Source organism: Cydia fagiglandana, chromosome 8 (genome assembly GCF_963556715.1).
Source record: "Cydia fagiglandana chromosome 8, ilCydFagi1.1, whole genome shotgun sequence".
Lineage (NCBI taxonomy): Eukaryota > Metazoa > Arthropoda > Insecta > Lepidoptera > Tortricidae > Cydia > Cydia fagiglandana.
The window spans coordinates 9,399,413-9,471,501 of NC_085939.1; the positions used below are offsets into that span (position 1 = coordinate 9,399,413).

The 72,089-nt window shown below is 35.8% G+C and overlaps 1 protein-coding gene across 1 annotated transcript; it reads left to right on the plus strand.

Moving 5' to 3' along the window:
- The first annotated feature begins 24,329 nt into the window (after window positions 1-24,329).
- On the plus strand, window positions 24,330-37,337 carry LOC134666647 (uncharacterized). The gene is made up of 4 exons (XM_063523870.1): window positions 24,330-24,505; window positions 34,777-34,983; window positions 36,497-36,639; window positions 37,149-37,337. Exons 1-4 carry the CDS (start codon window positions 24,419-24,421, stop codon window positions 37,255-37,257), a joined length of 546 nt encoding a protein of 181 aa, XP_063379940.1. The 5' UTR covers window positions 24,330-24,418; the 3' UTR covers window positions 37,258-37,337.
- Window positions 37,338-72,089: the final 34,752 nt, after the last annotated feature.

Here is a 72,089-nt window from a genome sequence, read left to right on the forward strand (position 1 = left end):
AAATTAGCAAAAGAAGACAACTTTTCCTTTAATTTTCCTTAGGAGTTCAGTGAAGGCCAAAAATTGCAATTCATAAAATAATTAGTTATTAATTAGAACAACCATAAATACAGCACATTTTTATTCGCACGAACCACGCTTATGGCAATAACTTGATCAAGTACAACGTTTACATTCAAGCGTTGACGCGTCTTTTCAAGACATATTGGTTTTATCTTTTTTGGCCGGCATTTTTTTTACGTACTTATACTCGTAACCATTAGATAAGAAAAAGGAACTCTCCAAAATAGAATTATTAAGCCCTAATTTATTTTCATACATTTTTGTACCGCAGAATCGTTTTATTTATAGTGACTAGCGACCTCTAAATGTTGTTTAATTGCTCTACATTTTGGTATGGATAATTTCTATGTAACTTGGATAAAAAAGAACCTCGTGGAAAAGGAATATTCATATTTTTTTAAATCTCCTTCACCTATACTTAAATATAACTTAAATCAACGACAATGGTTGCTATGAAAAATGAGTAAATATGATGGATAGAAATTATAGAGAAATATGTTTTAAGTAGAAAAATATGTTTTAAGGAACCTTACATCAATAAACCATGAATGCTTGAATAATTTTTCTCTATTATTTATAGGTAGAATAATTCTATATCGTTACAGCGGATTGGGACTTTTAAGACTTAGGTTTTTGTATTCTTCGAGGCATATTCTATAACAATATACTTAACCAAACAAAACGGTTCGAAAAACAGCGATTAAATCTAACCGTGACTCCAATGCAGAGGGGCTCCCGCGAAAACCGATATTCGCAAATTGCGAAGATCTTTCTCTTTTACTCCAATGAAGGCGTAATAAGAGTGACAGAGCAAAATGCCCGCAATTTACGAACTTCGATTTTCGCGGTTATAGCCCTGTACATACCTCGTAACATAACATCGTGAGGAAACCGGACTAATCCCAATAAGGCCTAGTTTCCCCTCTGGGTTGGAAGGTCAGATGGCAGTCGCTTTCGTAAAAACTAGTGCCTACGTCAAATCATGGGATTAGTTGTCAAGCGGACCCCAGGCTCCCATGAGCCGTGGCAAAATGCCGGGATAACGCCAGGAAGAAGAAGTAGCCCTGTACATACCTAAATTACTAACTGCCCGATTCGAACATTAAGATAAGTCAATTAATAGATCTAGAAACTATATGGAGATGTGTTGTGTCGAAAGTCACGTTTTTGTTTGAAGAAACGTCACATTTGACACTGACATATCTAATCCATATCGTTTCTAAATCTATTAACTGATGTATCTTAAAGTTGGAATCGGGCCGTAAGAAGCGAGTGTTCGGTAACCGGGATGAATTATCCCAGGAATAGGTATCAAGAGGCTATACTGAGGCAAGCTAACTAATGCATTTGCATACGATTTCGGTGTTGGGATGCTGCATGCTATCAGATTAGAGGATTTAACTGCACGGATCACACTCGTCCACACTCAAAATAGTTTTTATTTTATTTTATTAATAGTGTTATGTTCCTGGAAACGCGGCGCTATCGGTAGACACGTTGTTTCCGATTGTGTAATTGTTCTAGTCGGGATATGGTGTTTGTGTTTTGTGATTGTCAAGTGTAGCATGTGTGTGTAGTGTATGTATGTATGTAGTGTGAAGTGATTTGAAAAGGAAGAGATTCAGAAATGAAGGAATGAACAGATGAGTGATTTCGTTTTAAGTGCCGTTGAAAGACTCAAAATAAGTAGTTGACCCATCAGTCTCATCACGCATCATGACCGAATGTGACATTGGAATAGAAGGAGTTAAACTTCAGTGAAAAGTCAGTGAGTTTCAGGTCACATACTTTGCACATCTAATCTGGAGAGTAAGTACCGAGCGTTTTAAATTATCGATTTGTTATTTTAGGTAGGTACCTACTTTTCCTCTGAACCACTCGACTCTGTTAAACTATGAAAGTTAAGCTGTGTACCTAATATACAATTTCAGAATCAAGGCACCTCGCCCCTTGGTCCATAATAATGAACTCACAATTAAGCTACTAAAATGAACAGTATGAGTATAAGGATTTAAGATACAATTTAAAACTCTTACCGAAAACCAAATACAACATTTTAAAATCTAATAATTAAAAATTTAAAACTTCGGCGATGGTTTGTATTTAATATTTATTTCATAATTATATTTACTTAATTTCAGTTGTAGTAATATTTGGGAACGCCACGCGAATAATCTAGACATTAATTAGCATCTTAACATTTTAGAATCAGGTTATTTTTAATTCGACCGCGTAAATCCAGCAGTGTAGGCCAGAGGCTGCGTCACAAACAAAATATTTAAGCGAGAACTTTGCTCGTAGGCTCCGAAAGTTGCTTTAATTAAATCTTGAGCGACAATTTCAAAACATCTGGCTCGAAACTTGGGACTGGGACACGGAACTGGGTATGACGGTGATGTCGCATTATAAGACTTATGTACCTACTTACTGTTATAAAAAATATACGCGTTTGTTGAAATGTCAAACGCGAAATGTCTATGAGTAATTATATCTTTTTTCTCTGTTTTTGGCGCTAGAAGAAGACCGTCTGAAGAGGATACTTGGTGGACGAGCACTGAGTAACTGGAGACGCCTTGGCTGTCATTTTCTGTACAAAACAGTCTGCCGATTGTTGCGGGGAAGGGGACGTCAAATGTATTGCTATTTCTAGGTACATGATTTGTACGTAACGTACACATAGCCATGTCAGTCCATACAAAAGTTTACACAATTGTGCAAGGTTTTCGGCAGAGGGGTAAGCTCTTAAATGCGACTCCGGTTATTAAATGCTCTAAGCTCCACGCGATCGTATTTCCTCACTACCTATCCTTCCTGTGTAGGTATTGTGATTATAGAAATTATTTTTACACAATTTAATGTATCTTGACTTTTTTTCGTTTGATTTTCATACGGTTTTTTAAGATTATTATTAGAGTTAGGAGATTTGAAAAATTCCTATGAGAATTCGTTTTTCGCTCGTAACTATCATAGTAACAAAAGAAAACTAAATAGAAAATATTCAAACGAAGGTGCATACAGTTAGACCAAGAAAAGTCTGCACAGATTTTGTTAGCCCACTTAGTGCAAGTGTTATCTTAAACATCAAACTTCTATGGAATTATGACGTAAAAATAACACTTGCACAGCGTGGACTATCAAAACCGCTGCACACTTTTCTTGGTCTAACTCTAGCTATAGTAATCAAGCACTTGATTTCATAAACAAAAACTAGATAGAAAAATGGTGTCTACGTTTGTATCAAAAATTGGTCGTCTCCTTTCCACTTAAGAATTTTAGCCACATCTTCCTTATTGTATAATAGTTACGCTAATAAACGTCGAGTAAACAATGTGCGTGCAAAATTATTCATTTGATGCCTCCGTGCACCGCGGTGTCGCTGCGCACGAAAAAATGGCACGCGATAGTTTATTGGCCTTGCTAGTAGTTTGACAGTCGTATAGGACTTTTATTACCATTCATTTTCACCTAATATAAAGCCTCTGTAAAGAAGGCCTCAGTAAACATTCAAGGATACATTTTGGAGTAAGTAGGGCTAAGAAACATTTTGTGGTCGCAAACGTTCAAGCGTCGCGCCACTCTGCCAAGAAAATAAAAATCTCTAAATATTTTTAAGATTCTGTCAATTAATTCATTTATGGAACCAGTTTTTATTACCGACTGTATTTTTCTTGGAACGACTACTCATTATATGCAATCATATGTAAGTACGTAATCATACATAGGTACGTAAAATCTCGGCTTGATCAAATTGTCGAAAAATAGATTGCAAAATCTTAAGACGTACCCCTACTCTACCGATTTTTATTATTTTATAGTTTACGGACTTTTTAGTGGGTTAAATTTAGATTGTCAGTAAAAAAGTAGAGGGTCCATAGTAAAAAAAACATCCAAGCGGCAGAATGACTTTAAAATTATTTAACTAAATTGAAAATCTCCTGCTTTTAAACTTTGAAGTACTGGTCTATTATATTTGATAAACAATACCTGCAGTGTGGATTAAAACACTTTCAATATTTCTATGACCGCGTTGCGCAAGCTGAAATAATTTTTAAGAAAAAAAAACCGACTTCTATGGGGCCCGGTGAAAGATTATGGTAGATGGTGCACTATGTAGAAAAGGAGGTAAAACCAGTACTTTCTAGTAGCATTTCGTTTCCGTAAGGGTCGTAGCAGTGTTGGCAAAATATCAATTCGAATTGACGATTGACGATTGAGGATTGACCGATCAATTCGAATTGACGATTGACGATTGACGAAACTAATTCTAAATCTACTGATTGAAGATTGACGATTACTAATCGTTAATTCGAATTGACCGGTCAATCCTCAATCCTCAATCGTCAATTCGGATTGACGATTACTTTGTATGTACACCTAATGTCCTTTTTATTTAGGCCATTTTTTGAAACTGACCAAATGCGTTCCGAAGCGGTGTCCGAGTTTACCAAAGGTTCCGAAACATGTTTCTGACGGCATTATGAAGGATGTCCTTTTTGGAACATTTTCGGGATTTTCCTTGAAATTAACCGATAGCGTTCAAAATCGATATCTGAGGTGCCCAAAGGTTTCGAAACTTGTTTCCGAGGGAAATATTGAGAGATGCCCTTTTTTGGGACATTTCTAGAAATTACCCGATTGCGTTTAAAATCGATATCTGAGGTAGCCAGAGGTTTCTAAACAACTTTTCGACTGCAATATTGAAAGGTGTCCTGTTTCGGGACATTTTATTGACATTTTTTGAAAGTGACTGCTTGCATTCAAAATCGATATCTAAGGTGCAAAACATGGTTTCAACGGCAATATTTAGATTCTACCAGGGACAGGAACCGGTTACCTTAACCGGGGTTTTTCATAGGGTTATTTTAGAAGCGGTTGTAAAAACACCTACCATAACGGTAACCGTCTGATAAGGTAACACTTTGATTCGGTAACCGTATCAGATACGGTTAACCTCTGTTACCGGTAACCGAAATAAAAACCCAGTCTATTCAGTTACCTCATTATAAAGTTTTTGACCAGTTCAAACGATTGTAATCTTTATGCACACTTAAATTCAAGTTGTTATTGAATAACCGAGGTTGGCATGAGCGATCTATGAAGCCTCCAGCATAAACAAGTTTTTTTGCCGTTCCTCTGTTTATCTTTATATCTACCTGTGTGGTGTGTTCTTATTATAAATCTTATTATATTATAAATAAAATAAATAAAGTAAAAGAAATAAATAATGTAAATAAAATAAATAAAAGTAATTAAATACAATAAATAAAATAAATAAAATAAATAAAATAAATAAAATAAATAAAATAAATAAAATAAATAAAATAAATAAAATAAATAAAATAAATAAAATAAATAAAATAAATAAAATAAATAAAATAAATAAAATAAATAAAATAAATAAAATAAATAAAATAAATAAAATAAATAAAATAAATAAAATAAATAAAATAAATAAAATAAATAAAATAAATAAAATAAATAAAATAAATAAAATAAATAAAATAAATAAAATAAATAAAATAAATAAAATAAATAAAATAAATAAAATAAATAAAATAAATAAAATAAATAAAATAAATAAAATAAATAAAATAAATAAAATAAATAAAATAAATAAAATAAATAAAATAAATAAAATAAATAAAATAAATAAAATAAATAAAATAAATAAAATAAATAAAATAAATAAAATAAATAAAATAAATAAAATAAATAAAATAAATAAAATAAATAAAATAAATAAAATAAATAAAATAAATAAAATAAATAAAATAAATAAAATAAATAAAATAAATAAAATAAATAAAATAAATAAAATAAATAAAATAAATAAAATAAATAAAATAAATAAAATAAATAAAATAAATAAAATAAATAAAATAAATAAAATAAATAAAATAAATAAAATAAATAAAATAAATAAAATAAATAAAATAAATAAAATAAATAAAATAAATAAAATAAATAAAATAAATAAAATAAATAAAATAAATAAAATAAATAAAATAAATAAAATAAATAAAATAAATAAAATAAATAAAATAAATAAAATAAATAAAATAAATAAAATAAATAAAATAAATAAAATAAATAAAATAAATAAAATAAATAAAATAAATAAAATAAATAAAATAAATAAAATAAATAAAATAAATAAAATAAATAAAATAAATAAAATAAATAAAATAAATAAAATAAATAAAATAAATAAAATAAATAAGATACATTAAATAAATAATATATAAAATAAATAAAATAAGTACTCCCGGTCCTGTAATAATAAAATTATAGGTCGTCTTACAAATAATAATACAATAAATACAATACTTAATCGGCCAATTTCGAAAAATGTCCCAAAAAGGGACATCAGTCAATACTGACATCAGGAACATGTTTTCGAACCTCTGGGAACCTCAGATATCGAATTTAAGTCCAGTAAGTAAGTCCCAAAAACTTACACCTTTGAAAAGTAATCTTAGGGACTATGGTTAATCTAGATTGAGAATTGATTTAATCCGAATTGAGGATTGATGCGTTAATTCAAATTGATTCAATCGGATTGCCGCGTCAATCAGAATTGATTCAATTCGAATTGATCAATCCGGATTGATCAATTCGGATTGACGCGTCAATTCGATTGATCAATCCGGATTGATTTAGTTCAGATTGATGCCAACACTGGGTCGTAGTTCTAGCCTAACCTAACCCACACTTCTCTGATAGCAGTTCGGTTCTGTGAGGATCGCAGTTCGAACCTAATCAAACCCACTTTTCTAGTAGCATTTCGTTTCTGTAAAACTCGCAGTTCTAACCAAACCTAACCCACTTTTGTTCGGTTCTGTGAGGATCGCAGTTCAAACCTAACCTAACCCACTTAACGGCGCATGCGGTGCGGTGTACGGGAGTTTGAGCGGGAGGGGTTTGGCATCATCATACCCACATTTTATGGTAGGTAATCATAGTGGTTTATTTAGTTTAGGTATTATAGTGGTTTTCCGGGTCAAGGTCCGGGTCTCTGAGTGAGAGTCCGGGTCCGAGTCCCGGTCCGAGTCCGGGTCCGGGTCCGGGTCCGAGTCCGGGTCCGAGTCCGGGTCCGAGTCCGGGTCCGAATCCGAGTCCGAGTCCGGGTCCGAGTCCGGGGCCGAATCCGAGTCCGAGTCCGGGTCCGAACCGGATCCGGGTATGAGTCCGGGTCCCAGTCCAAGTCAAAATCGAAATTCGAAATCACCAAACATGTACTATGCATCGTTGAAGAGTTCTGTTCTGATCATCATCAGCAGTTCCACTTCATCAAATGCGACAGTTTTTAATGTAAATACTCGATTTTATGATGAAAATACAAAAAATTCTATACGTATGCCTTTAAGATTTGAGGAGTTCCCTCGATTCCTTATGGATCCCATCATCAGAACTCGAGCTTGACAGAAATGTGGCTTAAAAACTAAACTTGCTTAACAAACATAACGAAGAGGACAAATCGCCAAACGTGAACTATGCGTCGTTGAAGAGTTCCGTTCTGATCATCATCAGCAGTTCCACTTCATCAAATGCGACAGTTTTTAATGAAAATGCTTGATTTTCTGATGAAAATACAAAAATCTCTATACGCATGCCTTTAAAATTTGAGGAGTTCCCTCGATTTCTCATGGATCCCATCATCAGAACTCAAGCCTGACAAAATTGTGGCTTAAAAACTTAACTTGCTTAACAAACATAACGAAGAGGACAAATCGCCAAAGGTGAACTATGCGTCGTTGAAGAGTTCCGTTCTGATCATCATCAGCAGTTCCACTTCATCAAATGTCACGTTTTTGAATGTATATGCTTGATTTGTTGATAAAAACACAAAAATCACCATATGTATGCCTTTAAGATTTGAGGAGTTCCGTCGATTCCTCATAGATCCCATCATCAGAACTGGATTTTGACAAAAACGGGACCAATCTGTATGCATATACATACAATCAAAAAAATAATTTTCAAAATCGGTCCAGTAATGACGGAGATATGGAGTAACAAACATAAAAAATAAAAAAAAAATAAAAAAAATAAAAATAAAAAACATACAACCGAATTGATAACCTCCTCCTTTGGGATTTGGAAGTCGGTTAAAAAAAAGAAAATAAACCGATTATCGTCAAAATATGCATTTAGCTCGAGACTGCAACTGATGCAGATACTCTGCACGCCATCGTTGCCAGAAGGACTGTGCTATCTTATCCTGGAGGGCATGTCGGTCACGTAAACTCTACAATTGATTAAAGGAACCTCGGGTTATGGTAAATGTAATAAATAATGAACCAAAACTATCTCTGTATTTTTAGGTATTTCATAAAAGTAAATAAATCTACAATCAAATGGCTCCTTAAGTCAGTTGAGGGTAGATGAAAATATTACATGATTGGTTAAATCAGGGGTGCGAAACTCCTCACTTCGGCCAAACTCGGCTCCGCTCGGCTCAGCATCGCTCCGAGCAATTATTAGGATTGGCACCACTTGACTTCCTTTTGCGTGCACGACCACATATAAGATAATCACTTGAATTTTGACAAGCCTAAATAGCCGAAAGGGATAGTGCCATATATTAGAAAGGGATAGCATGATTCGACCCTGAACCGCTGTCAAACTTCGGTTTTGTAGGAAGTTTCCTTTCTGTATGGTAGTACTATATTATTATTATTATTTTTTACTATTATTTATTCTGTGGTTAAAGTCAGGTCGTTCAGTGACGGATCAAGGCAGTTTTGTATTCGGCAATAAATCTTATAACTACCCGAAAGTGTAAAAATTGTTTGTTTATTTTTATTTAAATACCTAAAAGGCTAAAGATACAGACTATAAATCCTGTAATACTCTCTCTAAAATGAGTAACATTTACCTAAGTACCTGCCTTTCAATTTTAATAGTGACTGTCATTAGTGCAGTATTTTGTAATAGCATAGCTTTTCATTAAACATTATTTTAAACGTGACAAACTATTTTCAACCCAAACGACGTTGATATATGGTTCAAACTATGATGCGGTAGCATAATTACAAAGACTTACCATTTTCACAATGTAATTGCTATTGCAGTGCCTAAATTAAAGTTTTCAATTGCTATTATTTGCGTTGTGAATAAACATCAACATTATGCTTATTTTGTTCATAATACATGTGTTCGCGCGGAATTTTATATTTCATACCCGAAGCGTAGCTGCTTGTTTATTTTTTGTTATTCGTATACATAATTGTACATTTCTATTTTGATGAGTGTTTCAATGATGTTCGACGCTGTATGTATTGTTTATTTTTAATATAAGGTGTATTCCGTTAATTTCTGGCTATCCCGAAAATCATTTATATTCCGTTGTAATAAGGGTCCAATTTCGGAATTATCCGCTACTTACAGAAACACAATTGGATTACAAAATATTTACAATTAAATACGTCATTAACAACATATTTCCGTAAAGTTAAAATCACAATAGGCATATATAAATAACTATGCATTGTATCTTTAGGTATTTAAAAAAAAGTAAACAAAATCTACATAACATGACCAAATATTGTAGGTCGTTTTGTGACAGATCCAGGCGGTTTTGTATTATTGGTTGGTTAACCAATAAATATTACCCATAATTACCCGAAAATGTATAAATTATTTGTTTACTTTTATTTAAATACCTAAAGATACAGAGTATATATAAGGTTAAGCTTAAGCTTATCGCATAACTTCAAAATACATTGTTTCTGTAAGAATATACAACAAGCAACATGAGATGCCCATAGTGTTTCAGAGAGTAACGCACTTTGTCGCTTCTCACCCACAGCCATACGTATTGAATGAAAACACATGCATTTTAGAGTTAGTTACTTTTGAAACTTATTTTGATAAGTTACGGTATATAATGCCTTGGCTAAATTTGACGTCGAATAGATATACCACATAAGGTTACTCACCTCTCACAGACTTGAACAAAACGAAACATCACCAATTTCATTGGAAATTCCACGTTAGAAACATCGACTACTCTTGGGAGCTCTTGTTATTTTGGAGATAGACAAAGAAAGAGGAATTCGAAAAATTCAATTTCCTAACTGTGAATTTAGTACAGAGTGTTGAAATAACAGGCCTTCCATCGGCGCGGTCTCGAGAGACGGGGTAAGAATGTAAAACATAGAAGATGGGGAGAAATTACACGTACAAGGTTCTCAGATCGCGATAGGGGTGTTTAGTGCTGTGCATAATCAAGGAGGGGTTCGTGAAAAATCGAATTCGATATTTCCCTGTCAGTTCGTGTTTAAGTGTAGGATTTTGGGGGTTAAGTGGAATTTTGGCCGTTTAGGGCGGGGTGAAAGGGAGGGTGAGCGTGATGGTATGCAGTCGAATTTAAACAGGATTGAAATTTGACATTAATGTGTTTGATTAAATACGTACAGATGCATACCTGTTTTCCATCGTATTTTCTCGGAAACGTTTGTACGAGTATTGTCATGCTACTTCAGTCAACCTTAGTAATTTTTGTACAGAATCTGATTGAAATAGCAAAATACGTTCGAACGTCTCCGTGAAAATACGATGGAAAATAATTATGCACTAAATCTGTAATCTAAACGCGCACTAGTCTGACGTTATTGTTATTGCAATAATACCTTAGTGTTCATTCGGTTTTACTATTTTATACTTACCTATGTTGAGAGAGTATTTTTAATTTATTTGATATCTATATACTTTTTTATAATTTGATATTTAATTTTATGTCTATACTGGTAATATCCACTCTTTCTGTCATCGCAGCTAGTCAAAGAATGGGTGATTAAAAACATTGTATTAAATTAACGGCAGCAGAGTTCTCTCCAATGCAATTCAATTAAAGTGAAATGCAATAAAAGCGCAGCTATCGGGAGTAATTAAAACGAGGCTAATCCTTATAAGGATGGGCAAATGAAGATTATGGGACTGAGAATGAATATGAGAATGATAACATAACATTAACATTGCACAATAATGAACATAGTTAAATTGTGACGATATTTTGTTTATGAGGTACTTATATTTTTATGGATATACGACAGTGAAAAGTGTATATAATAAACTTATTTTTATTTATTTAGATAATTAAAAATACATAATATGTATCAGATGCCTAATAATAAAGCAGATCTAAAATATTTTAGAAAGCGACTGACTCTATTAGCAACATAGAGAAGCCAATACCAAACACTGAAATACATATGTAGTCCCAATCGCAACCTGTACCACGTGACCAAAACGTCGTAAGCGTACAAATAAAGAGAGACAGACGAGATGCAGATATTGCAGACCTGTCTATCGCTCTCTTTTTCAACTTTTCAATATTGACTGTTAGTTTTCTGAAAAGTCTTTCCCTGATTGATCGAATAATAAATTCCATCCTGTTTAAATCTAGCCTCGAGTAACCAATAACTTAGTAACCAATTACTTGCGAGCATAAAATTAGATCAAATGCCGGAGATTAGTGATAACGTCGTTACGTCAGTCTCTCGAGAGAACTTGATATTAATAGTTCTAATTCATTTTTACTGCAGGATAACTTAAACGCATCTTCTATACATGCGAGCCATTTCTGGTGCAACTTTTTGCGATTCCGGTGCCGATGGTGATAGTGGTTGTTTTTTGGCATATAAATAAATAAATAAATAGGTAATAAAATAAATTACTTATTAAAATATACTTATTTAAGCATGGTGCTCAAAGCCTTCTAGAGAAAATACTAGATCCGTCTATTGGATCTATGGAGGCCGCACGCTGCTCCGAGGCCAAGAACGTTTGGTCTATAACCTGTCCCAACACAGACCTGCCTGACAATCCCTGCTCGCAGAGGCAATGGGACGAGCCGTTCTGTCAACGGAAAAACCTGTTAGATACGTCAACTACTTAGTTCGACAGACCGAGCTCGTCTCCTTGCGACCCAGAGTCAGGTCTGTGGCTGCAGGCGCTACCCTCTCCAAACATTGGAAGTTTTTTAGTTAACACTACTAGCTAATCCACATAAAAGAGTAACAGTAGAAACAAGGTGATTTAGATTTGAGAGAGAGAGATTTGATTTGAGGTAGCTTAAGCTAGCTTACCTTACACAGGAATAGGGTTGGCTACATTATATACTTTTTATTTATCTCGTTAACATTTGAATACTTCGTTCAATTAATTGATTTAAAATATCTAAAAACTCAGTGGTTTAATATTATTATGTAGACGAAGAAGAAGATGCCTAGGTATTTAAGCACGAGTATCAGGGAGTATGCAGTGTGAACACAACATAAAATATAATAGCCCATTTAGACACACTGCGGCACTATAGAGCCGTAACTGTTATGTTCGCATTAGGTGCCATCTTAATATTGTGCCGAGAGAGCTTGCTGAAAAAAGAACCCTAAACCCTTATGTATATGTAATTACGTATTTATGTACTTACAGGGCATCTAACGTAATAAGTAAGGGGACCGTTTAATGAATATTATAAACACAACATAACTTTAACTCCTTAATTGCCTACTTTTATATTTTTCACCACACCAGCTCGGATAGGCTTACTTTGCACATCAAAAACTGATAGCAAAGTTGCATTTTATTCACATGTGAGGCAAGTTGAGTTGTTTTCTTATGTTTGCAGGTAGAATTATTTTTTCTCCCTTTAGGTAATATTATCTCCACTACTAGCCATTTAAATAGAATTGAAAATGTGTGGTTAATACCACTAGATTCCCAATTTATATCGCTCGTACCTATTTCAAAAATAGCATTTAGCCTTTTCCACAGATTTTCGAGTGTCGGAATCGAGCGCTCGATGTTCAAAAATCAGCCCTCCATTCACTTTTGTTTCGTTTTTACGTACAATTTTTTTAATAGGTATTTAGCTAGCCTATCTGACAATTAATGAAATATTGGTACTACAAACCTTCCACAGTGATGGAAAAAATATAGATGTTTAGTTTATCAGCCAATCTCAGAAGTAAAAAAGGATTAGCCGACCCAAGGGTGGCATAAAGTGTTTTGTTTTGGATGTGATACAGCTAACAGACTGACGGATATAAGGAAACTACTATAAAAGGGTTCCGTTTTTGCCATTTTAGCTACGGAATCCTAAAAACCTGCGGCTGTTTACTCTATGCGTTTAATGATATGGTGCATCTTTTAAAAGTATGCAAATAAATAGTATAATTTGCAGGTAAGATATAAAGTAGGCACTTAATATTATTATGAAGTACGTACCGGCTCCCGTGCTAAATACATCAGTTCTGTTGCGCGCCTAATGTGCCCCATTCTCCAATAATGTCCTGTGTCATAATTCGCACTTTAAGTATTTTGCTAGCTAACATATCGGGAGCCAACTTTAACAAGGTAAAAGTGTGGAGTGTACCACATTCTAAATGAGTGTCGATAGCATAAACACAATTAAATCGAATGCAAGTATTTTACAATGACAACAGATATATTATATGTTTTACATTTACCTACAAGGAAAAAAATGTAAATATGAAGGTTCCGTATTTTCCTAATTTCTGATTGAAAACGGATTTCTGATTTAATAATTTGTTATGGTATTGATCTTGTCTTAAAGCACGCTCACCTTAATTCGTACATTAATGCGAAATGCAATGCAAGATTTATTCTGTGCCTGGACAAGTGTACATGGTGCTCACATACCTGCATTATGTGAGCACCATGTACTTTGTATATATTCACTTACGCACTAACTTTCACTAAACACAGCTGGCTATTGTTATTTTTTAAGATAAATGGTTAATATACATCAAATGAGGTCTGTATCCAGTGAGGAGAATGGAGACTACGTTTGTATGGGAAAGCGGTTGCCCACTATCCTTTGTATAGTTTAGTTTGTGCCGAGGCGATGCGATGTTGTTACGATACGAAGTGTGCGTTACAGTGTGGAGTTTCATACAAGAATAGCAGATGATGAGCGGGTCGGGCTCGGGCGGTGCAGCTTTGTGTTGTTTGACAATGTTTACTATGGTCACCTATGGTGGGTGCTTCTAAGATCCCACACGCCCGCCATATCGGTGGCGTTACAGCGAATGATTGTGTGGGGATAAATGTTATCCCCACGCGGCATCGGTCGGTGGCGGCGGGCCATCGAACCTCCAGTCTTACCGCGGATCATTTCTATTGCATCAAAATACAACACCATGCCGCTTATCGCCAATCGGTGTGTAATAAACTGATAGTCGTGTTAAGAAAGTGTTTCCTTAATTACTGTATACATGAATACCACGGTACCTAATTATAATCGGAGCACTTCATTAAATTACTGATGTCAGTTACGATTACAACAACTAGATTGCGAACTAGCGTTAAGTATCATATGAGTGGATTGCAAAAAAAATTGTACACAGTTAAGCACCTGCGATTAGTCTAAAGTTAATTGATTCCATTGTGTTACCACAGTTAAGCCATTTCTATTTAAGTTAGATGCATGAAAATGTGTCAGTGTATGCTATAGAATTATGTGTAGTAAAAATTAAGTACAATAAATACAAAACAATACAATTTACATGGTTAATTTACGTAACACAAGTGAATAAATTAAGTTAAGACTAATCACAGCTTCTTAACTGCGCTAATAACGTACAAATATTTTGCATTCATGTTATTTTCATGATTTGTTTTAACTTATTTAATTTGTTTATAAATATTATTACATCGAGGGGTTCAAATAACTTTCTTCTTTAATATATGTAGACATTAGGTACCAAATCTTCTTAATGTAATAGTGTTGCGATGTTTTATCTTTACAAGTTGGTACCCAAACATCCGGCTCTATAACGTGAACAACTATTAAACTGCGAGAATTAGCTTCGGAACTAACTCACTCCGGCCGATGTTACGTGTACTGAACATAGACACACACTCTATGGAAGAGCTGAATTAATATTATCTTGGTGATACCTACTGCCTCAACCGCAGCAATTTTTAGGGTTCTGTACCGCAAAAGGAAAAAACAGGACAAGCGCGAGTCGGACTCGCCAACCGAGGGTTCCGTACTTTCTATATAGTACTTGTTGTTATAGCGGCAACAGAAATACATAATCAGTGAAAATTTCAACTGTCTAGCTATCACGGTTCGTGAAATACAGCCTGGTGACAGACATACAGACAGACAGACGGACAGTGGAGTCTTAGTAACAGGGTCCCGTTTTGACCCTTTGGATGCGGAACCCTAAAAACAGAACCCTCATAGGATCACGTTGTTGTCCGTCCGTCCGTCCGTCGACCGTATGTCTGTCAAGACCCTTTACCTCGGGAACGATGGGAGTATCGAGCTGAAATTTAAACCGTATACTCAGGTGTACAGTCACTTTTTGAAGCTGTAAAAATTTATTAATCTTAAAGATATTTTAATTTAACGTAAAAAAATATACGTCCATTTATGGTTCAAAAACGTATATTTCGACATTCTCAAGGCAATCAATTTTTATAGTTATGACTGTATTGTAAACAAGTTGCATTGCCAAACTATAATTAAGGTACCTACCTACATACGTACTATGCCTATATCGGTCTTATTATAATCGGTACCTATAATAGAAAAGAAGTCATTTCCATGGCAATATTACATCCGTGGTAACATGTAACCTATACTCGTTTCGGTCAGTGTTGCTTTAGTTTACTAGTTTGTGGACGCCATTGGGAGACCTGCTCCTCGCACGAGTACTTGCCCTATCGACTAGCAAAGCCAATGGAGTTTGTGTATTCGTAGAGTATCTTATGTATCTATAGGTAACTAAAGTTTGGCAATGTAACAAAAGTTTAACCTATCAGATTTTAAGTAGCCGGGCTACGTTTTACTATTACCATCTTGTGGAAGCTTCTTCTTAGAGCATTTAATAATCGGAGTCACCTTTAATAGCTTACCATTCTGCAGAAAAACTTGCACAATGATGCAAACTGTTGTATGGACTGACTTGGCTATTTGAATACTTAGCAATACTTTTGACGTCCCCTCTTCCGTAAAAATCGGCAGACTGTTTTGTATAAAAAATTACAGCCCAGGCATCTCCAGTTACTAAATGCTCTAAGGGTTCTTTGAGTTCCTGGAAATAGGAACTTGGAGAACTCTCATTGAGTAAAATTTACGTATTTTCGTGGATCATCATCATCAACATCATTCTAGCCTTCAGTCGCCCACTGCTGAGCATAGGCCTATCTTCGTGTATGCCACTTATCCCGGTCCTGGGCTAGTCTCATCCAAAAGTGCCCCGCAATTTTCCGAATGTCATCCACCCAACGAGCTAACGGACGCCAGGCGCTTCTTTCATCCGAAAGTGGCCACCAATCCGTCAACCTTTTGGTCCACCTGCCATCACATCATCATCATCATGTCATTTGTGGATAAAATTAACAAAGTACTTATTATCCTATAAACGCTTAACTTTTAACGAGCGATGTGTTTAGAGATTAGTGTAACGAGCGAGTTTAACAAGCCGTGAAAACTGAAAGCGAGAGTTTAACTAGACTAGACTCCGCCATTTTGCGTAATAGGTGAATTAGAGAGTAGAGTATAATTAGAGGTGACCTAAGAGTTTATTACAAATATATTCTTCATTGCATACCTCGCGTAAAAAGGGCTAATATTTATACCCGAATTAGCGAAAAATTTCAAAATTGGATCAGGAGCATAACAAGTGGGTGGAAGCTTGAGCGTTGCAAGGGTTTCAAGACTTTCATAGCACGGTGGTTAAGAGAAAAAGGGAATGAAATTATACCCACAACAGTCGTAATAAATACCTATAGGATTTTTTTTTAAATTTTATTTTACATGACCTAAACACAGGCAAAAACCAGTAAATGTCCAAAAAGGACTGCTAACCTATTCACTGTTTAATACTCATACTTACTTATTGCGTTCTAGTACTTAATTTATTATCTACGTAAAGGAATTATTCCTTTAAAAAGTTACCTAGCTGTTAGCAACACATGAAAAATATGAACTATTGCTTATTATGATGCAATGATGAAACAGTTTCGCTTGTTTTTCCATATTATAAGTTGGAGGAAATAATTACATGCCGAGTTACGAATTCCGTTTTTTAATCATAACTCGTAATTTCGCATTTAGTGCTTATTCTGTTCGTGCAGTCAGTTAACAATCCGGCGTTTATTTATTGCGTCGTCGACGCGATTTTGTTGGTTATTTATATTTATTACGATTCTTTAATTCTACCTACCAACGTATAATAAACAAACTTTTAACAATCAAAGATATGCAATTAAAAGCATACAGAAACGCAATAAGTACCTAATGTATTACTTCAATGTTTTTCTTTTTGATTCGGTGCGAAATTGCTTTATTAGGACATTATAAAAGGTGGATTGGTGTACTTAGTGACTTAAGTTTCACATTTTAATTGCTCTTGTAAGGATATATCTACATCTCATCTAATATAGTTATACACATAATATACTCATATTTACAAGGTAAAATAAAGGAACTGGAATTCCCATATAACCATATTCTGATTGTAACTCCAGGTTATGAATTAGATCTGGATTTGATACGGATATGAATAACGGCCCGATTCTAACTTTAAGACACGTCAATTAATAGATCTTAAAACGATATGGATTAGATATGTTGTCAAATGTGACGTTTCTTCAAACATATACGTCACTTTTGACTTTGTCACATCTAATCCGGGTCTCTATTGTTTCCCAAATAGTTTTAAGTCATAATATCTATATTGTTTGTCCGAATTTTCGTTAGTCATAATTGGTTTTTCTCAGAAACGCGGAATTTTTCAGTATTGCCATAAAACAAACCTAACCTAACCTAACCTAAGTAACCTATCTACAGAATAACCTTACGAAAAGCCTGAAAAGTCAACGGTTTCAGTTTTATGACTAACGATAATATGACAATCAATATATTATGACTTAAAACTTTATGGGAAACAAAGGGACCCCATCTAATCTATATCGTTTCTAGATCTATTAATTGACGTACCTTAAAGTTCAAATCCGGCAGTGCCTATGACCTACCAGAAATTCCTAACCTGATGTTACATCAGAATAAGCCTCCAGCATGTGAACTAAATTTTAAATTGAAACTAAGTATCCTTCGCTAAGTTCGCGAATCTTCGCCACCGCTCGTCGACCGTCGGGATGTTAGCCAACTCCGCGCCGGTAGCTTGCGCAAGAGTGGATAATGAAGCCTCCGGCCGCCGCCTCATCGACTGACCTCACGAGGTTGATGGCATTACGATGGAATTATAGGGGGATATCGGTTTGGCAATTGACTTAAGGATGACTCACGCTAGACCGGGCCGTGGCCGGGCCGGAGCTTCCGGAGCTTCGTTTTCTATGGAGAGCATCACGTGATCACCGGGGCTCGGGCGTGGCACGGTGCGGGCCCGGCCCTGTCACGGCCCGGAGCCTCCTGACGGCCCGGAGACCCAATTTTTCTCTTCGGGTGGTATTCTACTAGTTTAAGATCTTTGTCCAATATGCATTGCGTCTCACTCTCTCATTAAGCAAAATGTGAGACGCAAATACACATTGGACCAAGATTGGACAGATGGAATACCACCTTTCACAATATACATGCCCGGCTGCGTCGGGACATATTTGCCAAATTAAGAGGATTGCAAAACGTCATAAATTTGTTTGTTAAATATGATGGTATAGCTAATTCGTTACTTGGTCGGTTTATATTAGGTACTTGGCGTCAGCCCATCGACTTCCCATACTATAATAAATTATGAACGTACTTGTTACCAACATTGAGGCATAGAAATAATCTTATCGAATTAAAATGACTGCTGTTGCATTTTGGTAACACATACCATACTTGCTTTCAACTTAGACGTATTATACAGATTATACTTACTTTTTTTAGGTTTGTATTATCGGTAGTAAAACGTCAATAACGTCATTTTAAATTGTTGTGAATGATGTTTATTGAATGAATGAATGTTTATTTTTTATTTTGATTTAGACAAAATACCTTAGTTGTTATTAAATTGGGGCCAAATCTTTATGAAAATGTGAAGTTTGTGGTGGGCGTGTAAGAAGACTAACTACTGACATATTTTTGGCCAGATTTCCACTTGATCCGAACAGGTCGGTAAACTGATGTTTGTATGCGATATTTGCATTTTAGACCGGAAACTGATTAAAAAAGAATGCGCGAGAATTCATAAGTGCATATTGTAATTTGCCTACTTGTATAATAAACTATGTTACTTTTATCATGTAAAATAAAATTATTTATATAATGCTTTCTTTTATTAATCCACGTGATTTGTCGATATCGATAAACAGTAGGTACTGGAAGTGTCGAGCTCTAGCGTTGTTTTTTTGTGTTGGTAGTATTGACATGTATTTGGTGTGTTGGCACAATGTACGTTCATATTTCGGTTCAAGGCTTATTCGAGAGTGCAAACTCTTAAAACATAGTGATAATAATTTTCTTTGCAGGCGTCTTTGATATAATATACGTCAAGATTATATAGGTTGGATAATGTCTTGATTTATTTTGTGAAATATGGAGGTGTTGCTGAAATGTATATTAGTCGGATTATATTCAATGAGACACCTACTGATGTTACTGCACGTAAAAATGATTAAATAATGAGCATGTAGGTTTATAATGAACAGAGTTCGGACTATTTATCGCAAAAATAAATATTGTTTGGAACAACATGATACAATTTTTTTAACAATTTTGGACTGTAGTTTTTTGACTACAATCTGGAAATTTTATAAAGATACATAATATGAGTTTAATAAACCTAGCCCTATTTTGAGATATAAATGATTTTTGATCGTTTTGCGATGGTTTGTCAGATCACTGAGTAATAAATATTAAGATATTACTAGTTTTTCTCACATTCCAACTTATTACTTAGATACCTTTTATTTCGTACGAAGTTAGTCAGTAAATAAGAACAAAAAAATTATACTCATCCTTTTCTTTCGGGTGCTAGTACTAGTGTAAGACAAAGATAGTATGATTCTCTCTATCCAGAGATGTGACTTATTTGAAATACTTGTATTTAAAATGCAAATAGAAAATGCAAAATACCTATTTAGTATTTTGTATTTAAATACCTTTTGAAGAAAACTATTTTGTATTTTATTTGAAATAGTTTTTGGGACCTATTTTCTATTTTCAAAATACAAAATACTTTATAGTAGGTAGGTAATGTAGGTAGGAGTTACAATCTCTTCTGATGTTACAATCCTGGCAACTTTCTCATTCTTTTAACATGGAACTGTTGAATCTGATTAGTAACGTCGCACATGACCACATGCGTAGCGAGTGGTTAAAAAACTGGAATCTTGAGTGTTGGGAGGGTTTCAAGGCACGAGAGGAGAACAAACTTTTCTGCCCTGGTGAAACACAAACGAGACGTTTTTATCACACTAACGAGAGGCATTATACTACTGTGAAACATTACAAATTAATGCTTTAAAAGTTGGCCGATAAAAACCATACCTAAATCCTACCGGTTAATATGAGCAAACATTCAAACAATTAGAAATTTGCACTTTAGATAGAGGATTGATTTCAAAGAATAAAGAGTCTTTTCAACTTGGAAATTCCGAGTAATACTTTTTAATTCAGACTAGGTATTCACTACTCAGAGTACCTTATATCGAAAAGTATTTGTATTTTAAAAAAGTATTTTGAAAATACCTATTTCGTATTTTGTATTTAAATACAAATTCAAAAACTATTTTGTATTTTGCATTTGAAATAGTATTATCAAGGAAGTATTTGTATTTTGTATTTAAATACTTTTTATAAAGTATTTTTCGCATCTCTGTCTCTATCTATGTTTGAAATAAGACAGTCCTTTGACAAGCTATAAAAATACAGAGAGGCAGATATTTAGTGTTAGAGAGGCAAAAATCGAAATCCTGATTTTCGTGATTCGCAGTAGGTCCTGGGGTTAGTGGTAGTTACGCCCCCTACGCAGAATTTTGCGTAATATTCCCTCTTTCCTGCCTAAATTACCCAAAGCTACCCAAAGGCACTAACTACTGAAATAATTCAATAAAACTCTTCGTATATTTATTTTTATTTATATTTTCCTATACATATATTCACGTCATGCATAAAATCTAAGTGGCACAAAGAGCCATGGAGCGCGCGATGGTCGGCATCAAACTACAAGATCGAGTGAGGAATGAAGAGATTCGACGTCGCACCAAGTTGCAAGGAGTCGGATACGTCATTACCAAACTTAAATGGAGCTGGGCGGGACAAGTTGCCAGGCAGAGTGATGGCAGGTGGGCCAAAATGTTAACGGAATGGTGGCCGCATACAGACGAAAGGAGTGCCTGGCGTCCGTTAGCTCGTTGGGTGGAAGACTGCGGGTACTTCTGGGTGAGATTGGCTTGGGACCGGGATAAGTGGCGTATTCAAAGAGAGGCCTATGCTCAGCTCTCTCTTTGGTCGGTCCCTCATGTCTGAGGATCGTGGTCAGTATCAGGGTTGCATCTGGAGCGGATGATCTGTCTCGACTATGCTCAGCAGTGGGTAATAAAAGGCTGATATGATGATTATAGTCACGTCACTCGTAATATGAACTGCCTGAAAAAATATTAAACTTGTATACATTTGAACTTCTAAACTAATTAGTGGCTTACAAAATACACCTACTTTCCAAATTCGTTATCTTATACTTTTTGAGTAAAATAGCTGTGAAAATAGCTGGGACAGATAGACAGACAGACATGACGAAACTGTAAGGGTTCCGTATTTGCTATTTTGGCTTGTTTTTCACCAGAGGAAAGTAAGTGAGTGAGTAAGTAGTTTATTACAATTCTATGTTAGTGTAACGAGCTTAGTAGTTTTTATTTACTTACTTATTTTATTGAGAGCGCACCACCGACATTTTTAGTGCTGTATTGTATTCGCTGTGGCTGAAAACAGCTTGAAGATAATTATCTTATATCGATACTTTAAATTTTTGTTACATTCTCGCAGCCATTGTAAATTTCTTCTGTTTTAAACTCGTTTCTTAGGTATGCGTTCCTGGAACTGGAACAAATCTGAACTGAACACATGAACACTGAAGAACGTCGGATTGACGGGAGAAAATAATGTCAAAACCCGATAAGCTGAAAAATCTACAATTGTGGAATGTAACAAAATGCATTGGGTATCACTACAGTTTGCTGAAGGCTACTTAAATATTCCATAATATCAATATCCAGTCAGGAAAACGGGAACTATGTTTGTATGGAGAATCGGTCATTCCCTTTCCTCTTAATAGCTTAATATCTTAATATGTTTCTTCTCTTAATAGCTTAATATGTTTCGGCACTTGATTATACATATTTATTAGTAGGTACATGCATTGTATTTCCATATCTTGCCTTAAGCAGAGATCCAGAGTTTTTGTTTTTCTTAAACGTTGTTTAATTCTGCAGTGAACGGCTTCGAAAGAGTCTTGGGTCATATCATATGTAAATAAAGCTCTTTACATCATGCTGTGTATTCTCATTTTTCCGAACGTGTCGACCAAAGTGCATGTACGCCCCATTACCTATAGTTCGTTTTTTTTAGCATTAGAAAGAACTCCACAGAAGTAAGCGTACAGTTTTTATCAGGCTCTTTTATTGTTAATAATTATTGAATTATCTAATGTAGCATGGTCAATACATATAATTTACTTCAAATTATTACCGCTAAAAGTGCCGGATTTGGAACCACAAGCTTACTTCTGCGAAGTTCTTTCTAATGCTAAAAAAAACGAACTATAGAATGTGCAGTAGCCTCTTCATCAGTCATTAAGGCAGCCAGGGCCAATAGTTTGATATTATTATTTCCTTCCATATCCGCTTGCTTTCGATCGAACCATTTTTTTCAATCTGATTGACATTTATTATGACATTTGTCACGAACAGTCAGCTCGGACGTCCCGGTCAGCTCGGATAGTGCTGGGCAGTACTCGAGCCCTTACAGTCCTCTGCTTGAAGACTGAGTTGAGTTTTCAGACTCTTATAATTAAGTTTAATTTCGAGTTCTTTTCAATTAGATAGAGACCCAAGTCTCTTGTAGAGACTTGAGTACTTTTCAGAGAACTCTCGTTTTTTTTTACAAAAAAATCGAAATACATTGTCTCTATGTATAATTTGTAGATAAGATGCGTACAGAAATCATACAATTACGATTAATTTACTTACTGTTATATAAGAAATACTTACAAAATTGTTCACGGCGTCTTTATTTGAAGGCTCCAGTCCTTTTGAGTTGCTCTTAAAAAAGACTACAAAGGACTCGACTTGGAAGAAGTTTTAAAAGCGCAGTCTTGTAAAAAGGAGCTGTTCTTCTAGCGTGAGTCAGTGAGTCAATTCAGACTCAAAGGACTCGAGTTTCTACAAATACTAGAGGCTCGCACATTGCTCGGACAGCACTAGTGTTAATGTAATAAACGGGTGGCCCTGACGCCCCGGCCCCGGAACGGTGCGGTCACGGTGGCGCTCCTGACAGCTCCTGTGTCGGCTCGCTCCGGCCCGCCCCGGCCCGGCCACGGCCCGGTCTAGCGTGAGTAATCCTTTACACGCACTTTTGATATAATAAGGTACTTACTTAACTCAGGAAATGCTAAAGAAATGCTTGAATAGAGTTTATTTTAATCAGGAAAATTTGTATTAACGAATAAATATTACAGATTTCCATATTATGATGCTGCTAGGTAAGAATACCTACCGGTCGCCGTTTCTACTATCACCTATCACTGAGTTGTATTTTCATGGTGACATGAACCATAATAATTATGCTTTAACATAGTAAAAGCATAATACCTCACAAATATTGAAATAAATCGTGTTATAAAGACGCATAAAACCCATACAAATCTCTTCTTCTTCTTTCTCGCGTTATCCCGCTATTTTGCCACGGCTCATGGGAGCCTGGGGTACGCTTGACGACTAATCCCATGATTTGACGTGGGCACTAATTTGCCAGTGACTGCCATCTGAAACTAGGCCTTATTGAGAATAGTCCGGTTTCCTCACGATGTTTTCCTTCACTCAAGTTCCAAAAAACTTATTGGTACGAGCTGGGGTTTGAACCCGCGACCTCCGGATTGCAAGACGCACGCTCTTTCCGCTAAGCCACCAGCGCAAAACCCATACAAATAGGACCTTAAAAGTAATAAAAGACCATGGCATGGTCCAATTTGTATAAATCTATAAAAAATCCAATACCGCTCCAGGGCGTGTCTGACGTTTGACATGTTTTATTAAACATTACCCCCCAAACACTCCTACCACAAATTTGCCGGTTGCTACATGCGCGCGCGACAACCAGTCTCTCTGCGACCGTTGTGCAAACAAGTGTTAAGATTTACTCGTAGGCAAAATGTGCGGGGAAATGGGAAAGGCGGTTCTGCGGGCGCTGACCGGCGCGCTGCTCTGTGGGCTCGTGTCGGACGCTGCATATTTGCAGGTACATATATAAGAAACCTGAAATAGTTCATTATTTCTTTCACAAGGGGACAAAGTTGTTGTTTAAATTCTCGTGATAATATTGCTACCCGAGCTAGCGAAAGTTTCCAAAATTGAACCCTCTTGCTTCGAGAAGCATCTCAAAATTTGCATCAAATTACTCTGCCACTCTTGTGGATAAAATGCAGCTTTCGAGTAATATATTATGTATTAGGGAGGGAATTGACATATTTACGGCGAGGGCGTACATTGAATCCTAAACAAAACGAAGGATTCTATAATAGAATCCCGAGAGTAGCGAGGTATTCAAGTGTGTTACGCCCAATCCAAAATGGAAATAATTTTGGCACGTGACTCGTATACAGATAAACTCAAGTAAAGTTGTATTTAAGTTTTACATAATATGCATTTATAATGACATACATACCAATCGCTAAACCTATAGGTAGAATCTCGATAGCAACCCTCAGCCCAACGAGTTCAACAAATATTAGCCAGACCGAACGGTATCGATGACATGTTTGTTAGTGTAACGGCCCGCTCCGTACAATGTCTATAAGAAGTCACAGCGATACGATTATGATCGGTCAGTGTCAAAGGTGTCATTTTTTGACCATAAACGTCATTGGCACTAATAGGTCAGTATCGTATATCTGTGCCATCTCATGAGCTTTGTGCGAATCGGGCCGGAAGACTGTGGCGAGCTGAAAGTCAATCGACTTGTTTTAATAATAGCCTTTGACATGGCGACTATCTTTAAAGATCGCCACCACCACTATCATGAAAAATTATAATTTAATGTGCGAACTGCAAATTTCTTTTTCCTTGCCTATAAATATCTCCCGATGGTAATTACGTGGAGGGTAATGAACTATACGGCAAAGGAGTATTTGAATTACGAGGATGTAACAACTAAATCATATTATGGAACTACTCAAAGTTCAAAAAATGAGTCATTTATATTGTCGTGATCAGCAAAAAAATCCGCACTTATTAGAATCTTTTATTTTCTAGTATTATATTTAAGAATTCGTTTTTTAACTCGTTAAATTGTGTAGAATTATACTATTTCAGTTTAACTCATTTCATACTAGCTTATAAAATAAATACGAAATTCAAGGTAGAATGGCAGACCAGCATTATTATTAACATTTGATTATAGTAATATTTATTTTGGCTTAAAAGCTTATCAATATTATCGCAAATTTGATGAAAATATAAATTCTTGTACCTATATAAATTTCGGGGATGTCGGAAACGGCTTTAACGATTTCGGTGAAATTTGCTATATGGGGGTTTTCGGGAGCGAAAAATCGATCTAGCTAGTTAGGTCTTATCTTTGGGAAAACGCGCATTTTTGAGTTTTTATATGTTTTCTGACCAAAGATTGGTCTCCTAGATATTTAGGTATAACATGAGAAAAAGTCATTAAGATCAGGCTTTCATTTCAATTACTATTTTCATCATATAAGTAAACAGTGAGTAAGTTTCAATACTAAATATGTAGGTAATTTCAATGACATGAGTTTGGAAAAAGCAATGTTACGGTCGTCCACACATGCGTAAGTAACTTGTAAGTGGATTCGGATTGGTAAGGGAATTGGAGCAGGATTGAGTTTGAACTCTGTGTATGTACCTACTTATTAAACAGGAGACATACTCGTAATGTACATATAAACAAGTACTTAATGCATATTTCAGTCAGGGAGCCGATTTTTGAATTACGACCGCTCGATTTCGTCTATTTTGTTCAATAATATCTCCAATACCAGGCATTTAAATTCTACTAAAAGAATCGAAAACGAGTGGTCAATACAGTGATACCCAATTTCTATCGCTTGTATTTCAAAAATTAGTATTTTCGACGTTTTCGACCGATTGTAGAATGAAGAAAGCGAGTGATCGAAATTCAAAAATCGGCCCCCAGATGTTGGTCCATGTATGATTTCTACCAGGGAGGGCTAGGTTAATGGAGAGTGTTCCCATATAAACAAACGCTTGAGTCCTATTTCAATAGGCTTGTTAAACAAAGTCTGTAACAGGCTACACTATTTAATTCATTCTTTTTTCATTTTACGCATTACGATTTTTTTTAATAATATTTTTAGGTATCATTACGCTCCGTGATTGTTCAATAATTACGATATAGAATTTCCAATTTTGCAAGAGCCCTAATTGGCATATCAATCCCGTGAGGTGACTGCACATACGCAAAAACAGTTAACAGCAAACGAGTCACTGAAGGGTCATAGGAATCCTGGCCAAGGTGGGATACTGACAACACCGATTGTGGAATGTATGTTGTAGATATTTTTTCATAGGGGTTTGAGGTCCCGTCATAAAAAAATTGAAAACGCTGAATTAAAATATTATATAATTAGAACCTGATTGTAGGCTGTCGGGCCGCAGATGTTGAAAAAATATGCGAACACTTTGTATGTACAGTTTATTACTACACAATATTTACTCAACACATACAGATACACAGAATATATACAAACTAGAAGTAATTTAGTAACACATAAAAATACAAAAGATGTGCAAAATCAAAAATATTAGTCGCATCTTTCGCAAAGAATACTGAGAAAATATATCCAAAAAAACAAAAGACGCGCGCTGGCCACGGCATCCGTACCGGCCACTGTCAGCACGCGCGCAGCACGGAGGTTAGTAGGTCCATCGCCTACACTGGCGGACGACTATACAAATATTAAATGGTAATTTCAAATTAAAACTCACTATTGTAGAAAGGGACGAGGCCCCTAATATTTTAAAAACTTTCACAAAAGCGATTCATAATTCGCAAACAGTAAACTTTTGGTAATTGCCGTTTAAATCAGAGTTATGGCAATTAAGCTCGGGATACACCGAGTATTTGAAGTCTCAATTGAGATTAATAGGTCCTAACTTTATATAAAATGGCAATTACAATAAGACAACCTATAAAGTACATTAGATTTTCGCTAAAACATAAATTTTAATTCAATCTAGCTATTTTTTATAATACCATGGTTGTCATAGGACATTATTGTCGAGATTCCATGCTTTGAATTCCTGTTGCGCCTTGTTTGATAAGAACAATATTGCTTATTTTATAAATGTCGTCAGTATTGCCAATTGCGATTACGAAAATACTCTTAGTATAATGAATCTCTATCTACCAATAAGACACGTGATTCGCTTTAATAAAGATGCTTTCATAACATACTGGTGATATTGATCACCCATCTTAGACCACAGAACTCTCTACCTATACATAATAAGCATGCAACTATTTGCAACTATTACCTATAAATATAGTCGGTCAAACAACTTTGACAGTAGAAAAAGGCGTAAAATTCCGCGCCTACATTTTTATATTTGCCGCTTTTTTCTACTGACGAAAACGTCTTGACAGACTATAGTTGATAACTAGGTAACAAACATGTTGTTTAGTGACACATCATGAAAATAAATTGTATCTTGTAGGCAAAAAACATCTATTTACGTCAACTTTCGCGGTTTTGAGTGAATACAAAAACATACTGTCGCCCCGAACTTTAAGGTACCTACTAATCTATGGGTACCTACGTCAATTAATAGGTCTAGACTAGAAACGATATGGATTACCTAGATATGTCATTGTCAAATGTGACGTTTCTTCAAACAAACACGTCCCTTTTGACACTGGCACATCTAATGCATATCGTTTCTAGATCTATTAATTGATGTATCTTAAAGTTCGAATGGCTATAGCAAAATCAATGGAGTCAGAGGGGCTGCTGCAAAAACCGGAATTCGCAAATAGCGGGGACCTTTCTCTTTTACTTCAATGAAGGGGTAATTAAAGTGACAGAAAAAATGCCCGCAATTTGCGAACTCCGAATTTCGCGGTTATAGCCCAGGGTAGTCCTTAGGTACCTACATTTTATACGTACGGTGTGCGTGTGCAGTATAACCAGCCAACTAAACCGACATCATTAATATGTCCCCTATGCGCAGGCGACCTTTAAATATCTAGTAGCAATAACTCCCATCTCATAAGGGAGCACTAACTTTCGCAATTTTCTCTCCTCCCAGAGCCCTCAAAGGCAAATTACTGTTGGTTGAATTTACTCTGAATTTCGTACCAGAAGGCCTGTTTTTTAGTTCCATTTCTTTGATCAAGCTGTTCAAAGTGGAAATTGTTTCAAACTTGGAGTCGCTACAGAATTGGTATTCAGGGGTAATTTTACAAATTCTCACCTCGAACGAGGTTTTTTTTCACGCTTTCATTGAATTATGAGCGAGTGTCTGTTTGATCTCGGAAGTCGTTTTCATTAACCGGGAGTGAAGTGTTTTTATAAGTGTATGAATCTTGAGAATAAATTATTGATATTTATGTTGGAAGAGATGATGACAGATGATAGGTTTGGACCTTTTTATAGCCTGTTTTAGTCTTTTTAAACTCTGTCGGGGCATTTCTGTAGAATAAATATTTTGTAGGTTTCTTTTATGCTATACGTTATGCCTAAGTGTAAACAGGCACTAATACTTACGTATACTTTAACAATGTATTTGCCTATGACTATATTTTTTACCACACCACACACAGGCGAAAAATCAATAAAAGTCGGACAAAACCTAAACATTCAGGATTATTATAGAAATCGTATTAATGCAGGTTTGCCAACTAATAAAAACAAAATTACAATTATATTATGACATTTTATTAAATTTTGATCATAATATCTTCTTCTAAAAGCGAAGCTTCTTGGGAAGCGACTTTTTACCACCCAATTTTCTTAGTCCTGTTATATAAGGATCGGAAGACACTAAAAGTCTCTTGAAAGTGTCTTCCATAGCCATTTGCCTAAAAAAAAATGTCGCTTAGTCACATTTTTGATTAAACTAGTCATCGATTAAAATGAAAATTTTGTTAAAATGTCGCGTAAGGTCGCATAAAATAATGGTTGTATGTTAAAACCCAAGTTCTGTAGTTTCTAAAATTGATAATATCAAAACCGGATCTATCAGGAAGTTGTACTTTTCTCCTTGGTGAAGTTGAACAATGTGCAAAAAATACAAGACATTACACTTATTTTTTTTTATAATAAACAAGCAAGCATAGCTATCAAAAGTAACTATTAGTAATTAGGTTATTACCTCCTGGAAGGGTATCCATCATTAAATCACAACTTTCTGGAAGCAAACGATAAATAAGTAAGCACATAAGTAACACTCGCAGAGCACTAAAATATTCGCCTTTGAACAAGTCGAACTTTGGAATGAGAACGTGTCGCGTAGATGACTCTAACATGAAAATGATTATGCGAGTAGCGTGCACTGTTTATTGGACTACCCGCTAAGATTGGTTTTTGCCTGTTGGGGCTACTTAGAAGTTTTTTGGTTTTGTCCGACTTTTATTGATTTTTCGCCTGTGTGCACCAGATAAATGAAATAGTTGCATTTTATTCACAAGACTGTCAAAGTAAGTTAATGCAAAATTTGAGTTGTTTCCTCATGTTTGCTGGTAGGATTAACTTTTAAATGTTGATTTTGAATGATTAGTTGATTACTCTTGTTTACGTACATTTGCATTTTGTTTGGAATATTTATACTTAGGATTTTCCTCGCGTTGGTGTGGGGAATATTCTTGTGTTAAGTAGGTACATTAGGTAGAAAAATTGTTAAACACTCGTACAGTCAGAAGTAGAAGTTGTAAGCGGGCGAGGTGTTCAAAATGATCCTGACGCGACTTAATTGTAAAGTATAAGAGCGTGTCAAAGTAATTTTGAACACCTCGCCCGCTTAGCAACTTCTGCTGCTGTCTGTACCTTGAAACCCTCGCAACGCTCAAGATTCCACTCTTCAAACCTCTCTATGCAATGGCATAAAGAGGAGAGTCTTTAATAGAAATCTCTTCCTTGTTAGTTTCAGTCGATACCTTGTGACATTTTGTGTAATTAATAAAAGAAATGCTAAATATATTTAATGATTTGTTTTAAATCATTTATTTACAAACAATATATATATACAGTGGTACAACTAAACGAAATTAATAACTAGCTTAAATCTAAAATAGGCCCCTGAGGCATTGTACCAAGGATGCTGGCGGCATTTCCCCGCTGTATCGCAATACTGATACGTTGTGCGAGGTAGCCGCCAGCTCTTCGGTCACCAGTTACGTCAACCAGACGCTTCGCGATTTCTGCGAACAACTTACGCGCGCTGGGACCCCATGGACCTAGAGTTTCAACTCCAAATGGTACAAAATGGTATTCTCTACCGAGGCTCTTATATTTGTTACGTTTTAGAATTTCGGCGCTTTCCGCCGCCCCGCCCGCTTTTACAGTAGTTTAATGATTTTATTTTAGTAGCACCTATTATGTTGCTAGTTATATTACAAAATATAAAAAAAACGGTTGTTATACTGATACTTTAGTATCAGTTCTAATCCAATTTAATATTTCTTTAAAAGTATTTTGCCTGTAAGTAAAAACTTGTTAACATCATTTTCAAGCCCTCTTAACACGGATTTCAAAGTTTCGAATAAAGAAACATCAACAAATAAGGCAGGAATCATTAGTTTAATTATTTAAGACGCTGAAGTTTGAAGTAATAAGTAAGAAAATTAAAAGTTTGTTAGCGTGTAATAAAATACTTACCCGTCGTGAAGTTTTTCTGTGTTCTCACTCAGGGCAAGTTTAATATTAAACGTTGGTGGATATTAAGTTACGTTTTTTATACCTGACGTTAAAAAGGATGTTAGCATCCGTACTTCTGAACTACAAAGTAATGCAATATATACTTTTATTCATGAGTGACCGTCATTCCTACTGATAGTGTTGGCCGTAAAAATATAAATAAAATATAATACTAATTTCGTATCAAATCAATAAAATTAAGCATCTACTTTATTGAAATTATTAGTAATTGAATAGGTAGTTAATTTGGTATACTAACCATACAATTTGACATAATAGAGTAAATGATAAAAATTACATTCCTTCCATAGTTCTAAAGTCGAATCGAGCAAGTATTATGACTTTTACATGTATGTATATATCCCAAGATCTAGTTTTTTAGTAAACTTTACCTGTGTGATATATATACAGGTTGTCCCTGAAATCAACGCCAAGACTTAAAGGGCTTATAGAACTCCTGATGGGCTACAAGATTAAGCAAATTCACGCTTAATGAAAATCTCTTTTTTTAGATATCCTTTAATGAGTCTTGGCGTTGGCTTTAGGGACGGACACCCGGTATATTGAAAAGTACTCCAAAACGAGCCTGAGCCGTTTGCGCAACGCCGGGCGGCCGTGAGGCGCGCGCGCAGGGCTTTTCGAAAGGTCTGTTTTGCAATTGTCTGGATGTAGGACTAGTTATTTAGAGGGATCAATTTCGCAATCTGTATTTATTAGCAAAGTTAATGAAAAAAAAAGCATATTTATGCTTTTTTTTTATGAATAGCCTGGTACTATTTTAGTTCAAGTACCTAAGTACAAGACTAAATATAATTCCGTATAATTAAAGGTGCCTTTAAGACTCGTACTTTGTTGCAGATGACATCTTAATTTGTTAAGTTAGTTAAAGACATAAATGTCTTACATTATAAAAATGTTTTACATTATAAAATAAAATACCACAGCACTTCAATCCAATCTCAATAAAAACTAATGAAACAAAAATAACGTGCACCAATAGAAATAGGTACTAAAGTCTGTAGGTACGGGTACTATGCGAAGTTGCATAAAGCTGTTATACAGATAGACGCTCATTACGACTCTTATGGAACTAGTTCTGTTCGTATGAACTAGAAAGTTAATTGTGATACGTAACCATTATATAAGTAAGTCAATGTCGCCTTGTGATTTATATCTTGACATGTTAAAGGTTATTTCGTAATTTTTGATTTTGACTGATACTCGTACATATGTTAAAAGTTAGCTTGGTTGACAAACCGACTTTATGTCAAGTTTAAACATTGGTCTAGTAAAGTTTCGTATTTAATTCATTTATTACAGTGTAAATAATATCGTAACAATAATGGTAAAGGGTAGAGTCTCGACCAACATCTTGAGAGACTCTCGCTAGGTGGTTGGATCAAGGGTCAGATGCAGAAGGCGGTGATCTTGGACACGGCGTGGATAGTCCGCCGGTTCCTCTCTTTGCGGCCCTGACCACCGGCAGCTTGGGCCCTGCTCCGCTGCTGGCGGCACCCTAGGTTAGGTTTTTTTATAATGTGTTTATACTTATTTTTTATTGTTTTTTATGTGTTTTTGTATTTTACTTTTATATTCATGTTATAAATGACCTAGCCTAAGAAGAAAAATAAATAAATGGAATGGTAAAGGTATCCATGTAAAGATTCGCCGATGTATAAATGAAAAAAGAAAACGATAAACATCAATTACAGTCGAAAGTGTTAATTTATGACCCATTTTGTACCTTGTCCCAATGACAACAGTATGAGGTCTCTAGCGACTTTCATATTGATTGTTACTGTGACAACGTACGAAATGGGTCATAAATTAATACTTTCGACCGTACCTGTCCTATGTGACTTTAAAGTACGTACCTAGTACCTATCTAATGACGTTTTAGCATTGTCCTATATCAGCGGTTCTCAAACTTTTTAGGTGACGGAACCCTTTTGGAAAGCGAAATATTTGACGGAACCCCAAATTAAATATTTTCGTTCGTCACTGTCGACCAGATATACCTATTGGTTTTTTCTTATTATTACAAGTGTGTTCGCGGAACCCCAACAGAGGCTTTGCGGAACCCTAGGGTTCCGCGGAACACACTTTGAGAATGGCTGTCCTGGGTCTCTATTGTTTCCCAAATAGTTTTAAGTCATAATGTATTGTTTGTCCGAATTTTCGTTAGTCATAATTGGTTTTTCTCAGAAACGCGTAACTTTTCAGGATTGCCAGAAAACAAACCTAACCTAACCTAACCTATCTATAGCATAACCTTAGGAGAATCCTGAAAAGTTAACGGTTTCAGTTTTATAACTAACGATAATATGTCAACAATACATTATGACTTAAAACTTTATGGGAAATAAAGGGACCCCTGGCTGTCCTATAACTATAAACCGAACTTTAAGATACACGTCAGTTAAAAGATCTAGAAAAGATATGGATTAGATAACTAATTGTGTTAGTGTTAAATTCAAACAAAAATCTCACTTTTTGATATGGAGACATCTAATCCATATCGTTTCTAGATCTATTAATTGACGTATCGTTTCTAGATCTATTAATTGACGGCCGATAGAATACATATATACGTTACGTGTGTCTAATGACCAGATATCGTTAATGCTGTAGCAATTTAGTGCAGCATTGTTGCGTTAAACTGGTTAGGTCCTAACGGCCTAACTCAATATATAGGCTGAAATCATTTTAGAATTTGGACCTACTGTCTGCTTCTGTGTTTCGATAAGGAGTTAACGAGTCTATCTAACTATACATTAACCTCGATAAATAATTATTAATTACTTCTCTTTACTCTCTACGATGTCTGGAAGTGACATGTAAGTACAGCGAACGAAATTGATGTTAGAACTGACAGGTTGTTCAAAAATGTAGTTTGCTTGTCATCAATTGACCTGATATTTTCTGTTTTGCAAGCTGTTTGCGAGTACCTATTGATTGTCTACCAATTCTTAAAATTACACCAGAAAAATTATATTCTCTCTTTCAATTGTAAATTATATCAGTAAAGATTATTTTCGGACATAATTATCAACAAATGGTCAATCATGGAACCGGGTATGTCCTTAAACTACGTCCAAGACCACCGGTGGACGGGCAGCAGCGTCCCTCAAATTGGGTGTAAGTACTCGACTGCGATCGCCAACCCCCCTGCCAAGCGTGGTGATTATGGCATTCACCCCCCATAAGAGGGAGGCCTAAGTTCAGCAGTGGACGCCTTTTGGCTGAGATGACGATGATGGTCAGTCATAAAATGAACATAGCATTTGACTTTTGACTGAATGCAATTACAACGTTGCCTTTCCGATCAATAAGTAGGTATATTTTCGAGTAATGAGTGTAATGACTACTTTCTTTTTTAATTACATAATTAATAATAATAATTTGGTATGTAGGTTAGGTTTTTTAATAAATAAAGATGAATAAAGAGAATAATTTAGTCCACTGCTGGACACAGGCCTCTCATGCGCGAGAGGATTTACTTACATAATTAAGACCAAATTACTCAGATATCACAATAAAAAAATACAATCATCAAAAATACTTAAGAACTAAGAAATCTCTCAATAATAATACATTTTGTTTTCAGAGATACGAGCAGTATCCTATCCGTTACGAGCAAGCCGTATACCGCAAGCCCCTGCGCGAACACGAAAAGCCGCAAGACTTGCGCAACGTGCCCGGGATCCCTGGCGTGGACTACCCGATCTACCACGAAGTTCCTGAGACTGAGTTCTCTTGCGCACATGTGCCTGTACACCCTGGAATGTACGCAAATGTGGAGACTGGATGTCAGGTAAATATCTATAGACGCACTTGTTTTAAATTATGATCAAGTCTGCCGATCATATTGTATAATATGTACCTATATATTTCGAATTTTATCTACCCATTCGATTTTTTTTACATCACCGTCGCAAAACAAAGATACGGTAAATAAAATATACGCTGTGGAAACATCTAAAACCCTGATAAGATCGTTTATTCTATACAGGGAAAAATGTAGTTGATCTCATCGTCAACAAAATGAATCCTCGAAAACTCTGCTCTGGTATCCTTACGAGACAACACAATGAAACACTATCAACATCATGTTGTCCCAGTTACACGGTGTTATATAACAGCTAGTGTGGTACCACCATAAGACTCTCCGGTATTCTATTAAATCGCTGGTTGAGATAAACTCAAAATCCCAACGCATGCATATAATATAACGTGACGAATTTTAAATTTTATTCTTTCGCCATAGACGCTTAATTAAATTGGAACCACGCCTAAAAAATTCCAGGCCTGTTTATACAAACAAAGCATCGTATTGCAATGGGCCTATGCAACTGGCCCCGGGCCACAGATTAATTATCCATTCGGACACAGCCCAGACACAAAAGGTCCAGCAAGTGCCTAGCCTGCGGGCACAGTTAACGGTTTAAAACAACATTGAACATTCGAGGGTTGGAACCAGACTTGTTGCCCCTTAATAAGTTGCATAATTTTGTTTATTTACTTAACGAATAAGAAATGAGAAATTGTGATGTAGGTAGGTAGTCTAAGAAGGTTTATTTATATGAAAATATATTACGGATTTTAACTACATGTATGCACAATTGTACTCAAAATATTAAAGTAATGTAATATTTTCCTAATAAAGAAAGAAAGGAAAGCAGACTGCAAAAAACATAAAACTAATAATTTAGAAAATACCATGGTCCCATGCCATGATGAAAAACTATTTTGTGTATCTATTTGCTGATTTAATTATTATTTATAACGTGTAGGTATCATTTGTAAGTAACTCTCAAACACTAATTATAGACAGTGTTTTATGTCGAGTTCCGTTATTTTCAGCATATTATCCTTAGCAAGTAAAGTACCTTTAAGAGGACGAAATGAGAAAGTCAATAGGTATTCTCCTATCCCTTATTTTTCGTGTAAGAACCAGATTTATCGATGGAGGTTGCCATTGTCAAACAATTTTTTTTTAAATAATGAATGAAATATGGGTAAACAAAAAGTCAACAATCTCGAAAAGCTTTTTGTCACCGGCAAAGTGGATGGGAAACAGCCTGGACGTGGACGCAGTCTATAAGTTGGTCCGACCAGATCCGCACCGCTCTTGACTCCACAGTTCACATGGCTCACCACACCGCCAAAGACAAAAACAGACTAGAGAAAGATATAGACGTAGGAGAGAAAGTGATACAAAAGGGAGGTCACGAGTCACGACCCTCGTTGACTCATATTGAGGATAAGACGCAAGAAGGAGGAGGAGACAAAAAGTAAAATAATAATATTGTTTCCTAAATTCCCAGGCCTACCACGTGTGCCACGACGGGCGAGAAGGCCACCAAGGAGCATCATTCCTCTGCACTAACGGAACCCTGTTCGATCAGGAGAAGTTCGCCTGCGACTGGTGGTACAACGTCGACTGTGGCCAGGCTATAGCACATTACAAGTGAGTACGCATTTATGATTCATTTGAATAAAATTTGCAAATATGGTTTATAAATACATGTCCGCTTAAAAATTTGGGGCTTTTTGCGATGTTTTTTTCTCATTTGAAGCCTTGAAAAAATTTGTTGATTTGATCATTCTCTTTAAATTGTCGATTAAATGTCAAAGTTTGTGGATTTGCATGAGACGCTAATCTCTAATGTGTAGGTACATTAATGACTTTGATGTAGTTTGAGATATGGACATCACAATTTTAACATCTCCAATAACCAAGAAAATATACGTAATAAATATCTCATTAAATAAGTGCAGTCAGCAGCAGAAGTTGCTAAGCAGGCGAGGTGTTCAAAATAACCTTGACACGCTCTTATTCTCTTAACAATAAAGTCGCGTCAAGATCATTTTGAACACGTCACCCACTTAGCAACGTTTGCTGCTGACTGTGTATCCTCGTAGTTCAGTTACATTATAATCAAGTCTGAGCATTATTTTCAATTCTTTTTTTTTCAGATTAAATGCAGATCCTCGTAAAAATCCTTACGTCCCAAAGCCTAAACACGAAGAAGAATTAGAACATGAAGGACCTCACGGCATTCCCTATAAAAGGATTTACCATTAAAAATGTATACTGTCATTTACATTCCTATTGCTTGCATCGTTCTTAATTTTGGAATCCTCAAAAAATGTTACGGATGTAATAGTCTTGTGCAAAATGTTATTGTACTTGTAATCATTTTCATGTTCTCATCCTAGCTTTATCCCTCTTACGTAATAAAGGTGCACATAAAGGAGTTTATTGTTCTTTGACGCATTGGCGCAGGCACTACTTTTTAGCAAAATGATTGCTATCTGACTCCAAAATAAAAACTACCTACTATTACTACTGATAGAACTATTGCCATTAATTGTATCAAAAATGTTTCATCATTGTAAGAATAGTAGTTAAGTAGTAAGTTTAGGATTTTAAGATTACCATTCTCATGCATTAGGTTATTTATTTGCTTTGCCTTTTAAATTGTGATACTTATGTCTAAATAAGAAATATAAATCAATTTTGTTAATAAATCTATACCTATACCTTATCTTTTATACTCAGTGTTGATTGGTTGCCGATTTCGGAAAACTTTTATTTTATATCGTTTTTTACAGATGGAAATTAAATGCGTTTCCAGTTTAGTGTGCGTATTTTTTATATCCTACTTTTAATCCAAAATTGGCTGTATCTCAAGAAAACCTTGAAAAATAAATAACATTAAACAAACAAACAGACCTTTTTCCGACGCCTAATTTATGAATTGTATTTTTTACAGATGTAGATAAACGCGGGCTGGATCTATTATCTTTACAACCGCAGGCGTTAATTTGAAAGAAATCCTTGTCTCTTAATTTTTATCTCAAGGATAGCTCTCTAATTACTTTTTTTTAAATTTTTTGTTAGACAAATGAAAATCTTAATTGACATCTCGGAATATTAAACAAACTTCGCCCAATGTTCGTGACAATCGTGACGGTTATGGCTACCAGGATATTTTGTTGTTTGAATTGAAATACAAACAAGTGTTCTTGTGTTCAAGTTTTCTTTTGTATTTTATTTTTTTATTTACCGACGCATCAGAAACAAGGAATTCACACCTAATAAAATAATTAATAAAACATTTCGTCTAGAGATTTTAATGGGAGGTAAATTGGTGATTTTCTGCTATTATGTAAAGGCAATTTAAGTTAGTTACATACTTAAAGAGAAGAAACCAAGTGATATAAGTATTTGTTTTTATAGTAATAATATAGACAATATGTATCAGGAACAATTATATAATACCGTTATGTAATTGCGTAGGTATACAATGGCTGTTTGGAGGATTCCAAACAGCCATTGTGTCATTTGTGCCTGGGCTCAAATTGAAACGCAGGTCAGCGCCTACACAAATTCACATAGCAAAAGCAACGAGCTCCGCTTGATTGCGAACGAAACAATCCCCAGGCGTGAACTGCACACGTGTCGCAGGTCACACATGGTACCTAACAAATAAAAAAAGGCTTGTTAGGAAAAAGTTCTTCTAATTCGTGTTTTCACACTTTTTATAAAACGAATGGTTGTCACATAAAATAGTAGGTATTTGTTAGTATTTACTTTTATAATTTTAATAAATAACGATCCTACTTATTCAGTTGTTTGTTTAATAATTGTGACTACCCCAATAAAGAGTGGGGTACCTAAGCATAGTTTATTTTGTTGGGCTCAAGACTTTTTATTTATGCATGCATTTTAGTATTATCACTTAATTTAGTTTTTAATGTCGTAGTATTAAGTACCTGAATCTAATTGTTTATTTTCCCTACAAGCAGTGGCGGAATTGCAGTCTTTGCCGCCCTAGGCTCCAGGCCCTGTAGCAGCTCCTTTCAAGGCACCCATAATATTGACTAGGTACATTTTGAGTTATTTCTTTTTACTTACCATCGGTGAAGTTTTTGTCACAATTTGCCGCCCCTAAATATCTTGCCGCCCTAGGTCCGGGCCTAGTGTGCCTTAGGGCAAATCCGCCAATGCCTACAAGTGTTTCTCTTACCCCATAGTTTCTCTAATCCCATCTAGCCTTACCTACCTAGACCTAAATAGTACCTAAGTATAATTTTGACATTTGCAATCTTGTATTTACGAGTAGGTAGGTACTTAAGTAGTGTCGGCAGTGACGTTAGTCGACAAAAGCCATTTCTAATGGCAGTGTTAGTTTCAATTGGTAAATCAATTCAATAATTTGTAGCATATTCAATAGAATAGAATTACGTGCCCTAAAGAAAAACCGATAATATAAAACAATGCAAATTAAAACAACAGTCGACGAACCGAACAAAACAACACCTGTGTCAATTTTCCCTATTTCTCCCTTTAGAGGTAAATATTTTTTATAAGCGCACGCAATTTCAATCCTTATTAAAACGGCATTAGGGTCCGCAATAGTTTGATTGTTGTTGATCGTTGATTTGGTGGCAGTGAGCGTAACATTGTTTGACTCGGCACACGTTTTCTGTAATAGTCAATGAAACAATGCACTGGCCATCCATGGCCATCTATTCCTATTCCATACCTACCGAGCGTAGGTGATTTCAATCTGGTGAACCAGTGTAACCCGTGTACCTGATGGCCTCGAGTCTCGTATCGGAGAGACCACTAATTCTCCTGAAATAGGACTAGCGTTCGGTAAGCGATTGAATAACTGCTTCTGATAACGTCAGCAAATAAAATAAAAGTTTCGCGTTTCATTTGGTTGGCGACACATTACGGGTGGAAGAATTTGGATGCAGTGTATGCAAGTGTTAAGTGATTTTAGGTAAAGGGTCCAATTTTTGAACGGGGCTTCAAAATCATTAATAACACCTTTAATAAAAAAAATCTAGATTCACTAGGCACTAAACTGTAAGAAACTTTTGACATTGTCAGTTATCTTTTTTTTTATTTACTCAATAAAAAATACATAGAAATCCATTACACATATTTTTTCACCAAACTGCATGACAGTTTGTTGGCAAGCTTAAAACAATCCTGGGGTTTACTTACACACAGCCAACTAACTAGGTAGGTTTTTCTATCAAAATGTTTATAAGCAGCTGCATGTGGCGTACCTACTTATTAAAGAAATATAATATGTATCCTCGCCTGCACCTAGTTACCTCTCATCTCAACACGCTGCTTATATTAAACCATGTTAACTTTCCAATTTTAGCGGTGTCAGTCGCATTCGCCTCCAAGAAAATTCGTTTTCAACATAAGAAAACTCTAGACTGGCGTTTAGAATGCAAAATCCTATCGTTCGGAAATGGGCGTCCCGCTGTGTCCGGTGTCTCTCACTTTACGTAAACACTTATCTGACAAAGTAGAAATTAACTGGAAATAAAGTAAAATGAGCCTTGTGTCTTTGAGTTACGGTTGTGGGGAACTACACAGAAAATTTTGGCAAACCCACACGTGACAAGACAGGACCCTCTTTCGATTGGAAACATCTGTCGCGTCGATTCTGTAGGGACACGAGGATTTATGTCGAGTGGAAACTAAATAAGTAATTATCACTAGGAGAGGATTAAAAAAAACTACTTCTTACATAACAAATCTTACTTAAAATATTTTTTCGTTGCGTATCATTTTTTTTTATCCAGAAGAACTACATTATACTTATCACCAAAATACAGATTTGTCACTTATACATAATTTGATTATCATAGGTCCCAATGTATACAAAAAATTAAATAGAGTCTGTGCGGAAGACTCAATATGTGTTATATTACTCATTATATTAATTATATATATCAATCGTTCAATAGCGCATTATTGATGGACGGGACAGAATATACCTAATATATAATCACGCGCGTGTGATAGAGATAAGAACAGGCAGATCAATGTACGAAATTCTTCCTGCTTAGCGTCCTTAATCAATTTCTCTTCGCGACAACTAGATAACATCATTAACTACACTACAACTTTTATCTTTCTGGTTTGACCTATTGGTTGACTGGGAGAGAATGCCTTAAGGCATTAAGTCCGCCATTTGTACCGTCACGTATTGTGCAATAAAGATTAAATAAATAAATAAACTACATACATATATGAAACAATAATTAGGTACCTACATAAAAATAGGTACAAAGCAGCAAAAACCTTGCAAGCCTCTCAAAAAAAAAACAATATTTTCTTTACGATCGTAAACGCTCCTTCGCATTCCCGCCTTAACAGAACAACAATGCATAATAAAGGGAATCTTTCATTAAAAGGGCTTTTTGTCAGTTCGGGGCTAATTCCGCGAATCTGACACAGGCTTCATATTTAATTTACACCGGCATTATGATTCCAGGGCCGGATTTGAGCCGGCCGTTTCCCTCGTTTTACAACACCCAGCAGAGTCGTTTGGGCCGGACTCTGTAATACAGCGTTCCATTTATATCTAATTTGTGGTTATGGGGCATTAAGGATTGATTATTATGTAATGCGCAATTGAATTTGGAATTCGATTTTCTCATGTTAAGGAATTTATCACCGCGTTCGGTTTATGTCGTTTAGTAAGTGTTTTACGGTTAACTTTGGCGTTATTTTCGTTTAACGGTGGCTCAGCGGTGCCTTAATGTAGCTTTAGAGATCGTTAACTTGAATTTTAAAAACACCTAAGGCTCTATTTAGACAGGAGTCAAACGATGTTGTCATAAAGTCATGTTGTAAAAAAAACACACTTTCACCCCCATCTAATATGTTAGAACACAAATGTGTCGAAAAAGCATGTTTGGACACTATAAATATGATAAAACAAGAATTTTAAGAGTGACCCAAGAGAATGTAATTTAGCATTTGAAGCGTCGGTTGAAAAAAAAAAAACTTAATAGGTACTTACTTACAATGATGATGGATCGGTTAAGCCATTTTTGAGTTTTCGTATAAAATCACCCCTTACTAGGTATAAATGGATGATGGAGTGCTGCGAAGATTGCCCTTTTGCTTGTTATGTTCATAGTTAACAATAAAAACCTACGGTGAAATATACAAAAAAATATTTGTAAAATACCATAGCTACATTTATTTTTTTTAATTTTCCTAAAAACCTACGGTGAAATATGCAAAAAAATATTTGTAAAATACCATAGCTACATTTCATTTTTTTAATTTTCCTCAAATTAAATTAGGAATCTATAAGCTATTGGACTATTATGACACTTGTTCAAAAACTATGCATTTATATTGTCGTCTTCATTACCAGTCCCACTCTCCCACTGCAGCACACCCATTATGTGATGATGATATCCTGTTATCCCTCATCAGGAACATAAGGTCTCAGAAGGGATTTCCATTCTTCGCGGTCCAGCGCGGCCTCCTCCAGCTAGCAGCCGAGGCCAACTGATGCCGCCTCTTTTTCCAGTGTGCGCCTCCAGGCACAGAATAAATAATAGTACATCGTACAGAAAGGAAACTTTCTACAAAACCGAAGTTTGACAGCGGTTCAGGGTCCAATCTTGCTATCCCTTTCTAATATACGGCACTATCCCTTTTGGCTATTTAGGGTTGTCAAAATTCAAGTGATTATCTTATCTGTGGTCGTGCACGCAAAAGGAAGTCAAGTGATGCCAACCCTAATAATTGCTCGGAGCAATGCTGAGCCGAGCGGAGCCGAGTTTGGCCGATCTCAGGAGTTTCGCACCCGTGCTCCAGGTGTATTTAACACATTATGTACCTACTTCCCTAAAACAACAGTTCCCTCAATTTACTAAGATTCCATAATCAAATCCTACCCAAAATGACAATGGGGCCTAAATTATTTTCCAAATCGGCATTATAGTTAGACCAAGATAAGTCTGCAACGATTTTGATTGCACATGCAGTGCAAGTGTTATTTTAAGCGTCAAACTTCTATGAAATATGACGACATCTTACATTCGCACTGTGCCTCTAGACTTTAGTAGGCGAATTAAGTAGGATACATAATAAAAAAAGGATCGCGATGACTCGCCTCGGCTAGTCTGTGGCCATGAGTAAGCCCATTCATAATAAAAAAAAAAACTAGAGAACCTCTAAAAATATACTAGAGTACCTACATATATCTTGAAACTCAGACGTCACAATATAATCTTGTCTACGTAATCATTTGCCAAGATTAAACATTTATTACAATTCTGAATGTAATAGCACTGCATTTTTTAATAATGACTAAAACGCTTCTTCTACACCTCCGTCCAGTAATATGCAGTCCAAATTTTTTAGTAGCTTCATTCACGGGAAATATTTAGCAAGGCAGCAGGGAAATTCAAACTGTTACCTACAGCCCCGTCAAATATGCGGGGCCGGCCCAACTGGAATTAAAATACCAAGTGCCGTCGCAATTTTGCGCGAAACTTCAAAATTATCCCAGCAATATTAATTTAGTACAAAAACTGTGACCTTTTTCACTGGAGCACGCTCAAGCGTTTCAATTAAACAAATTAAATGTGCCGTCATCAACCAAAAGGGTACTTATTGTCGGTTGTCCATAAGGCGCTATTTCCATGTAGCTTTAATTTTAAATCAACCTTATCGACTATCGATAATGTGGTAACTTTTGGGTGAAAACGTCATAAATGTTCGACGCATCGGCTTTCAGAAATTAATTTGGGCGCTTCAAAGGACGATAGGTATTTTTTTTAATCACCTACAGTGGTGGTTTCTGAAAATGGTTTTGACCAGTTTTTCATACGCGACGGTGCGATAAATTGAAATGTGTTAATCCGAAATACCTACGATCCATATAATAGATAATTGAATGTATCGTTCGCATCGCCGACGGTAGAATATTTTTTTTTAAATATAATTAAATGAATTCAATAGCAAATGTTTCATTATTAAAAAAGTCTGAGGGGATAAATGCATCTTTTATAGGTAGTATACTAGTAATTTAGTATTAGTATCACTACACCTTATAAAACAAGCAAACAAGCGATTTTAACCCGATTAGAAATTTATAACGCCTCAAATATTCTCAGTAATGGGTTTCGATTAACCAATTTCTATGGTCATCTTCATCTCAGCCATACGACGTCCGCTGCTGAACATAGGCCTCCCCCTTGGGAGTAGAATTTCTAGGGTACTGGACTTATTTTGTACCGTGAAGGTAAACTCTGGTGTTAAAACACACCGCAGGTGTATCATAAATCGTAGACATAAGGGCACCGGTCCATACACGTTCGCCAAGTGGTTTATAAGCCCAATAGATCCTCGCTTATCGTGTGCTCGGGCCTTATTTATAGCCCTCCACTGACTAAGTCATTCCGCAAGACGTTATGGAGTTGTTTGGTTCATCCCCTATTTTTATGGGTATTTGGAAGATAAATAAAGGTGTCGGGGGGAATTTGTGATAAAAATAGTGGATTGTTTTTCTCTGGTGGGAAATATTCAATTAGGTCGTGCGTAATCCACCGTTAAAAGATATTAGGTAGGCGGGTGTTCGCGTCCGTACTTCCGTAAAGTACTTTTCTTAGAAATATGTTAACCAAATATCACACGAGATGGCGCTGTACCTTAAGTGGCGTTTTCTACATCGCGCTATTGAAATATTTATGGGGATTGTATATACGGGTTCGGGATATATTTTTAATATATTCGCTTTATTAGTGACTGGTTGTTTATTTGCATGGCTAATGATCAATCCTTCATTGATAAAGATTAGAACGCCGTTTTTGGCAAAGTTAAGAGTCCTAACTTTACCAGAAACGGCGTTCTTTATCAATGAAGGATTGATCATTGATAAAGACCATGAAAATAAATAACCAGTCACAATTAGGAGTACATACAGCGGGCAAGACAGGAATATACACCAATAAAGGACAGGTAGCGTGGAGACGCTATAGCTAGAAAGGCAAGTTTCCATCATTAAGTATCTTGCAGTTCGAACGAAACTTAATCCGGCTTTATAGAGTTTCTGTGCTACATTAGTTTAGAGCAATATTTTTCTAAGGCAAAAGAAAAAAAGCTATGTAGCCGGTTGCCTTTTATTTTCACAATAAACGATTCACATGTACGAGTAGTCATTTTACAAAAATGTATTTCTAAAAAACCGGGCAAGTGCGAGTCGGACTCGCGCACGAAGGGTTCCGCACCTCAACGCAAAAAAAAAAAAAGCAAAAAGAAACGGTCACCCATCCAAGTACTGACCCCGCCCGACGTTGCTTAACTTTGGTCAAAAATCACGTTTGTTGTATGGGAGCCCCATTTAAATCTTTATTTTATTCTGTTTTTAGTATTTGTTGTTATAGTTAGCGGCAACGGAAATACATAATCTGTGAAAATTTGAACTGTCTAGCTATCACGGTTCGTGAGATACAGCCTGGTGACAGACGGACGGACGGACGGACAGCGAAGTCTTAGTAATAGGGTCCCGTTTTACCCTTTGGGTACGGAACCCTAAAAATAAACATCTGTGGAAAACAAAATCCACAAGCGAAAACGCATTTTTCAATTTTTAAACGTTTCCAATTACAATTTTAAAATGTTACGTGCATTCAAATAACTATCAAAATTAAAATCGCAATGAAAACTATCAGTCAACGGTGTAAATGTGTATGAAATTTGACTGGAAATTTTGATATTTTTATAAGTTTCGACTATCAACACTGCTCAAAATAATGCTGCCGTTTGTTTTACTCATAATCTGACTAACGAAATTCATCACGCTTACTAATACTCGTTTGACCTAATCGTTTGAGCCGCTAAGTGAAACGCGCTCTGCGTTGAAGAGTCCTTCCTGGCACAATATGCGATTATATTAATAGAGATGCCTAATTTCGACGCAGGGGCTGTGTGGCAGTAGGGGCTGGTCCAAGTCACGACATTGAGATTTCTACGATGTCTTAAGATCATAAAAAGTTTACACACGAAATTTAATGTCTTCATTATTAAGTCATAGTATGTAAAAAAACCGGCCAAGTGCGAGTAGTACTCGCGTTTCTAGGGTTCCGTACATAAGTCCGACTGACTCACGCTTGACTGCACATTTCTAACGCTACGTCTTACGTAGGCGAACAACGCGCGAACGCGGCGCGGCGCGGCGCGGCGAAAGCGGCCGCCGCCGCGCCGCGCCGCGCCGCGCCGCCTGACATTCGCGTGCAAATCGCGCCGCACCGCGTTCGCAACGAGATCGCTTACGTAGGACACTTCTATGGGCATCAAAGGATTGATTTCGCCGCGCCGCGCCGCGCCGCGTTCGCGCGTTGTTCGCCTACGTAAGACGTAGCGTAATAGGTTTTCCTGTCATATATAGGTAAAGAAGTATTTTGAGTATTTTTTCAAAATTTTAGACCTGGTAGTTCCGGAGATAAATGGTCAGTTTTTGGCTATTTTCTTAAATAACTTCGAACCTGTGTATTTTAAAATTCTAAAAAAATATGTCCATCTTTGGGTCACTAATTTACACATGTGTACCAAATTTCAACTTAATTGGTCCAGTAGTTTCCGAGAAAATAGGCTGTGACAGACGGACAGACAGACAGACGCACGAGTGATCCTATAAGCGTTCCGTTTTTTCCTTTTGAGGTACGGAACCCTAAAAACCGTAAGTATTATGTATTTATAAGTAAAAATTGGAACGATCAAATCGGAAAAGTGTAGATTATTTAATTTTTAGATGTTGTAACTCCCTACCTGTCAGAAAAATTTGCCCCTAAAATGGTCCACCTTCTCTTAATGGTTTTATACGGGTTTTAAAATATACATTGTGTCTAAAAATAACTGCTGTCGATGTTTCTCTATTAATCTTCTGTTGCTTTACTTATTTTATGCATGGTGTAAAATAATTTATTTTAAACAGTCAACTACCCTATTCAATGAAAAATTAAATATTGTTAATTTTAATTAAAACATATGTAAGTATGCTACTCGTAACGACAACTTCCCTAAGCCTAAGCTATGAAAGGCGCATGGGTTCTTGAACATTCCGCTGTCGCATTTAACTGACATCTTATGGGGAGTATTAATTCCACGAGATGGCGCTAAGTGGATGAGCTGCGGTAATTACTGGTGTACATCGAAAACAGAACTTGTGTGTTTAATATACATAATATACTTATACGAGCCACGATTAACGTCTAACTGCCGTATTCGAACTTCAAGATATTCACAAGAGACGACACGTACTTACTAGATCCATTCTAGATATGTTATAGTTTAGATATCAACTACTTCTCTTTTGCAGCGCAATTCGGGCAACCAATGTCACTTTTACGTTAGATAGCGTAAGATATTTATTAGATGTGAATGGATCTCTAAGTCATATCCTAAGGAAATCGTTCAAGAGTATCTATGTACAGAATCGCGCAAATGTCAAGACAGGTTAGATCTTAAACATATCGTTATCGTATCTTTGTGATGTCTAAAAGATATCTAATAGATGTCTATTTCAAAATCCGAATTGGGTCCTAAGTATTTCATACAAAATCTTTTGTTCACAGCCGTTGTGGCGTGTTTGTCTTTTGGGTAAAATCGAGGTTAAACGACGGATCCCACCATACAGTTTTATAGTTATTTTGTGTGGAATAGCTTGAGGCTCGGAAATGGACAAAGGATAGTTTTTATCAATCACTATCATCATTTCACGCAGATGAAGACAAGGGCAGAAGCTAGTAGGTAAGTTAAATAAAAGCTCATGATATTTGTTGAACAAATAAACGTTTTTAATTTACATTGTTATCTTTACTTATACATATTTAAGGTTTATGTAATTGCCAATTTTCTTGACAAATTATCGAAAATGATGTCAAAAAAATATGATAAGATTTTGAACATCTAAAGTCTTTACTGTTGTCCATAGGTACATCCTATGGATCAGAGAAAATAAACAAAAATAAATAAATTAGAGTATTTAAGCTCATACTTAAAGATGATGAGACTTGAAGGATATATAAAAAGGGAAGATTGGCCTTAATCGGGGAGCACGGCAGTGCCCCCGCCAAGTCGAGCGCGAAGCAACATTTTCAGGCCCCTATTTGAGAACCTCTGGATAAGACCAGAACGAAGAAATTTTGGTCATCCAGTAAGCTATAATCACATACTTAAAATCCAAAATTTCAAGTCTGTAGGTCATTTAGTTCCGAAGTTAAGCGAAAGCAAAGTTTCGCATTTATGAAACTCACTCATGATCATCAGAATAGAACTAGTACTTCCCATAAACTCAGAGAGCTGAAATTTGGTACAGAGTTAGGGTTTAATGGCCACATAAAGGGAAAACCTAAAAATATTGCAATATCAGTCACGTTTTAAAGATCTAAGAACTGCATAAGTAAGTTTGTAATCCCATATAAATATATGATATTACAAAGTTACTGTTGCAGTTCCTACAAATAGTAGGTAAAGTAAAGTAAAGGTACTCTACGATGTACGATGTGAGTATGAATGAAGATATGTTTAGTTATGATATGTGTATACATAGTATGGGTATGAGTACCCGAAAAGAAGGACTGCCTACAAAAAGAGATGAGATCCCATCAAAAACATTACATGTAAAAAGGTGCAAGTCTCGCAACGCTTTTACTACAAAAAAGTTTTGAGATGTAATGTGAAACCAAGTCGGTTATTTTAATCAGTGCCAGGGGGTGTTAAAACCGTATCAATAAGATATCTTTAATTTGTAATACGTATAATGACTTGGCCATCGCACGGCTGCATAATGACAAAAGGATCATCGTCACCTATTAAATATAATTCTAATTGAACACAACGCTAGCGCTAATTGCAGTTTGAGCATTACACATATTTACGAGTACGGTACGAGTAAAGCATTATGTGCGATTGCCAAGTCATTATATGATGATTAGTGACGGATTACTGATTATTATTTAATTATTAGATTTAATGAATGGGCAATACGAAAAACTGTTGCTACTGTACAAGAATCAGAACCGGAAAAAAAGAAAAGAAAGATTTGTAATAATAAAAAAAACTACTCCTAAAAAGAAAAAAAATGTGTTAAATAAGAAAATCTAATAAAATAAATCAATATGCCCACGTTTCTACAAAAAGAAGTGAAATCCCACCAAAAACATTCTGTAAAAAACTAGCCAAGTCTCGATGGAGCTGCTTGTTTATCTCTAAAAAGTAATGAAATCTAGACAAAGTCGTGCCAAGTCTAAGGTTCCTTACTGCGATTTCTTTATTATTATAGTTAATGTTGTGTGACTTGGCCGTTGAAGGGTACACAAGGGTACAAAACCAGGTGCTCCATGACACCATTGCACCAATCTGCCATTGCACCAAAAAGAAGTGTTTGTTTCAGGCTCGCCCATACATAAGTATTATTGAAATACGCAGCTTTATCAAGCCTACAATTGACTGGTTATTGAATCAACGTTTTCCAAGTGGCAATTTTCCATCGTCAATGGGTAGCGGTTCTGGCGACAGATTGGTGCAATGGTGTCACGGAGCACCTGGTTTTGTACCCTTGTGTACCCTTCAACGGCCAAGTCACACAACATTAACTATAATATTAAAGAAATCGCAGTAAGGAACCTTAGACTTGGCACGACTTTGTCTAGATTTCATTACTTTTTAGAGATAAACAAGCAGCTCCATCGAGACTTGGCTAGTTTTTTACAGAATGTTTTTGGTGGGATAGACTTATTACAATACATTTCCCAAATTAAAAAGCACTTGTTTGCAAAAACTAATGCTGTACACTCTAACCAGCTATGTACATACATCATTACACATCACTTTTTAAATAAATATATTTAAAATAATTTTAATATTCGGTACTTAAATTTATAACACGCACTTTATCCACTTTAAAAATTAGTAAACCAATGTTCCGTCATAATAGTTTATACACCGAGTATAGGTTTAGTCGATACCGATTAGTATTACGGTATTTCAGCTCAGAGTAAGCCTGTTACCTCAACGTCGGGGTTCAGACAAAGGGACCAAGTGGATTACTTTCGCGGAAATACACGATACTGCTAGCGGGATTTGCTCTGAAGGAAATAAGCGGAACAATAATTTTGTGAACATCGATACAGATATCAAAGGAAGAAAATAAGTGGCGAAGAAACTAAGTATGAGCTGAGGCGTGAAGGATAAGGGAAGACTGGCCTTAGTAGAGTTATTACAATACATTTCGCAAATATTTTTAATCCGAGTAGCTTGTTAAATGCTGGATAGTATTCAACGACACAATAGCTTTAACTGTTTTGAGACCTCACTGCAAAGAACATAGGTAGTATGACTGTGATTGGTATTTGTAGTTTAGTTTAATCAGAATGCACGATAATATGAAAGTAATGAAATTATTAAATTAATGAAAGTTTTGAAGTATTTTCCACCGACTAGATGTTTACAATGAAATATTGTTTACCTAAAAATATAATCAATATAAAGCATTACAAATAAGACTCTTTACTTTTAGATTACCATACTCCATAGTTACATTAAGGCTTAAGAAACATAAAATCTTTGATTTAGAAAGTAGTTGGACGATCCAAGACACCTTTGAAAGAACCTTCTTAAATCTTGAAACTTAAATTAAATCTCTTCAACATTAAAGTGCTTCGTTTTTATTTAAGAACTTACGAGCCATATTGCATCGCATAATAAGATTATGCTGAATTTCAATATAGTGGCAGATTATTTTATTTTCTTTGCACAGCGACGAAAAAAGAAAACTTACGCCTTTCTTTACTCAGTATGACAAGTCCAGTAATGGAAAATCTTAAGGAAACAATTTACAATCTCAGTCTCAGTATATATTTGAGGATTCTTAATTTAGATATACGAGTACTTATTGAATCTATTTCAATTATTTCACGTGCTCATGAAAATCGTTTTTGCCGCTCATTTCATAACCGTAATTTGCTTTCTGTATCTGTAGGTATATATTATTATAGTGTTCGTTTGTTTTAGTCCTACCTGTAGCTCGTGAAATACGGCGTTGCGTGAACAAAAGATTTCCTTTGGCTGGATTTGTTCTTAGAACCCAAGGATGAATTTAAGGTTTTCATTGAAAGTATTTGTTAAGCTTTTATTTTAAGATCTTTTTCATTTTTTGGACCCAAGGTTTAAAAGTTCGAAGGGAATATGTGGGGACACATATTTTCTTTCTTTCGGAGCAATTATTTTCGAAAATATTCACTTATCAAAAAATGGAAGCACAGACGGATATAGCGAAAATATAAAGGTTCCTAGTTGACTATACGGAACCCTTTATAAGTCTGAAGTCGGAACAAGCTAACTTTGCATCGCCTTTGATGACAGTTCCTCTTTATCTATTTATATATTTCTATAAAAGTATGATTTTTTAAGGTATTACCAGACATTCGGAGTTTTTCGAAATTAGCCATAAACACCTTACCTACCTAAATCAAGTGTCATCTTACTCATCTTACCTATTTTCAGGCATCTGAAGTTATAAGTTCCATTTCTATAAGTGCCATTTCTCCCTGTGATCCAAGTAACCTCGGCTTACTGCGTTTGGGTTATTTTAGTAGTACATTTGAAACAAAATTAATCCAAAGGAACATCAACGACATTTATGTGAATCTAAAACCGGCCACCGAGCCGCGAACACATTTAAGATTAAAAAACTGAGACGAGAAAAGTTTCGATTGCGAAAATGGAAGTACGGTTATCTTCTCAGACCATACTACTTTTGAGTTATGTTCGAGGGCCGAGACCCGTGGAATTACAATTGCCTTCTGCCGCATTATAAAATTAAAATTCGCTGAGCGAACGCCGAGCTACGTATAAATAAGATCTTCCACAATTTGCAAACTCCAAAATCCACTGCTTAATTATATTTTCTCTGCCCTTTGTAACTGGCGTTAAGTGGCAACGTTGTTTTTAATTGCGTTTTTGAAAGGCTTTATTAGATTTTTTTTTCATCGTGATTTAACTTTCTGCGTTTTTGAAATAATTTGTTAAGATAAATTATCTTATAATATAATCTAAATGAAACGTCCTCTTGCTTTCTGAGATAATCTTGTTTGACGTAATCTTTATAGGTAAATAATTGAGTTACCGTGTCGTATTATATAAACAAGTGAGTGACCTACGTTCTTGTAACGTAACATAATGAGATATGTAATAAGTAACAAGAATACATCAGTATACATTACATTTATTCATACTAAATAAATCTAACAAAATACCAATTCAATCAAGTGAGTCACGAAATTCATTCATCTAAATTATTAAGCTCACAAAACCGGCAACTACCAGCTTAACCCAAATGAAATCCGTAGAAATTTGGTCGATATCCGTTTGATAGCAGCTGATTCGAACGAATTTGACATCCGATCTGTAATCAGGCCCACAAAGGTCTCAGAATTAGTGGGTGGTGGATCTGAGAAAGAAAAAACCCTTTCTTTGTGCTCTAACGAGGGTCAAGATTTGTGGCGTGACTCGTCGGCGAGGAAGAAAAGCATTATTCATTGAGGGTTCTGTAGAGATTTATTTAATAACACCTTCGTTTAACGAGTTCTCTCCATGTATCCTTGAGTGAAAATTGTTTGATTAACTACATCGGAATTGAAGTTTTATGGCAACATTGTTGACAAAAGATATTAGTGGGGGATGCAAGTACAGAAATGTATGAAGGAGTAAGTATGCTCTTTTCTCTTAGGCGACGCCGCTCGGCATGATTGCTTACTAAATATAAGGTTCAAAGTAGCCCAGCACAATTAAGTACATAGGTAACTGTTTCTTAGTAACAGTATACCCGAAGTTAAATATTTTAATAAGCCCATAATTGTCATTATACAGGGTGAAATTTAAATCACTGGCCATATTCATTCCCGGCACTAGGTTACACTTAAGGAATCTATTTAGCGAAAAAAAAGAGTACATTTTTTTTTAATTTTCATTTTTCAATTTTTAAATATTTTCCACGAGTCGTGGTCACCCTATTACCACAAATGTAAACAAACCTAATAGTAGGTTTTAACAACAACATCAACAAAACCCTTATCTGACCTTCACTAAACCTTATAATCGTTGCAATAGGGTCCACCCAGTTAGTGTTGGCGATGGTAGGCAGGTTTATCAATTTCGAGGGTAGTCTAAACTAAACCATTCCGCGCTAGCGGTAAACATAACGGTAAGCAAAAATGATTAGTCACTTGTCACTCGCCAACCTTAAAATAATAATCGCGCGCGTACTAAGGTTAAAAAAAATGTTTTCGAACCGGGAAATTACGAAGTGGTCAGTGTTATTTATTAAGTGAATGTTTACGTGGTGCACAAAGATTATACGAAATGGAATCCGTTCCACGCCTTCGCAGACAAGGATTGAATCCAAGAGTACCATCTCGTGGGACTTTCGTTAATTGCGTCGATTTTTAATCAAATGTACGTAAGTTGATTCAATTTTTTAAATACGCCTGAATGCAAAGATTTCTGACCTAGTTTTTACTCATTGTTTTTAAGCCACGGACGTTTTGTTAATAATCATTAGTCAGAAATAACATTTTAGATTAAAAATGGGTTGCCTTTGCATTTTGACGGTTCTAAGCCCGTTAAAGTATGAAAGGAAAAATTAGCAACTTATGTAGGTAATCTCGCTGCAATAGGGTTCATAATTGGTGACGCGATTGCAAACAGTGGGAGGGGCGGGGTGTCAATGACCTTAACTGATAAGAGAGAAGCGGGTGTAGTTGTCGGTTCACCATAACGTACGAGGTTTTTAGGACAACTTGATGATGAGTTATTTCGAAAAAAATGTACTGAGCGGTATTAAAAGAAAAAACACGTGTTTAATATTTTTTCGAGTTCTTTCGGTTGTTTCAATTTGGCCAGTGAATTAAATTTCACCCTGGCTTTAGGCCAGTGAATTAAATTATGGCTTTGTTGCAGAAAGTCTTCACATTTTAAACATTTTGTTGCGACATAACGCCATTTACGACGACTAATAGAATCTAATGAGTAAGAGTGTGACGTACTTTATATAATATATGAGCTTTGCAATACAATTATTTGTTCTTAGCGTTAATAGCCAAGCCAACCAAGCCAAGGGAACCCGAGTAAACTTTGAAAGACGCATTTTCCTGTCTGAGATTACTGTTGCTTTACGGTGTTATCATGAAAAGGAAATGAGCGTAAGTGAGTGCTGTTTCTCTTTATTTCTACACGGTTCGCGGTATTTCTTACAGTGACATTGATAAGGAAGTATTTTTTTTAGTATTATTAACCCTAGGATATCTAAAAGGTAAATAAATGCATTTCAGTTCGTATTATAATTGTATTTCCAAGATATGTTAAAACTATCACCAAATTATGTCAATTTTTTTTAATCCTAACCTTAGTACTATGTCTATTTATATAAGTACCTACTATCGGGACTATAAGAGTACGTATCTACAGGGTGTTTGGTACATCGTATGCCAAATTAAAACGGCAGATAGATTGAGTCATTTGCTTTCTTCTCATGCCTAGAAAAACAAAATTAGCCATGGTTTTTTTTTACCACTACGCAAGTAAAAAATTTAAATTTACGTAAAACTGGCATAGAAGTGAAAAAAAAAATGTGCGCCAAATTAAAAATTTCTAGGTCTGAGAATTAGCAAATGACTCAACCTATCTGTCGGTTTAATTTGCCAAACGATGTACCAAACACCCTGTATATCACTCATACCTGCGTAAAGTAGCCTTAATATGGTTGTGGTTTTTTGTAATTATTATTAATGTGGAGGTCTTTACGTACTTAATACGTATTACGTACGTACGTGTATACGTAAGTACGTATATGTACTTACGTATTTAAATAAGTAAGTTAGTACGTAAGTAGTAGTGGGGAAATCCCCAGCTGAGCTACTTATTTTAGATTTGAACGAGATCTCATTTCGCTGTGCAGTTGTAACACTGCCTAGATAAATTCTTGTAGTTTATAATTGTGAAATTTCTCGTCTGTTTAGATGTATATAAAAAAGTAATTTGGTACCAAATTTCAATGAAACGTCAACTTCTGCAATCTGCATGGGTACTAAGTACTGTATATTTGTTTAACATATAACAATGAGTAAATAAACAATTCGTTGAGGAGGTCGGTACTGTCTTTAGTTCGTTTACTATAGGTACTTACTTGTTTATGCTTATATTAATAAATTCAAGTCTCTATATCAATATCATCATTCTACCACCCAACAACCAAAAGCAGAGTCTATTTTCAAGGAATACACGAGCTTCTGACAAAATATGTTTATTCGTTTTACAACGTAGTTAAATGACGAGTGCTGTACGTCCTGAAACATTGAATTTTTAACTCCACTGTGCGGTATCTTGGTGGCGCAAAATTCTAAAACCACGTCCGCGGAGCGTGACTCCATCTCGGTTAGACTGCGGACACGGTGAGTGTTACCATGTTGTCATTGGCTACTTTGTAATTGTAATAATAACTTTACTCAGCTCTCTGATTGAAAATCGACTAAGAATACTTATTTTACCTGTTTTATACTACCTATCAAATTTGGTAGCAGGCGCGGATCCAGCCCTCAAAAAAGGTTGTGGTCACAGCCACTCCAAAATCGGCCAAGTGCGAGTCGAGGGTACCTGAATTACCTGATGATTCCCAGACCAATAAATTCGCTGAGGGATTGCAAGCGATTTATTTCAGTCTATACACACTTAGATAGATAACTACACTAAAAAACTCCTTCGGCTATATATTAAAAGCTGGCATTAAGTTTTTGTCAAGTGGCACTCGATCACACTACATATAAGTATAACCTGTGGACATTGCCGGTATTCAAAGAACTATACCAACGATAGACTACCCTCGTGAACTTAAAAAAATGAATTTTCTTACCTATATGACTAACAATTAGTTATTTACCATATTTAGAAATGTACAGATTGTTTTTTCGGCTCTAAAAAAGAATGTATGCCAATATAAATAAACATGCAGTTTTCGCCAGATGTTTAAATGATAACTAAATAGTATGGTTAAAAAAGCGGCCAAGTGCGAGTCGGACTCGCCCATGAAGGGTTCTGTAGCAGCAAGTAACATAATAAAATTGCAGTTATATGATGTATTAAAAAAAAACTACTTGCTAGATCTCGTTCAAACCAATTTTCGGTGGAAGTTTGCATGGTAATGTAAATGATATATGTTTTTTAGTTTTATCATTCTCTTATTTTAGAAGTTACAGGGGGCGGGACACACATTTTACCACTTTGGAAGTGTCTCTCGCGCAAACTATTCAGTTTAGAAAAAAACCAGGCAAGTGCGAGTCGGACTCGCGCACGAAGGGTTCCGTACCATAATGCAAAAAAAAAAAACAAAAAAAAGCAACAAAAAAAAAACGGTCACCCATCCAAGTACTGACCATTCCCGACGTTGCTTAACTTTGGTCAAAAATCACGTTTGTTGTATGGGAGCCCCATTTAAATCTTTATTTTATTCTGTTTTTAGTATTTGTTGTCATAGCGGCAACAGAAATACATCATCTGTGAAAATTTCAACTGTCTAGCTATCACGGTTCGTAAGATACAGCCTGGTGACAGACGGACGGACGGACAGCGAAGTCTTAGTAATAGGGTCCCGTTTTACCCTTTGGGTACGGAACCCTAAAAAATTATATTAGAAACCTCAATATAATTTTTGAATACCTATCCTAGATACCCGACACATATGGGTTCGATGAAAAAAAAAAATTGAGTTTCAGTTCTAAGTATGGGGAACCCCCAAAATTTATTGTTTTTTTTTTCTATTTTTGTGTGAAAATCATAATGCGGTTCACAGAATACTTACCAAGTTTCAACAGTATAGTTCTTATAGTTTCGGAAAAAAGTGGCTGTGACATACGGACGGACAGACAGACAGACAGACATGACGAATCCATAAGGGTTCCGTTTTTTACCATTTGGTTACGGAAACTTAATAAAAAGGAGGTACAGTAGTGTACCTATGGACACTCTGTGCCCTGACTAACGAAAAATTAAGCTTTATTCGTCTAAAGCGAATTAGTACCAAACGATGATTCTGAGGTATTTATAGACCCTGGAGACAATATCAAGTCCAAAATAATTGCTGAAAAGTTGTACCAAGAATATTGTCCATATTAGGTATGAACCCGCCTGCCTAATATCATACAGTCCATAATGAAATTTTGCCAAATGTTCCTCTGCCAAAGCGTCTGCGAAACAAAAATCGGCGTAATTCTACTCAGGGAATCAATGGGGCACCCTATCAGGGTTGTGGGCATGCCCACCGTGCCCACAACGGTGGATCCGCGCCTGTTTGGTAGTCGAGGTAAATTTGACATATCACGACTGCACATGTGAATCATAGGATCTTAGCGTGCACTGTGAAAGGCAAAGTTGAAACTAGAAAGAACTTATGATATTTGGCATACATTATATAAGAGATACAATTTTCTAATACTAAAGTTGGTTAAAAAAACAAAGATCTGATAAAATAAGCCTACCTACATTTCTACAAGTGCCTATTAAATTTGAAGAGTATTATTGTATTTGTCTACGTGATGGCGTGATAATAAGAGAGCCCGTCTCTTAATTGCGTGAAGTTAAGTAAGTTATTAATCATGTGGATAAATCCATCTATAATGCATCCATAACCATGTGGATAAATCCATCCATAATGCATCCATAATCATATGGATAAATCCATCTATAATGATGTTATTGGGGCCAATAGTAAAGTAAGAGGTGTATAGGTACCACTTTCTCCCTTAATTGGTTCGATAAGAGTCTGGAAAAATGTCAATGTGGGTACGCATGACCCGCTTAAACTTTGATACTGTGGTAACACCTAACTTGCATTCGACCCCGTGAAACGCCGGCGTAAGCGACGTGTCTGAATCGAGCAAATTCCTGTGCTTACAAATTGCAACTCACAATCAGACGCCATTCAGCAGTGTGACGAATTCAATCCGACTTCACGATATACATTTTTATGTGCATACAAATTATGCTCGATATTCAAATTAATACGATTTGCATAGCAGGGAACGGATTTTGTAGCCACGCGTGTTCATTACCTATACGGTGCGCTACGGTAGCAGCAATAACGAGAAGACTCATGAATACTTTGCATATTGATCCTTGAAACTCATTAATATTTCAGTATCTAGGAAAAAGGGGTTGTTTGAGAGAGTGGTATTTATTCCTCAAAAACTATACCATCAGGTCATACATCAATCAACATTCTTTTAAAAGAGCACCAGTATCATAAAAATTCATACCACCGCTTTAGAGACGGTCTATCACCAAAAAGTAATAATGCAGACACCTGGAATGCTGTTCCAACAGCTTACAGAGGGCAGACAAATTTACGCGGTTTTTAAAAACGCCTCTGTGATTACGCAAATGTTGCCTACACCACTTTAATTGGAGAGTCTAATGAATAAAAGATCTAAAGTACTTGGGCTCATACGCAAGGACTATCTAAGTCATTTTGTTAAAATAATTTTCTTTTCAGTGATGATTCTTTTAATAATTAGCATTGTAGGAAATAGCGTTAAAACAAATAAAACGTTAGAGTTAATTTCGATCATTACCCTGCCGAGTTTGTACTCGATGATGATAATTCAATTGAACGAATGTTACTAAGATACTAAACGCCTTAACATCGAAAATTTGGAGATCTATTTATGTGGTGAAAGACTATTCAAGTGTAATTTTTTCACAATTTTAGGGTATATTTCATGAAGCCATCCACCATCAACCAACCTTCTCATCGTCATCATCATGCGGAGCATAGGCCTCTATTCTAGTACGCCACTTGTCCCGGTCCTGAGCTAACCTCATCCAGAAGTGACCCGCCTATTTTCTGAATGTCGTCCGCCCAACGAGCTTCTTTAATCTGAAAGCGGCCACCATTCTGTTTACATTTCAGTCCACCTGCTATCACTCTGCCAAGCAACGTGTCCCGCCCAATTTCATTTTAGCTTGGTAATGAGCAACGTCATATACCTTATACTTACCTCGCGGACTATATACGCCTAAGTACCTATATATAACTCCTTGAATTTAGCCTTGAAGCCAAAACGGGTTAGCGTGTTACACGTTGACAGCTCTGTAATTATGTATGTTATTACGTTAAGCTATTCTGAAATTGCACTGATGTGACTCGCGTCCGTTCGGTAAACGATTGGAACACACGGCCTGAGGGGCGATAAGCGCGACACATATTGCGTACGTGGGGCGACCCTCACGCTCTTCTTGGAGACATTATTTGTTCCAGCGCACGATTGGCAGGAAAACGTAGCGAACACTGATGTTCATATGTCGGTTGTGTAATTTATTAGCCTGCTGATAGGCGGAGTTAAATAAAAACACGTAAACACATGGTATTTACTTTTAAGTCACCAAAATTAGGTTAGGTGGAGTCCCACGGAATTTCATTTTGTTCGTAAATTTAATCTACTTAAACATCATGGTCAAGTACTGAATTGTGCTAACGATACTTTTGAATCTCATCCTCATGGCGGTCGTGTGTATCTATGAAGGTACGACGAATCGTACTTACTTAAATTAAGGGTTAGAAGTTTAATAGGGGTTAGGAGTTTAAAAATACATTACAAACCTCGTAAAACAATCAAGCTTCCTCGTTATTTCCTGCCACAGGTGAATCTGTAATTCTATCAATCTACTGGGTTAATTTCAAAGCAATCGTGCAAATACATCTTTCAGTTATCATCCCCGCTATGATGGATGGCTCAATTACCCCGCGATAAATTTTCATCGAAACTAGAATAATAGTCTTAAATTTTCGGGTGCCAGAGTTTGTTTTAGCTTGGCTCTTGAAAATGTATCAAACAGTTTCAGTTGCACATTATTGATTTCGACATGAGACGGTTTTGTCGTGTGCCTGATGTACTGTGATGGATAACGCACTTTATTACCTACGGCATGTCGGGATTTTGATGAGAAATGACATCATTTGTAAACATCAGGAATCACTGTTGGAAATAAATCTTTTCGGTTTATTATCACAAATGTTCATTGTCACTTTGCTTCAAATTATCTAGTCAAATGGTGTGAGCTGATCCGCGGGAAAATGAAGGGCTAAGAATTATGAGACAAAAAGAAATAAATAACATGTATGCTTAGTTTTCATTAAATTTAGTTGATCATCATTACCCAACATACTGTAGCAGTAAAATTTAATGTAAAATAGCTCTCGTAAGAAATAAGACGTTAGACGTATAATGGAACAAAAATGAAAACTAAAACTAAATATTTAAAGGCGTTGAAACCCTTTACTGCATTTTCCGATTTTAATATATAAAAAACCCAGTTCTTCAATTTTAAGAATTCATATTACTTAAATGGAAAGTCCTGTTTGCATTTTCAATGATCGGCGACTTCGTCTCTCTATATGTATTAGCGATCGTGGCTTCATTTTACATTCTAAGTCATTCGTAAGCTTATAAATCGGCTAGATACCTAACAATATCGTTTATCTGCTTATTTTACCCAAGTTAAACTTTTTAAGGGCGCCTATGTTCAGCAGTGGACGTCTTATGAATGAGATGATGATGATGAAACTTTTTAACATTACCTACCTAATGTTTTCTTTTGATAAAAATAAGTAACTGAGTGCAAAAACAATGTACTGAAAATTTAATGGTACCTGCCTATACTCGCAGGGACGCCAAGCAAAAGTTACGAGTACTAAATATTAAACACCTTTTACATTATTCTTTTTCTGTTATGAAAAGTTTAAGTCACTATAATGGGACACTTGCAACATTACCGGAACAAGCAGAAGCAAAGTAAAATTTAAACTGAGTAGAGGTCCTTAAGGTCAATCTGCAAAGGGCAGCGTATTAGCCCTATGACCGGTCTCAAAGGGAACCGTTTTTATTCTCCGCTCCACACTAATGGACCCCATTGATTTTCAGGAATCCACCCGCCCATTCAGTGTGACGGGCGGCGTTACACGGATAAATATCTGTTTTTATCTACGAATATGTGGTAGGTGAATGAGTTATGACGTAAGCCATTGATGAAGAATCGGAGGTAAATTTTGGCTTACTTATTGTAAATAGGTACTTACAACAATGTTGTAATTTAGGTCAATTAAACAATCTTTAGCGTAACAGCAGGCACGCTCTTATTTAATTATTATCTACTCTGTGAATAATATTCCAGTGACAAGTATAATTTGATATCATATTTTCTTTAGATGAAGAAACAGAAATTCTATAAGCTTGTAACATAATCTTTCTCGTTCCTATTTTTATTTTTTATAAAAGTACATTGTAATTTTTTTACAGTATTCTGATATCTTTTTTAAGATTGTTTTTATTTTAATACAACTACGATGGCAAACGTGTACACGGACCATCTGATGGTAAGCGATCACCTTTGACTATGAAAGCCTACAACTCTAATATTATTAAAACAACGTTAAAAAATCTTAATACCTTTTATTTTCCCATTATAATATGTAGGTATTTGTATACGCTCCAAAATTATAATTCTTCCTCACACGTACAGTAAAATCTTAATAAGCCTTATTAAGCATAGCAAAGATGCGTACATTGGAGCAGTTAGTATCTATAGAGCTGCTGTAATCACACAAGCTGTTCAGAATATTACAGTCAAAATTAAGTACATCAGACATGTTAATCAGATTTAACGCCTGGCTGTCTATTCCCGTTGGTTGTATTTATATGTATAAGCGTAAGTGAGCCATGTTGTAAGGCTAATCAGACCTAATTGCTGTATATGATCATGACATAAGTGATAGCATTTACTGGTCCTAGCTCGATTTGGAAATCGTTATTTTTTTTCAGAAAAAAAGATCGTAAAAAAAGCAATCACGAATATCATGATATATATTTTAGCAAAGTTTTACAATACAACCGAAACCTGTGTAATTAAGATCGCGAACAATTATATGACGAAGACGCACTCATTAAACTTCGTCGATTATCCAATCGCTTCGGACTCAAGTCTTCCATAAATCTTTCGTTAGCGTCAGTCATCTGAACAAAGTTTTCCAATTACCGAAATTCCACAATAACCTACGGATAGATATTGAATAAAAACTCGCCAAGGTAGCCGACTTTGCGCCACCCTGTTCCGTAGCATTTTTTTAAAATTAAATAAAGTTTATATAAAAAAAAAAATCTAGACAAACGACCACGCACTTAAAGATGTAGCGATGGTCTGATGGGGACTGGTAGTGGAAGGAATTAGAGCAAGATAACTCACTTAAGTTCTTGGATTTAACAATCACAGGAGTAAATAATAGGCATCAGTTCCAAATTTACACGAAAGCTTAGGTACACGCCCAATAAAACAAGCGAGAACAGCTGCAGAATCCGCTCAATGTAGGTACCATGTTAGTTTCATCAAATTGTTGAAAGAGATGTCTATTTTTTTATTTCATACAGCCAGGCCTCTCAATAATCCTAAATTATGTTTTCTTCCTTTCTTCTTCTTAAATACTATTTTAGTTGTGGCAGAAAAAGTTTTCGAATGTTCTAATCTAACGAGCTACATAAGTGGTTTTGTTCATACCTAAGTACCAACTGTTCGAAGGTAATCGCTATAAATTGTCGAAGATATTTAGCCAATTAAATACGTACTAAAAAGTTTTTTAGGAATTATGTTTTCCCTCTTTCAAAGGTGTTCCCGCTATTTTCATATTACGGAACCCACAAATTGCGATCCGAGCGATTAAAACCGTAACCTTTACACGGAAAGTCCATTATCGCTCTCGCATTATTATCTTTTAAATAATTTTGTTTTAACTCGTGAATGGTGCAGATAAAAACTGTTAAGTTTAAATGGGAAAAGTTTTTTTCGTTTTGGAGATGGCGATCGATGTGGTGGATTGATACAAAGGTAGGCTAATTCGTGTAAATAATTATGAGGATATTTCCAGACTTTAATTGACTGAAATTGTATGATTTTTAAGGTTATTACAAAATATTAAATTACGATTTAAAATTAAGAAAAGTATCCTTTAAGGGTCATTCTTTGCATACAAAATATATTATTCAAATTATTTCAGAAGAAACATTATAGGTACTATTTATGATAGTGACGGAAGTAGTGTCATAAGGTGCAAATTTTGGTATCGGATTAATTCACTGAGCACAGATGTAATATACGGCAAGCTAAGCTATTTGAGCCAGGTAGACATCCGCCACCCCCTGGCAGGTAGGCAGGGGGGGCAGTCAAAGTAATTTCTAATGGATTCAAGCTTTCAACTCCTTTTTAACCACGTTAGAGGATGATTTTTTAAAAACGCTGAAATAACTTTTCTTGTATTCTAATAATATGCACATATAAAAAGTTACAAGCCTCACACTCGAAAATAATTTTGATCTCCGTACAAATTTTCAACCCCTATTTCGCCACCTTAGGGGATGAATTTTCAAAAACGCTGAAATTATTAGTTTTCTTGTATTTTAATAGTATAACTTTTAACGAAGTTTGAAATTCCTAGCTTAAAATAAAACATGAACCCCATAAAAACTTTCATCCCCTTTTTAACCCCCTTAGGGGTGGAATTTTTCAAAATCGCTTCTTATCTCTTGTACACATTACAAATGTAACCTGCAAATTTCAACCTTGTAGCATTTCTAGTTTCGGCTGATAATACTGTAATAGTTGAATAAAAAAATAGCACACCGATTTTGATTTAAACGGCAATATTTTTATTTTTTTCTATTAAACTGTATACCTTAGGTCTCAAAAATGAATTCCTCATGCCCGATTTATCTGGGAATGATACCAAACTCGAGGTGGTAGGTAAATAAAAGTCGATATGCGGCGTGTAACTTTGGATGCCCCCCTGCCTACCCACCAGGGGGTGGCGGTTGGCTACCGGGCTGCATTGGCTTAGCTTTACGTATACTACATCTCTGCCAAGTGAATTCATCCGATACCAAAATTTGCACGTCCCATACATTGGGTGACACTACTTCCATCACTATGATAAACTAAGGAATATTTCATGTTCTTGTGTTGTCAGTGCAAATATTGTGTAGCAGAATATTCATCTAGGGTCGTGTGACGTAACTAGCGGCCCAGATAAATGCGAACAACTGGGCCGATCATGCTAATAATATAATGGTCATTAAGATTTGGCACAAACCATAAGCACAACGCAATATCATGTGATATTCATTAACCCATGTCATTAACTCGTGAAAACTTAATTTGTGCTGAAGCTGTAGCAACCAAGTGGTTTACGGCGTGATTTTCAAATTATGTTTTTTATATTATGTCTTTTTACTTACAGCTACTTTTAAAAATCTACTTTAAACTTTTTTTTTTCGTTAGATATAAGAGTAGCTAAATGATAACGTCGTGCATGAGACTACGTAATTATCAAATGTCCGGCAATCATTTTGGATACATATATATAGGGCATGATCTTTGTCGAGGGTATATTCTCGGATGTTAATAGGCCACTTAATGCGATAAAGATTATGTTTCTCTTGAAATGAAAAATTACTTTGACCTTGATTAACTTGAAAGTCCCATAATAAAAGAATAAAACCAAGGGAATCGCAGCTGTATTATATTTATGATTTAAACATAGTTTAGGTATTAGTGGGCTACTTTTCAACTTTCTTTTATTTTCTTCAGCAGCCAACGCTGAAAGGTTTCATAACGTGTGGGTTTGAGATTCAATTGAAAGGTTTCATTAATAAATGCACAAATATCCTATTTCTGAAAGTTTCGTGAAAGCATTCGTTTTGTTCTAGAGATTTTTAGAAGAAGCCCTGCAAAAACGTGACATTTAATTAAGTAGATTAAAAGTACCAAAAATATTAAGTTTTCTACCCGCTGTACGTTCATAGTTTGAACACAAATGCTGGCGTTCAAACAGCGTCCTAAGGACATGGGCCCAAATTAGTATTCAGGCCGACCTCATCGCCTTGTACCGTATAGGGTTGCAAATAGTTTTACTTAATGTAATGATCATAATATGGACTGACGCAAGGAAATTAAGCTAGCTGCCGGAGATCTGTCCGCACATGTCTGACGTCTTCCTAATTCGTGCCGTACGTTGACATCTGCCGGACAGATCTGATGGACGCATCTGTATTCTGTACATGATTATCTTCTTCTTCTTGTTCAACCTTGATAAACCCAACTCTTCAGTGAATGTTTCTTCAATTTTAGACCATTTTGTGCGGCCTTAAGTTCTCCGTAGCGCGTAAAATTAGCCTTAGATTTATTAACGTACCTATTTATCACAGTTGCGCATTTAGTAAACCTCAGTGTATTATTCCTATTTTTAAATTCCGATTATATTGTATAATATATGTATCGTATGAAATTATTTCATAATCTACAAAACTTCCGCAACCACCCACTTAATTTAAGTATGGACCTGACAGACCTGGATAAAACATTTAATTCGCTGTTTCTGGTTCAAAATACTGACTGAACCTCCTATTTCCCATTTTCCATGCGCAAACGTCATTTGGCTCCAACTTTGACCGCATCCACCCACTAAATTTAACAATCATAGATGCAGCACACAATTCCGCAGACACAGTGCACAAACAGTCTATTTGACCACTTTGATGAGTGCCCGGGGACTGAGCAATTAACCCGGGTTGACTCAGCACGTCATTAATTCGCAGGTGCCGGCTTAGACAGCGGTTTGGTAATGCCACCATTACTGTTTCCGATTGCGTATGGACTTTAGTAATTATCAAGTCTGTTTTGAGTCCACGTTGCGTCAAGTCTAAATAGCACTAACAGCATGGCATTAATGGTAGGAAGAGTTTGCAAAGATAGGGTCGCGCGGTACATGTGCCTACTACAACACAACTATAAGGTAAGATGGGGTAAGACTAACATACTTTATTTTGCTCGGGGTAGACAAACAGTATGAGGAATCCATACAAGTGCATACATCTTACCCTGGAGATAGTGCTACAGTTGGCTCCTACGATTTCTATACTTATAATTTTATAATGCTACTAATTTGTACGATTTGTACTGATATTATATTTTCGAACCGACCTTCCCTAGATTACAATTAATAATTGCAGCGAGAATTAAATTAAGGAAGGCTATTTCCTGAGAAGTTACCATATAATTATCTTGATTTCCCAAAGCCCCTATTTTCTTTTGATTGTGATCAATTCAGTCAGAGTCGGAATGAGGTTTTCGATTATACAATAATAGTTCTCGATCTAGAGGTCACACTTAGGAGAGCATTAAGGATGACTCACGTTTGACCGGGCCGGAGCTTCCAGCGCTTACTTTTTTATGACACGACAGGTGATCACGTGATGCTTTGAAACGATGCCCCGGAAGCTCCGGCCCGGACACGGCCCGGTCTAACGTGAGTCATCCTTAAAGCGATGTGGTTAAATCAGCGATGGAAATGTCAGCCAAGCGCCATCCTATCGGTCCTTTTAATCTTTATCTTGATATTTTGACGTTTGGACCGGACTCTTATCAAATTTGAAATTAAATAATGCATTAAAAACTTTTAAAGTAATGAAGATAAGAGGAAAGACACTTTGACAGAAGTTGAGCTTCGATGTTCGTTTTATGGCTATCTTATCCGGACCCTGTTAGATTGTCCGTGACAAATCTGGAAAAATTAAATAACCAAGAGATGAATTGCTAAAGGAATTTAAATTGTTTACTGATCTGTTTTATCGTTGCTAAGAGTCAACGATATTTTATACTTATACAGGGTGTCCCAGAATTCGACGTCAAGCCGTAAACGGATGATAGACCAAGTCATAACAGTTATCATAAAAATACAAAAAACATTCAACTCATGTTCTTTAAAAATTATGGTCACTTTAAAAATTCACTAAAAAATCCACACCCTGTAATTATTCAAGATTACACAATAATAAAAAAATTAGAATAAATTATGGAATTTGTAGTAACAAGAGTTAAAGAACCATTACAGGGTGTGGATTTTTTAGTGAATTTTTAAAGTGACCATAATTTTTAAAGAACATGAGTTGGATTTTTTTTTGTATTTTTATGATAACTGTTATGACTTGGTCTATCATCCGTTTACGGCTTGACGTCGAATTCTGGGACACCCTGTATACATGTGACCTGTATTATTGTCTTGTAATATTGAGCCGTGCAACTTTGACACAAGTTGAGCTTCGATGTTCGGTTTATGGCCATCTTATCCAGACCTTGTTAGATTGTCCGCGACAAAATATCTGGAAAAATTAAGTAAACCAAGACATGAATCGCTAAAGGAAGTATTATTGTTTATCTGTTTTATCGTTATCAAAAGTAAAGTAAAAGTGGTATTTGGTACTCATACATGTGATCTGCATTATTGTTTTGAATATTGAGATGTGCAGTAAACAGTATTTACTTAAATAGAATGATGATGATATGTAGGTGTAGTTGTATGTACGTACTCATATTATCCTTCAATATTTACAAGCTTCTTCATCGCTAGTTTCTTTAAACATTAAGTAGGTATACTGAAATCACTTCCGGAGTCACACGGATTACAAGGCTTCCCCGATGCCTCTTTATACTAAATATTATATGTCTCTTGTGGGCAAAATTCATGCATAAAATTATTGGAGATGCCTGTACGCGACACGCGTCTACCTGTCAATTTTGTATGCCACAAGTGTGAGCGGTAGCGGTGATTATTAAATATTATAACATTAATGAAGTTGAACTTAGAGGTGTAAAAACTGCTTCCGATCCAGGGCGTCCCGAGCACCGAAACCGCACCGCTCTACCAACTTTTAAAAGTGAATACAGAAACATACAAGCTGCGAGGTAAATATAAAGTAGAGATCAATAAAATAACAAATTATATTTTTAACAAATTCCTTCCTTCATTCCTCCAACCATGATCTTAAAGAGACCTTCGTAAAAAGTTAGATTACCTATATATCAAATATTTTATATACTTAGGTTTATATATATGTATATCATTCAGAAATCATTTATATTAAGATTAATACTGAATTATAATTCAGACCGCCGAAACTTATAACTTTCACCGCCACCTATACGTTAGTAAGGGGCGCCCAACCGCGACCCGCTGTGTTCAGCTGTTTGACTCCGTTTGTTGATATTGAAATGAACCCTGAAATTAATATGTATGACGTGAAACAATCGAGTGCCAATGTTTGTTCAAAGTTTCAATGGATCCATGTGTTTCAGGCGATAACCGTGGCATGTGTAACTATACCTATGGAAATTGTTTAAACAATAGATACCTCTCGGATGTTATTATTGTATATACCTACAAATATTTACCTGAGTAATGTAGAAAGCAAAGGCAAATGGATTTGTTGGGGAAATCAGAATAATAATATGATTTTCTGAAAGAATCTAAGGTTATGTCGGTAGTTCCAACAAGGGAGAATGGTAAATTTAAAATACATATGAAAGAAAATTCCGAAAAAGAACAGATGATTGAACTACCAGCTCTCTGTCAACCTACCGAAATCTACAATATCTTGTTCACTTACTTACCTACTTAACTAAGGGCCCGATTCGGATTTTGAAATAGACATCTATTAGATATCTTTTAGACATCACCAAGATACGATAACGATATGTCACCTGTCAAATTTGACATTTGCGCGATTCTGGAGATACTCTTGAACGATTTCCTCAGGATATGACTTAGAGATCCAATTCACATCTAATAGATATCTTACGCTATCTAACGTAAAAGTGACATTGGTTGCCCGAATTGCGCTGCAAAAGAGAACTAGTTGATATCTAAACTATAACGTATCTAGAAAGGTCTAGTACGTGTCGTCTCTTGTGAATATCTTGAAGTTCGAATACGGCAGTAAGGTGCCTCTTGGCACAATAAAACGTCGCTGTGGACAACTAAAATTGAACGAAAAAACCGAGAAGCTATTTACTGGACAATTATCGCAATTGGAAAAATACATTTTGAGGCAAGTTCCCAAGGTATGTCATTAGCATTAAGGCACTTTATTAATTTTAAGAATTATGTTAAGCGTAGGTAAATTTATTTCTAAAGCTAGGCTATGAACTCGACTGTTATGTAGGTATCGGATCGATTCGAATGCTTCTAAGAAGTCACACGATACAGATCTGTCAATATCAAAAGTGACGTTATTTGGTTGAAGAAATGTCACTTTTTAGGTTTTACACTCACAGATCGGCATCGTATCGCTGTGGCTTCTTATTGCTTTGTTCGAAACGGGCCATATATATACATACCTTGATTTTGTTGGTAGCCGGCAGTTAAGATGAATATAACATTATGTTCATTTTTATACGACATATATTATAATTTAAAACAAAATAAAGTGTTGGGTCGCCTTAATTATTTCACGGGCTGTTTATTTTACACAGATTATAATTTTATTCTAATCTACATAGGCTCAGGAAACTGTTTCGAATGGGAAATTTGCAAATTTTCAATTTACAAATCCACAAGAGAGGGTTTTTCTATGTATTTACTGCGTCAGCACACATAGTGTTTGTTCTTATCTTTAGAAGCGGTATCATGGTCGCATTTTTATCACCTGCCACTTTTGCACTTACATATTTGTTAGAAAGTGACAGGCATGGTGACCAATGATAAACAGCTGACCATCTTAGCCCTACAGGAAAGATCTAGTGGTGTGCTTTCGCAGTTATGAGGGAACAGAGAACAGATGAATACATCAACACCCATATATACCGGCCAAAATCATAACCCTCCTTTTTAGGGTTCCGTACCCAAAGGGTAAAACGGGACCCTATTACTAAGACTTCGCTGTCCGTCCGTCCGTCCGTCCGTCCGTCCGTCCGTCCGTCTGTCACCAGGCTGTATCTCACGAACCGTGATAGCTAGACAGTTGAAATTTTCACAGATGATGTATTTCTGTTGCCGCTATAACAACAAATACTAAAAACAGAATAAAATAAAGATTTAAATGGGGCTCCCATACAACAAACGTGATTTTTGACCAAAGTTAAGCAACGTCGGGAGGGGTCAGTACTTGGATGGGTGACCGTTTTCTTTTTGCTTTTTTTTGTTTTTTTTTTTGCATTATGGTACGGAACCCTTCGTGCGCGAGTCCGACTCGCACTTGCCCGGTTTTTTTAGCTTTGCCGAACTTTGGTTAAAATACTGAAGCTTTTTGGATATCAAAGGATAGCACTAAATTTGATAACGCTAGGCTGAAACAACTTGGAGGAATCGAAACGTCCATCATCATCAATCATCTATCATGGTGATCTCAAAATCCTATAGCAGACCGATTCGCACCGGAAGCTTTGAACGGTACCCTACGGCTGGTTTGAACGGTAACCTACATTACAACCATGTTAGTTCCCACCTACATTTTGTTATTAGCGAAAAAGTCCTAAAAACATTGAGTTATAATTATTAATAACCTACCATATAGAAGCCATACCAAATAATGAAGTTGTGGCAATCACAACCTGTACCATGCGACCAGAACGTCGAACTCGTAAGCGCCGCGCCGTAAATTTCATGGGCGCTTACACGTTCAGGTCGCGAGATTCACGCTCCGCTTCTATGGTTTGTTGTCAAAACAACATTAACTCATGGCGCATAATACTGGTTCTCTGTGCCGGTTATATACAATACAACAATACAATACAAATCCTCTTTATTGCACAACCTAAGAATAAATGTACGTGGAAACACAATACAATACGAAGACAGAGGTAAACAACAAGCGGCCTTATCGCTAAACGTTAGTTCCATGTAAACAACGGGCTTATTTTAATAACTGACAATATTTAAAATTCAAAATGAAGTGTATTTATTAGCTTGTTCGTTACTTGAATATTTTAGCGAGATATTTTGCAATGAAATATTTTGACTGCTCAAATTTGGAGTATATTAAAAATTCTTTGAAAATGTTATTAACTCGGTTGAGGAAAAAGTATTAATTTTGACAGCAGTGATTTTTCAGGGATAAAATACTTTAATAAATAACGGCCTAGTGCGAGTCATACACAGGCCCAAATGGATTTGTAATAGCTACCATCACTTACCAAATTATTTACAATGCCTAATAACTTCAGGTAGGTACTTGTTTGATGTATGTAATCGTATGCTTAAACGCCATAAAGATACAATAACAAATATGTTTCTTATTTTTGTCCCATGTATTTAGCGCCATTAGTCAATTTTTTTCAATCTTTACAAACCAACCCCAAACTGAGCAAACCTTGTATATTGTGTACATACAAGGTTTGCTCAGTTTTCAGGTTTGCTCAGGCGTTCAAAAGTGCATGGACATGTTTCAACCGTAATATTGAGGCATTACGGTCGACATCTATCCATGCACTTTTGAACGCCGCTACTTATAGGTAGACGATGACAGTGCACCTCAGGTGACTTAGTTTTATATATCATGAATGTCATGATGTGCTATTTAATTTGGTACCTAGCGCTTTTTTTTAATAAGCGTAAAGACTGGCTCTATTTTCATCTGCATTCTTTTACTCAATCACAAAAGTGAGACCTAATTATAACACAAACGCCCACAGTGCCCTAACACAATTACACCATTCGCAATCGACACAAAACTCCAGGGGGTGGGTTGTCGAATCAATCACAAACACCGCAAGTGGTGTGTAAGATTCTTCATAACTTATAACCGTTGGCTTTGTATTCCATACGCTATCGAAAGCAGATGTGACCAATCGTTCAAATTCGGTCCTCACATGCTAATTTCACTTTTTGTTGACGTGTTTTGTATGATATTGGGACAGGTTTGTTGACGTGTTTTGTAAACAACACAGTTTGTTGACGTGTTTTGTATGATATTGGGACAGGTTGAAGAGAGATGAATATTGGATTGTTTTTTTCCTCCACCAAGTAAACGAGACGCAATTTGTATTACCATTATAACAATATTTCTACCTAATTTATATCAATGAAAACTATTTATGTCATATTGTAGGTACACACTTATGCTGGATTAGCGGAGTCTAATGGTCGGTAAGCGATGCTTATATGCAACCCTGTTTGTTCCCCCCAGCGAAATGCTTCGCCCACATTGTTA

What these genes read in the sequence shown, in the direction of transcription:
- LOC134666647 (XM_063523870.1), top strand. Translation starts at nt 24,419, where the DNA reads ATGTGCGGGGAAATGGGAAAGGCGGTTCTGCGGGCGCTGACCGGCGCG. An exon ending in CGGACGCTGCATATTTGCAG is followed by an intron (nt 24,506 to 34,776) that starts GTACATATATAA and finishes TTTTGTTTTCAG; the next exon opens with AGATACGAGCAGTATCCTAT. An exon ending in ATGTGGAGACTGGATGTCAG is followed by an intron (nt 34,984 to 36,496) that starts GTAAATATCTAT and finishes CTAAATTCCCAG; the next exon opens with GCCTACCACGTGTGCCACGA.